The sequence below is a fragment of the Pseudopodoces humilis genome, chromosome 11 (genome assembly GCF_049639895.1).
Source record: "Pseudopodoces humilis isolate 2021_Gansu_Grassland_sample_001 chromosome 11, ASM4963989v1, whole genome shotgun sequence".
NCBI lineage: Eukaryota > Metazoa > Chordata > Aves > Passeriformes > Paridae > Pseudopodoces > Pseudopodoces humilis.
This window is the reverse complement of record NC_142210.1, coordinates 14,159,163-14,230,462: the sequence shown is the minus strand read 5'-3', so window position 1 is coordinate 14,230,462 and position 71,300 is coordinate 14,159,163. Positions and strand designations below refer to the sequence as shown.

General features: G+C 43.2%; 2 protein-coding genes across 3 annotated transcripts in view; one reads left to right on the top strand and one right to left on the bottom strand.

The window, feature by feature from the left end:
* Window positions 1–15,995: 15,995 nt before the first annotated feature.
* OSTN (osteocrin) lies at window positions 15,996–63,913 on the top strand. 2 transcript variants are annotated; one of them, XM_088061218.1, is made up of 5 exons: window positions 15,996–16,099; window positions 51,656–51,754; window positions 53,879–54,096; window positions 63,241–63,337; window positions 63,623–63,913. In XM_088061218.1, exons 1-4 carry the CDS (start codon window positions 16,073–16,075, stop codon window positions 63,323–63,325), a joined length of 429 nt encoding a protein of 142 aa, XP_087917344.1. In that variant the 5' UTR covers window positions 15,996–16,072; the 3' UTR covers window positions 63,326–63,337; window positions 63,623–63,913. The 2 variants fall into 2 exon arrangements, with proteins under 2 accessions (XP_087917344.1, XP_005525036.1); XM_005524979.3 differs by lacking the exon at window positions 15,996–16,099 and adding an exon at window positions 44,866–44,917.
* A 4,511-nt stretch (window positions 63,914–68,424) lies between these two features.
* Window positions 68,425–71,300, bottom strand: part of UTS2B (urotensin 2B) — an 8,709-nt gene continuing 5,833 nt past the window's right edge. The window contains exons 4-5 of the mRNA XM_005524978.2: window positions 70,377–70,470; window positions 68,425–68,656 (exon numbers count right to left, since the gene is read on the bottom strand). Of these exons, the coding sequence (XP_005525035.2) occupies window positions 68,631–68,656; window positions 70,377–70,470 (120 nt within the window). The 3' untranslated portion in view covers window positions 68,425–68,630. The remainder of the gene's footprint in view (window positions 68,657–70,376; window positions 70,471–71,300) is intronic.

Below are 71,300 nucleotides of genomic sequence, written 5' to 3'. Positions count from 1 at the left end.
AGAAACTAACTGTCGAGCTTCAGAGGTGGAAAGAAGGCTCAAGCCAAGCAGGTTGAGAAGTGAGTTTTTGTCCCTTCCTGCAGGTCTTTAGTCCCATTGCTGCAGCATGTTTTTGCCCACACCCTGGTGGAGCAGTGTCTGTTTTCACGTGGCACTGCACATGATGCAGTTCTTTGGTTCTTCCTCCTTTTGACCCCCTAATCAATTTTTTCCACTTTCATTTGGGAAGAAACAAAAGGTTTGGTGGGGAGAGAGAAGCAATTTCCTTTTAATTGCTTGTTTGTCCTTGTCTGTTCTCCCATCTTTTCAGATTTCTCGGAGCAGGGTTGGGAGTGTTTTGTCTCTCTTATTTTCTCTGGTACCGATGGAGGAGAATGACATTTTCTGCTTGGATAGAAACCAATCACTTCCCCAGACCCCCTTGAAAAAGCTTAATTTGCTCAACTAGTCAGTATTCCATCTTCGTTAAAAAGTCCCAGACTGGAATTTGGATTTAATCCTTCAACTCACGTTTTTCCTTCTCTCTTTCGCCTTCCACATTCCCACTGCTTTCCAAAGTACTTTCCTCACCACATTTTTTGATTGCTGTGCACTCAAGTTACCCTTAGCTCAGGAGGGAAAAGGACAGAAAAATACCCCCAAAACAAAAGCAAATAAAAACGCCCCTCACCAAAGTAAATAAATAAGTAGACAGAGAAAACAGGCTGCTAGTTCATTTTCTTCTGCCTTTCCCTTAAGGCATGAGGTAATGCCAAACTATTCAGTGTGTGATGCAACTGCCTGATGGACATTCAGAGAATCCCAGCAGTGGCAAAAACAGTTTACCCAAGTGCAAGTTGGCAGTGAGACCAATTTCTCCAACAAGAGACTATTTAAAGCCACAATGTGATGCATTTTTAACATTTTTATTCAGCACAAGATTTAATTGCTCACTGACAAACCACCTAGACATTTGTGCCTGGGTGTTTGTGACTGGAATTGTTTGCTATCTGTGGATTGTTTCAGAGCTGTTCAGTCGTCAGCTGCGAGACTGATGCAGGAATGAGAATTTGTTCCCTTAGCACTTGCTGTCTGAGATGGATCAGGAAGGGTTTTACCCTCTGGTCATGTCTTTTCTCTTTCATTTTTTCTCCAGTTATTTCTTCCCAGCAACCTTTACCCTTCTGCCAGCTTGCACACAGAGGGTGGTGGTGGGTGGCATAGGAAGGTGTCCTTGGCTGTATCAGCTGCACCTAGAAATGAGAACCTGGAGCATGGAGAGGTTAAGTGTGTTGCTGAAGGATGTGGAGGGATCTGTGGCATGGAATGAGGAATAGCCACAGCTCCTGACTTGGAGCCAGCAGGACACCTTGGCTGTGCAGATGAGCTTTACACTCACTGGCTTTGCAGCAGCACAGCCACAGCACAGCCAACCTGGCAGAGCTCTACAGTTCTCCCTCATCCTGTGCCCCTATGGATGATGCTGTTAATACAGCCACTGTGGGCATTTGACCACAGCTCCTCTATATCCATACACCTTGGTATTCCAGGCCTTGAAGGAATGTCACTGCATACCAGAAATGTGTTACACACACTCCCTGTCAACAGCAAACTGCTCCTCAATCATCTGTGCATTTCTGTCTTTAATACTCACCTGGTTCTTGAGGTTGATTTAACCTTACTAATTAAAACCCACTAGCTCTTAAAAAATGTGTTGCAGCTATGTCAACTCATTGTCACATGGGACTCACAGGATTTACAAACTCTGCTGAGTTGTGGCCTTGTCTGCTGAATGTTTTGACATCTTTGGACGGAAGCAGATTTGTGTAAGTCAGTGAAGGATGGTGGAATTGCACACACAGCCTAACAGCTTTATTTCATTAGAGCTATCCAGGCAGCTGAACCCTAGCAGTATCTTTTCAGAGATGTCAGCAGTGAGCTGGTATTTTCTGAAACTAAAGCTCCAGAGTAACCCACTTGTTTACTGGTGTGGGTTGTGGGAGTCACTGTGTTCTCCGAAGTCTCAGTCCCCACCTGCTGAGAGGCAGCAGCGATGGTTGTCCTCCTTTGCGAAGCACTCAAAGGCTGCTGATCCTGGGCTCCCTGCAGGCAGGCACTGCCAGCTCCTTAGAGGCTGCTGCAGGTACTGATCACCTGAATATATGGGAGACAGGAGGAGAACCCAAAGAATTCCAGAAAGTCCCACTCTCAGTAGCCTCCCTCCCATCATGGCACAAATTTGGGTACTCTTTGCTTAATATTAATTAACTAATGAGCCAGTGTAGAAGCACTTAAATGATTGATTTGGTTGGATTGTCCATTCCCTTGGACCTCCTAGGCTTTTTGATTATATTTTTTTTCTTTTCCTTTTTTACCTTTTAAATCAGGGCAATGTGTTAAATGTGGTGACTGTGTTGACATTGCACAATATAGAACCACCAGCTCCTGAGTTGGATCCTTTTGCTGCCTTTGCATAGGAAGTCACTGCAGAAACGTGTTTCTGGGACATTGCACTTGATGCCATCTCGTTGCATGGCAGGAGTCCAGGCCAGCACCCAGGAGTGAGTCGATGTATGAGATTAGTTTAATCCTCTCTCAGAATCCTGTGATGGGGAGGGGAAAGACAATGACCCAATGCCAGCGTTTATTTTGTCCACAAGTTCAGCTTCAATAGGGAGGAGAAGGTGGTGGTGGTGAGGAAAGGAGAGGAAAAAAAACTTCCCTGGAGTTCATTGGGTCTGGAGTGGTGCCAAGCCTGGGGGGGTGACTCACGAATGGGGAGTGAAGAATAGGAGGGAAAAAAGAGTGGAATGATGATTAGAAATCACAAATAAAAGAATCTTGAAGAGGGGGGTGAAGAAAAAAACAACAAAAACACTTCTCTGCTTCTCTGAATATGTGTAGGGAGGAAAAAAATTCCTTGCCTTTTCTAAGAGTCCTATTCATTAGTAAATGCTCTTGCCCTGCTGCCAAGGGAAAAGGAGCACCCTGAACAACCTCCTTGGGAGGCACCTACTGGCTCAGCCTTGCTGCAAGAAAAATACAGTGTCTGCTGAAGTTTCTCCTGTGTTCCTGCTTCTTACAGGGCTCTTTGGTTTCTGTCTCCTACCCCAACCTCACATCACCATGCATACGTCTCTAGGCACCCCAGAGATCACTAAGGACAGCCCCTGCAGTCTGCTTTGCAGTGTGGAATCACAGGGGGATGCTTCTTACTGCCTCACCTATATGTATTGCTGCCAATGTGGGCTATTCCACACAGCCCAAAGCCCTTTTGGTGAAATCACCAAAATGTAGGTAGGACTTCACATCCTGGATGTCTGGGTGGTTTGAATAACCCACAAGCCCATGGTGTGTACCTGGACAGACTCAGCTGACTTGCCCAGTGGGACCAGGGACAGGCTGGGCTGGGTGCCCTGTGGCTCTGCCTGATGGCAGATCATCGGAGCCCAGCTCTTCCTTCTTCTGCAGACACCCTGAATGTGACAGACATCAAGGAAAGAGGCAGAGGTGCCCCTGGGAGGAAGCTGTAGGGTGTGGGTGGTATCTGCAGCAGATTTTGGAGGGAGTTTAAGTGTCTGCTTTAAAAGGGGGCTGCTTGTGGCTGTGCCTCTGCCACAGGAGGCTGTTTAATGGCCAGGAGACATCGGCTCCAGTCTTGCTTTTCTTATGGAGTTATTTGATGTGCATTTTACTGATACTTGTGTTTTGCAGGACAGCTGAGGAGTGTTCTGTACAGAAGCCCCCATGTACACCATGTGTAGTTTTCTGGACTTAACAGCACTTTATTTTTCCTCTTTCACATTTCCTCCCAGCTATTACTAGTCCTTTTAAAATAAAAGAGCCTTACATATATCCTGCTCCCTCCTTTATGCAAAAAGCAGCTTTTAGATGGAACTGCTTTCCATCAGGCCTGTGTGCAGAACCCCAGCTGGGCAAGGCTTGCAGTTCCCCTTTGCTGAGCACATCTTGAGTCCCATTTTCCCCTGCTGTGGCTGGCCCAGACAGGGGTCCTGTCTCCAGACAAAACTTACTACTGGTGAACCTGCTCTCTTGCTTCTAAAGTCAGATGCTGTCTTTTGTTTCCAGACACTCCCAGGCAAGCTCCATCTCCCCTTTATGCTGAGACTCGCGCATCCCTCGGACACCTCTGCCTTCCACCTCCTCCCAGGGGCTCAGCAGGAAGGTCTCTGCGTCAGTATCCAGCTCCCATCTGCCTCTCGTCCTAGCTGAATCTTGCCTTCCTGGTTAGGATTTCAGCAGGAAAACTGGCATTCGCCAGCCTCCGGCGGCAGCTGTGACCCTGGGTTCTTATTTCCCGAGCCGGGAGATGCCGGGAGCGGCCGGCGGTGCGCGCAGAGCCCCATCTCGCGGCACGGCCCGGGCTGCGCGCACCGAGCGCCGCATCCCCAGGGCTCCTCCAGGCCACCCAGCCAGCCTCTGGTCTTACGTGGCCTCAGGAGGGAATGATCCAGCCTGGCGGTCCTGGGAAAAGGAATCCTTCCTCCAGCGAGCAGCTCCGGGAGGACAGAGTCTTTTTCGTAGTGTCTGAACTCTCCCCCGGCTTTATCCCGTTTCCCCCAGTAAGACGCACACAATTTTCTTTGAAAATATTGTGAGTAAAGATAGAAATTAATAGAAAATATATTATCTAGGAAGACTACTGGATAAAGGTAAAATACATCCTGGGTGTGGAACCCCAGGGGAATGCAGGTCTCTGTATGTGTAATTTATTTGTGTGTGATTGTTTCGTTTTCTTTAAACCAGATGTGGCATTTGGACTTTCATTCAAATCCGGATCTGAATTTCCTCACAGATCAAGTTTCTTTTGTTCTGGGACCCCATTTTAAATTGTGGACAGCTAGAGAGGCAGAAACACGTTTCCTGGAAGCAGCCTGTGTGATGCTGGATCATTAGGTACCAAGAGAAATAACTGAAATGGCACATGTGAGTGCTGAGCAGATACAGTAACAGTGCTACAAAGAGTAATTGTTTAATCCAGTAGGGAAGAATAACTCTATTTGAAAACTGGAAGTGTAATTGATGTAGTCCCTGTTCCTGCTGTTCTCTCCTCAGTGTGCCATCAGTCAAGCATGCTGCATTAATTTTTGCCTGCTCTTTTAAATTACTTTTGACTACTTCTTAACTCATCGCTTGGGCTCTCCGAGGGTGTCAGAGCTGTGGGATAATGTTTAGTGGGAGAGCTGTCTGATGGAAGAGAGAAGATTCCCCTGTTCTTCCCAGCCCCTGCTGATGGTCCTTGCTGTGTTCCTTCTGGTGTCCACTCTTCCCTGGCAGCAGAGTCCCGTGTATTTCCAGCTAAGGGGAACGAGGACTGCAGGAGCCATGTAATCCCAAAGAGCTTGTAAAGGTTTTGATGCCAGCAAACAAGTTCAGGTGCACTTGTCCCCCAGAAGCCAAACCAAGAGCCCCTGGATCACCATCCCCCGGCTGGTGGGACCATGTGCAGTAACACTTAACTGCAGCACATCCGAGTGTGACGGCACAGGGCTCACTTATCCTGGGCTTTCAATTACTTCACAGGAAGCTATTGGGAAAGAAATATTCCTGGAGCAGCCCATCAAATCTAGAGTTTAATTCCTTTGTATATTTTTCTAAAGTGATCTCAGATTATAACTCTGAAAAGTGGAAATCCAGGGGGTGAAATTTGCTGTGCAGAGTATGTGAAAGGGGTGAAGGGAGAATTCCATTTGCCTTACACTGCTCTGCTGCGTGCTGAGAGCTGCCTGAGGTAAGCACAGGTTTGAATTGTGCAAGATGTCATTGGTACTCAAATCTGAATCACTGTTCTTGTAACTTCCTTGTGTAGGAGACACATCTTCAGGGATCTTTTTGTTTTACATTTACATAACTGCAAGACTGACTAATGTTAAAATATGGATCAGATTTTATCAGTGTTTTACAACCCTTCCCAAACTGGGTGCTTGGCTTGTCCTCATTTAGCATCCATAAAATTGCTAAAGCAAAATTCCAGTCAGCGAGGAATTGCAGGAAGTATAAAGCTGCAGGTTTGTTTTGGGGACCGTTTTCAAAAGCAGCCTTTATAGTCAGTGTAAAATTCTGCACAAAAAGCAGGCTGTAATTTAATTCAAACACTGTTATTTTATCTATAAGAAGATGTACAATCAATTATGATTAGCCAGCTCACCCGAGGGAAACTGAGGCAGGAGCATACATCCATTGTGTTTTAAGGCAGAGTAACAGACCCATGGGAAGGACATTATGGTTTTAATAGTGCAAGGAACATTTTGCCTTATTTAACTTACAAATACTTCTAACTGGGGACTGGCTAAATATCCATCCCTACTCCTCTGCTGCCTTGTTAGACAGTCTGCTCCAGAGTGGGATAGTAGCTACAGCTGTGAGTAACTTGGCCTTTTCTCTGCATGGCAACAGTCTGCTGTAACTTGTAACACCTCTCTCAGATTCAGTGACACAAAGCAGAATGCTTTCTTTCTTGGCATGCTAGGCACCTGCAGACCTTCTAATCTGTCCTGGTAATAAAGACTTTCCCTCCATCCAGCTCCAGTGAATGATGGGGTTTGAGTGCTGGGACTGGCTGCAGATGCTTTATTGCATGTTTAGTGACGAATGTGTAACACTAAAGTTTTGCAATCAGTGTCTTCTGTTGCTGTAATTATAGTCAGGTTGTTACAGTGACTTGTTCTAAACCTGATCAAGTATTGTAAATGAAGGTGCAGCTCGTTTATTGAGGAAGTTCTTTGACTGAAGTTCTTTTGGGTGCATAAAACACAGAGAATTCTGGTTTTAGGGTTTTGGTATTATTTTGGTTGTTTGATGGTTTTTTTTGTTCAGTTGGGTTTTTTGAAACAGAGTCTTTCCTATGTGCTTAGCAAAATTCTGATGCTCGTTCAATGTTTATTTATCAAGCTGCTTTTGGTGTGATTTCTCCTACAGCTGGCATGGGACTTTGTTCAGATTCCTGCCCTAACCAGCTCTAGAGGATGCTGCTGCTGTGGGGATGGCAGCAGTGAGTTTTTGTGTGTGTATGTGTGCGTTACTAGGTTCTGAGCCCTGTGATGAAGCCTCTCACACATACAGCAAAAGGTTGTGTCACACTGGTGGGCTGGTGAACTGTCTGTTGTAGATCACAGGGGAGACCCACCTGTGGGCTTATGGAGATTTTCCTCCTTTTGGGAAGCCCAGCTACCAGCTCAGGTTGGGGCAGTCTTTTATTTTTTTTTTCCTTCCTCTCTCATTTCAACAACTGCTTAGATAACCAGCACAGCTCTGCATCTTCCTAGATGAAAACCACAAGCCTTTATTTGAGAAGCAGGTCCCTGAGGAGTGTTTATAAGGGTTCAGATTGATTCTGAGAGGTTATAAAGCCCTTCCCAAAGCTCATTAAAAACCTGCTGCACAAAGGGAGTTGCAGCTCTTTGAGGAATCATCTCAGAACTGTCACAGAAAGGCAGCTTAATGTGAACTGTCATGTACTGTTTAGGCTTGTGAGTGATGGGGGAAGAGAAGATCTGGAAATGGGAAAGGGTGTTCAGCTGAGGGAAACCATATCCTGGGCTTTTGGCTATTAAGGGTATTAAATATTGGTCATTTGAAGGCTGCTAGTCTGTGGTGAGCCTATGGGCTACTGAAGAAGAGCAGCATCTTGGTGATTTAAGAAAGTTTCAGTATCAATATAGGGGAACTGATCAGAAATAGGCTGATGTAATTCAAGGAGCCTTCCACTATGTGGCTGGACCGGCTGCAGGAGATCAACATTCTTAGAAACTGGAAAAAACACAGAATTAATTAATTGTGGGAAGACTTCCAGCCTGTGTTGAATCTGCATATGTAAGCACACACATATATTTTAGAAAATTTATTTTTCTGTTCTATTTTCAGGCTTATGTGATTGATTTCAAATTTATTAGGGGTTGAAAAGCTAATTTTTTTTTCAACAAAAAAAATGGAATTATTTCTTTGATGTGGACAAATGACTGTCAGTTTGATTTGAAGTCTGTTGTTGTGAGTGTTAGTTCCCTACAGTGCCTATACAGGCAGGCAAACATAGAATTATGTGGTAGCTATGCTAAATGTTTATTAGTTTTTCAAGGCTAACCACAATGTGGAAATTAAAACCAGAAGTGGAATAAACTCTTGTTCTTGAGGCTTTCCCCTGACTAATGGAAGGAAATGTCTCTGGGCTGGTTGGTGATTCACTGTCCGCAGCGGGGCCCCTGTCCCAGCCTGTGACTTGTAGTCGGAATTCTCTGTTGGACTGATCAGATCCGGCACTTCCTGCTCTCCTTACCACAGGCTGCCAACACAAAGTCATTATTTGCCCTTGTGCTCTGAGCTCTGCTTGCAGCTCCTTCCCCACCACATCGAGACAGCAGCAATGTACTTCAGAGCCCCGGAGCACCGCCTGCAGAGAGCTGGGACAGTCCCTGAGCTTCCTCCCAGCACCACCATGCCAGCTGCAGAAGGTGCCTTTGCTTCTGCAAAGCTGCAACACCTAAATCTTCACAGGGTTCAGAGAGTCAAATGCGGGTTCTTCAGCTGCAGAAAGTGTCTGGATAGCTTGGATGTTTCTCTTTGCTGCTTTGGGATGTCTGATGTTCAGCTTCTGGCTGGGTGCTCCTGCTGGCCTCTGGCAGAGGGACGTGGTGCCTGTGCACACAGACACTGCCACTTTGCAGCTGCAGTGCTTTGTGGTGCATGCAAAAGCCTTTTCTTCATCAAGAGGAAGAAGTTTCAGATTTCGTTTCATAAAGTCAGAACAATGCATGCCAAAAGGATTAAGTGGAAATGGAAAAATCAGTCTTGGAAAACTGTTTGTGTGGAAAGGGTTACTGTCACTTTTGGCTTTGCTTAGATCTGTGGTGCTTGAGAGTGATGGAGCACTTCACCAGAGCAACAAGATTAAGACACTGAAAAGTTTAGATTTCTCTCTTTGCTGGCAGGTGAAAGGCAAAGGAAAGAAACTCTTTAAGGGGAAAGCAGCAAGCTGAGAATTTGCTGCTTGCCAGCATCAGCTCTGAGAGGCATTTGACCAAAGTGAAGGAAGACTGGCAGATGTCAGCTTTGCACTGGAGAGAGCAGAGTTAACTACAGAGACAGAGCCAGCCTTGCAAAAATCACATCTGTGCTGCCATGTGCACCAAATAACCTGAAAGAGTGAGGTTTGTCTCCATAATAGTGACTTACAGGGCCAAATAACTCTTCTCCAAACCTTTAGCTAACAGCCATGGAGTCATCTTTAAACTGATGCTATCAACATGAAAAATGCTTATATATATATATATATATTGGTTTGGAGAGATACGTCTGTATTAATGTTCCTAAAATATTACTAAAACCCTTTTTTAAATTTTTTATTTTTTTTCCTTAATGTAAATCTCACTGGGTCTCTGTGGTCTATTTGGCTTGACCCAATTTCATTCCCAGATTTGACTGGTCAGGCTTCCTTTTGTCCACAAAGCTTTTTAATGACAGCAGCATTGAAAGGAAAAACTACAATTCTGTTGCCATTCAAATTAATGATAGACCAGAGGTATGTTTTCTTACTAAACTGCCACATCTAAAGGAAAAACTATCAGGTAAAAGATATTTTTGAGAAAACAAACAAACCAAAAAGCAAGGCAGAGCTTTGACATATTTATAGCAATCACAAGCAACAGTTTCTTTGGCATCAATTCAGGAAATTGTTGTGACATGTTAGTGACTTACAGTGAAAAAATCCAGGTCCGAGAGAGAGGGTGATGAGATAAATGTATGCTTATGATGGAAACAGACCTTGTTAACAGCGTGTGGCATTTGTGTTCCCTTTGGATCACTGGTTTAGGATCAGAAGCTCTCCAGTGGGAAACACAGCTGCAGTTTTTCAGTGAACACCTGACAACATTTAGTTGCGATTACTCTTTATCTGGCTCTGTCGCAGCCTGTGTATTTTCTTTTGGGCATCTCACTTGGTCTCTCAGTGGTCCATTTCCCGTAAAGCAGGGATCTCTGTCCTCTTTTATGAGTCTCTGGAAGGATCTGATGAGGTTGGAGTGGATTCATTAGTGTGAAACAAGTATTCCTGTGCAAATCCCTGTCTTGTGTCTAACAACAGTTCCCAGCAAAGGTTTCTTATGGAAAGACAACAAAGCTCATGTATGAGTTGGCCAAGAGGGGTCTGGGATCTGCAGCACTGGAAGTGTCTGGATGAGGTTGACCTCCCAGGATTCCTCCTGGTCCTTGTTTGATCTGGGATTCTGTGAAACTGAGACAAATAGTGATAAACACAATGATGCCATGCCCTCAGGTTTTCCTGCCGTTACCATGGAACAGCTCACAAATGAATTGTCTTGAAATACTGGGCTTTCTTCTTGTAAACTGAACCCATCACAGGTTATTTATCATCATTAGTTTTTTAAGTGTATTTGAGACTTCTTTTAGTTGCTAGGTAAACCCACAGATTAAAGAACTCTATACAGCTGCAAATTTCTTCATAACCTGATAGTATTCATATCTTCAATGTAATGCCTACCTTTAATAACAGTAATGTATGAAATCAAGGAACTGCAAACAGAAATTTTAGCCATTAGGGAAGAAAATATTGATGAAAAGTTCATGAATCCCAAAGCTTTCCTTCAAGTTTTGGATATAGATTCACCTTCATCCTTTTTGTTGAGTGCTCCCACCCTGACTGTGATAAGAAAATCAAACAGGCTCAGTGGAGAATTTTAGGTACACTAAATTAAGTATTGCTGTAGTATCTGTCTGATCCAGAAAATAATTCCTTTTGGCCTCATCACTAGATGGACACAATATGAGAAAGTTGTAACTCAGCAAGACCCAAGAGGGCCTTCCATTAACCATTGTCACTTTGGTTCTGACCATGGACATTCTTGTTCTTACTGCATTTTTTTATTATGATCACATCTTTTATCTCCAAGAATTAGTTTCTAGTTTCTTCTCTGTAGCTGTTGTGAGGAGCTTGATGGAGTACATAATAATTTCATATTTTCTGCATCAGAGTCCCTATCTCAAGACATTCAATTACCCTTCTGTCTTGGCATTACATTTTAAAGCCATGTCTGTCTTGATGCAAACTCTGGTAGTATGGATGAGGTCTCTGCCACACAATCCATGGAAGTAAATAAACAGGCCTTTAAAAATAAACCCATTAAAGTTTGATTAAGAGCAAGTTCTGAAACACTATCAGTATTGCCCTGTGTTTAGTTGTGTGTCAAGGCTGTTCTTGTTCTTTCACCTTTGGTACAATCAGTTCCTGTATGTTATCCAACAAATTTTAGGAGATTATAGGAAGTTTCAGTATCAATAGACATCTGGCTTTCTGACATTCACATCTGCATGAAGTAGGATCTGTTCTGCAGTTCAGGAGCATCATTATAATATTTATTTCACTATTTCACAAATACATGTCTGTTCATCCTCAGTAATTCTGTAGGGATATGCACTGTTTTCATTGTGTTTTTCAGGTTGCTGTGGTTACAAGGAGATACTCCACTTACTATTTTCCATGTGCCAGATCTGTGCCCTGGCTATTGGCCCAATTCTATGAGGTATTTAATACCTCCTGAAAGTGTCAGAGTGCTGTCAACTCATACATAAACCAAAAGTTACTGAGGGCTTTTAGTCAGCCTTGCTGTTTGTGTGTCTGCTGCCAAACATGGAATATTACCAGTCTGATGCTCCTCTTTGGCTGCAAGTGATGCAAGCCTCAGCCTGAGCAGGAACAACATGTGGGAGAAATGAGGTGGATTGACCTCTCTAACAAGAGAAACAGAGGGAAATCAGCTTCCACCTTTAATATCTGTGCAGAACAGCTTCAAGCTGCAAGGTGGAAGATTGTTAGTTGTGTAAAACTCTACTGTATTTCCCTTTCAAGAGTGCATAAGTGCCTTGATAACATGGCAAATCCTATAACAGGGAAGTCTTGTCTTGCACAGAAATTGAGGTCCCATCTAGTCCTATACACCACAGCCTGCAATACATTTATTTCTGAAGACCAAGAAACCCTGCAGTGGATAGCCATGGAATTAGTTATGTATTAGTTATGCTGAAAATGTATTTTTGGTGAGATGTTATTTTCTACAAGTACCCTTTCCAAGCTTTGCTATTGCAAATCTGCTATTAATCTTCATTAGTACAGATTCAGTGCTTTCAGGAGCTGTTTAAATGAATGATACTTTTAATTCTCTTATGGTGGAGCAATTAGAGAAGTACTGGTTTTATGATAAAAATATACCCCTGAATGTTACGTTTCATTACCAGGGTAGGGAGGGGAACGTGAGCTTGGTATTTGAGATTTTGGGAAACAGAGAAGCTTTTCCTTCTGTTGTGCTTTGGGCTTCTTTTGTAACTATTGGGAAATCACTTGAGTTTGGATAAATGCTCACATTGCTGTGACTTGACTAATTATTACAGCTCACTGAGTCACAATCACTGTCTCGATGCAGGTGCTCAGCTCTCGTGTAAGGTCTTGTCTCAGTGGAGCTTCCTTTATTGCATGGGTCTGACTACTCTGCCCTTGCAGAGAGGTGAGAGCCTTCTCAGGGGTGGCTCCTGCACTGGGTGGTGCACGGTGGCTTACTGGTGCCTCTGGCCACTCTATAAAAAGTGACATAAACTCACATTTGCCTCACCCTGTGGCTGGAGCCAGACGCAGGAGGGCCAGCCTGAACGCAAGCCAAGGGGCTGCCCTGCATGGCTGGTGTTCCTCTGTGTGAATCAGCTGCACTTTGCATCCAGAGTGTGAGTTGTAGCTGTGTGGGTGATCACAGAGCTTGGCCTTGAGTGTGAATCCACTTCTGAACTGGGAAAGGTCACACATCCCCAGCAAACAGGTTAATCGTGTGGAAAAGTGCAGAAAATTCCAAGCTCAGAAAACTGCTGATTGTACTTTAATATTGCCATGAAAAGTTCATCCCCTACCCATTACTGGCTCATAGGCTAAGAAGCAGGCCAGAATAATTTCTGCAGGAATTTGAATCAAAAGTAAAGAGTTCTGGTTTGGTTGGTTTGTTGGGGTTTTTGGGGTTTTTTTTTCCCCTCAGATTTTACAAAACTGAAACCCTTCTTTTCCACAGACAGTAACTGACACCAAGGACCGGCACACAGTGATCATTTTATCCAGAAATTAGGGTGAGTGCTTTAAAAAGAAAGTACCAGCTGCTGGAAGGGTCTAGCAGAGCCTGGATTTAAGACAGAATTTGCTGTATTTTTATCTAGTCCAGTGTGTTTTATTGCCAGGCTCACTTGGAGGAAGCATTGGGTAGGGACACAGAAGTCCTGAACTGGGAGATTGGCGGCTGTTCCAGGTTAGGTAGATGATCTTAGAGGAGTCACATCCCATCCTTTTGTCTCCATTTCTGGTAGGTAATCACTGCTGTGAAGTGTACTGAGACCTTCCAGCAAGTGGTGTTATTATTACTTTTTTAACAAACACACACCATGTACTGTGTTTAGCATCACAGGTGCTGCAGCTCCAAAGGCCTGCAGCTCTTCATGCACAAGACACAAAAATTATCCAGTCACAGCTATCATCCTTCCAGTTCAACCTGATTTCCTGGGCATTTGTATGGGAGAGAATGGGCTGGCTTAGGTGATACACAAGTTAGCTGAGATCGTGTCTGGGGAGGGCACATGTTGAATAAAGATCACCAGTGTCACGTTTGGTTTCCGTAGTGATGCTACAAACAGCAAAGGCAAGCCAGAGAAGATTGCATGAGAGCATTGAAACTGCCTCTCTCCGGTGCTGAGGATGTGAATTTGTTCAGTTTGGCATGCAGGTGTAGCTTCAGGAAAGCATTAAACATGGCCATGGCAGGAGAGCAGCACAGATGGTCCAGCTGCTGCTGAGTCCCCTGAGCCTGGGGCCTCTTGCTCTGGGTGTACTCCTGTCTCCTCGAGATTCTGAGATGCACAGAGGAGTTTGTTGTGGTACTTGCTCTCTGCAATCTCATCCTGTAAGAGAAATGGAAAAATAACACTCTTCAGAGTCCACAGTCTGGTAGGATGTAGATAAAGTAAACTGAAATTAGAAATATGCAGGAGTGAAAGCATGGATAGATAGCACTGGTACAGGTCTTCAAGAGATCACAATACCATGATATCAACAATTGTTATTTCAGTACAATTTTTATTGCTTTTTAATTTTTTTGTTGTTTTAAACCCTGTTCAAAGTTGCTGCTCTTTACTTGAGAAAGTAAGACAATTTTTATGAACTTGTGCTTTGATTGGTTTGCATTCTAAGCAAACCACTCAGGAGACTTTATCAAGAGACATTATTTCTAGTTACAGGTAGGGGGAATGACGTGGAATTGACAAAAATGGGAAAATAGTGATTTCAGGTAATGCCAAGGCTGGTAAGTTTTTCAGCTGCATTTCTGTCCATTGCAAGGTGATTAGCCAGAAATAGAAGAAGCAAGCAAGAGAGACTTTAGCCACACAGGGAATTTGAGACAAAACAGATCACTCCCTTAAAAAATCCTTATTAAAACACCCCCAGTGTGGGAGGATACTGCCAAGGGGTTGATTGGGCTAGTATTTACTGAGTACCAAGTCAGAGACCTGAGCTAGCCCTGAACAAACTGTTGCACCTGTGTCACAGAACATGGGGCTCTGCCACATTAGCCTGGCCTGGCAGAAAGTGGCTTCTCCATGTTTTTCAGCAGTACTGGTTCATTGATGTGTTATTCCACATTCATCTGCTGTGGGACTGTGTCAGCCCCACATGGAAATTCCCTCAGCAGGAGCATTTTTCTCTCTGATGTGGATGAGTGGTGGTTTGGCTGGCAGAGATGAGTGTGGGCAGTGACAATAACTGGGCTTGTTTGGGTGAGAGTCAACAGCACGTGGTGAGCTGAACTCTATGTAGCAAAGTAGAAAAGCTGTGAGGTCTTCAAGAACAAATTCTGTGTCCAGAGCCTGGAACTGGGCAAGGTCCATGATCAGATGGGAGTGGTCAGTCAGGTCAGGTGGGAGTGAGACTGATTGTACCCCAATTTATAACAGCACAGAGAGGGGAACAACACCAGGCAGCACCACCTGTGACCGAGGCTGATCTGTCATTCACATCACACCATCCTTGTGTTCTCATGTTCTTTGTAGCTCCTCCTGCTCTCCTCTTGGTGGATGTATTAATCATCTCTTCGTTGTGAGACTAAGGAACCTATTACTAGAAATTCTGATGATGATTTGGGAAAATCAATGAAATAAAGAAAGGCTGTTAGCACGCTACCTTGGAAGGTCACTGCTAACAGGAGGAATTATTTTCCTTGTGTCAGTGGTATGGCTGGAAGCTGTTGATGTCATGTAGCACTCTGCTGCATGAAATGAGTGATGTGGAACTTGCAAAGTTTTATTCCAAGGGCTGGAGTCTGTATCAGAAACCTTGCCACTCCAGTGAACTTATGGGAAGGAGTGGAAAAGGATGTGAAAAGAATTTTTATACAATATTTATGTGTGGTTGGTGGGTTTTTCTGGGGTTTTTTTTTAATATGAACTGAAACACCAGCGGTGCAGCTTTGGGTGTTCAAACACTGGCTGTTCTCTGCCAATGTAAGTACAATCCAGGTATATTAGGCAGGTGACCTGTGGGGATAGGGATGGTTTCATGCTTCTGTACAAAGAACTGGTGAAATATCTGGAAATAGAACTGCAGTGCACAGTAGTAAGGCTCTGGAAATTATCTGAGTTCAGGCTGGCAGTGTTTGGGCAGTTCTGTAGATGTGAGCAAGCAATTTGGACTGTAAGAGCAAACAGCCTCCCCTGTTGCTTGTCACAAAGTGCCGGGGAAACTCCTGCCAGAGCTCCCTGTGCAGTGCCAGGGAGTGCAGCCCTGCATCCCCACCTCACTTTGGGAGGTGCCACAGAGCATCTGGCAGGAGAACCAGGAGATAGCGCAGGAATGCCCCAGGGGCTGTGCTGCCAGCCTGGGGAGACAAGGGACAAGAGAGCCACCCAGATCAGAGCTGGACTCAGCTGCTAAGTTCTCTAAGGCTACAGTTGCAGGACAACTTCCCTGGGACCTGGCAACTCGGCATCGCACTGGGATGGTCTGCTGGGCTTCCTGTACACCTGTGTATTCTCACTGAGCATCATGAAACCATCTTGGCAAGCACCACAGGTAAAAGTTCCCTTCTGTTACTAATATTCTTTTTCCTGCATTTTAATTTAATTTCCCCTATCATTCCTTCTTTTTCCACTGCACATTTCCCCTTGAAAGCTAAGATTGCATGAACGGATGAATATTTTTTCTCCCCAAGTGCATGTAGTCTTTTGTGCTGATTGAAGAAGTTAACATTTGGGTTGAAGTGCACCTGCAATTTCCATTAATGTGGAAAGTGAAGCAAAGTGAAACCAATCCACTGGTGGAAGGAAAGAAGCTCTGAACTCCCTTCCTCTGACAACAGATCTTGTGAGGAAAAGAAAAAGCTGTGGGAGATGGCAAGGAAATCAGCTTTCTGTGCCTGAGCAGTTTGTAGGGTGTATGGCTCTGATGGAGCCTGCATGCCATCAGGAGCTTTGCTCCAGGCAGAATTGCTGTGCAAACCCCCACGATTCTTTTAAGTATTTAACTTATACTGGTATCACCCACAGATATGTGACCCAGATAGATGAGCTAAAAACTCCCACAAATGAAACTGTGCATGTGGAAGCTGCATAGGTTGGAGGAAAAGGAAAAATGAGGGGATGCAGTGAGGGGAAGGAAGCCTATCTTAAATTCCTTTCTGAATTTAGTTCTGCTGCTGAGTGGCAGGAGGTTAGCAAGCAACTTTTGCTGTGGTGGTTTATGTTTTGTGTGGTCCGGATCAGCCACGTAGGGGACTTTATATCTTACCCTACAGTTGCACTTTAGGATTTCTGTTTGGATAGAAATATGTTGCATACCAGTGACGAAGTCTAAAACAGAGAGGAGGCACACAAAGAGGAACAATGGTAAATTTGCTGCTTAATAGTGCAATGCTGAGGTGTAATTCTGGTCCCCCAACCTAGTAAAAACAAGCTAAATTGTTACAGAATCTGTGCATGAAGAGCAAGTGGAAAATGAAAGTTTTAAACAGTTGAAGTCCAATGTTCCAGTCAAATTATTCTTAGCAAAGTGAGTCAAGTTATTTATTAAGAATGCGTTTTGTGAGGAGAAAATTCCTCTGTTTTGTCCTCATCTATCTGTTCTTTCCCAGTATACTTATTTTTTGCCAGATAATTTGGACAAGCACAGATGTAGCGTGTTTCTGCTTTTGTTCATGTAAGCTGATCCTCATTTGATGTTTGTGGCATATCCAGATGATGGAGTATTTTCCTCCTTTCTGAAAAGAGTGACCAAAATTCTGTGAAACTCCTGGTAAGGCTCACAGAAAAGCAGTTTAATGTGGGTGAGGAGTAAGACAAAGTCTCCAAATAAGACCATGAGTTCCAAGTGTTTTGCATTCTGTGTCCTATTAGTGGGTCAAGTCCTGAAAAGTTACTGGGGACAGCAGGGGGTGGAGGAGGGATGTCCATACTGTGCCATGCTGTGTATATCTAGGCTCTGCCTTCCAGTAAGGCTTTCCCTTCCTGCTCTCTCAGCAAGATTGTGAAAGCCCACCTGGTATTTAGATATCTTGCTGGCTCAGGTTACTAAAGATAAAACCAGTGTATAAGGACAAGTTTTGCCTTATCAAAAAGTGGATCTGTTTTGCTTCAGGTACTGCAGGAGCTGACTCGTGAGGAGAAGACAAAAGAGTTCAGAAAAGAGATGGCACCAAACTGATTACAAAGTGGCCACAGAGAGTCTTTTGCAAGAATTGCAGGAAATGGGAATCTTCAGGCTCTCCACCTATGCTATTTCATGTCTTGTTCTGAGAGCACCAAGACTGTATGTGTCCCTTCAGTCCCTGGCAAGATAGCTCATGTTGATCAGATTCTATGGAGGAGCTCATCTTCAGCCCCAGTTTGTCCCAAACAATTATGTGATTGCTGCTTATTAGGGTCTGTGGTGTCCTCCTCCTGCTTTAGCCATTCCCCTCAGACCTCTGCTGCTGACAGTGTCTCAAGATTATTACATATAAAAGCTTTGATCTCAGCCACTCTCCATGGTGAGGGCCTGTGAGATCCAAAACACCTTTCCAGCTTTCCTTTCTGTGTGCAGCTGGTAGAGAGCGCTGCCTCTTTGCCAGCTGGAGCAGATCAACATCTTTTCACCTCACACCCTGTATCTTTTCCAAAGGATGGGTCTTGGTGCTTTGTGCTGGCACATCAGCTGGGGATTGAGTTCAAGGTAGTATTGCACATCTCCATGGTGGGCAGCAGCCACAAGAACCAGCTGCTGCTGCACTTACTGTCTTCTGTGCAGAATTCCAGTCATTCTTGCATGGTAGTCTTGGCTGTGTCAGGCACCCAGAGGATTTTAGATTTTACATTTTAGAGGATTTGATGTAGGAAGTGTGGGTAGGAAGATATTGCACCAACACAGTCTTTGTGAGTGATAAATATGATGCACATTGATGTAGTTTGAATTTCAGCATCTCAGCAGTTCATCTGAAAATAGGCAGAAGGAGCAGAGGAGGCTGCAGCATTGGAAAGAAAAAATGCAGAACAGAATTTCAGCCTGCAAGATAGCTGGATCCAAACTTTTTTCTTTTCTTTTTCTTTCTTTAGAATAGGAAATGAATGCCAGATTCCAAACTGTATTCCTCATATAAGTGAGGGGTAGCTGTTAAAGCTGAAAGGGTGTAAGCAGGAGCAAACCTGGGCCTTCAAAGTTCAATGGGAGTTGTGGCTAGTGAGTGCAGGCTGTTAAAGGCAGGATTCCTGGTATCTCAAATTGCTGCTCACTATTGCATTGGCTCTCAGTTGCAGGGACTGATGCAGCAATGCAGTCTGGGTTTGCAGTTTCTGTATCAGGGCATTTGCAGACCCCAAGAAGCCAGAACACAGGATCTGAAAAGAAAACAGGGGAAAAGAAAAATGAGAATGAAAAAAAAAAAAATCACGTAGTCCAGCTGGCAAATATTCCCAGGCCACAATTGTCTTTGGCACCCCTCCACCCCCCAAGGTCTCCAATGGTTCTCAGGCCTCCGCCACAAGACAATCAAGGGTTTAAAAATACAATAATTAAAGAGAATCTTGATGTCAGTAGGGTTTGGGAGTATTTGGACGTTAGTGTTGTGTGAGCATGTTTGCACACGTACACCCTGCTTTGCTGAAGCCTGAGCTGTTCAATGACTGAAAATTTCTACCCTGGGGGAGAGGCAGGACGTTCCAACATGTTCTCACTTGGAGAATCCGGGAACTGGGGGGATGATAAGGCACTTCTTGTGGAAGAACTTTTAAGGTGACAAATTCCCCCCTTTGCTTTGTACCTGCCCCACCCTGCTGACCTACAGGGCCTCGGTTCCTTTGCAGGAGTGAATAAAATGTGTACTGTACTCACATGGTGACACAGTCGGCTTGATCCAGGTGGAGTTGCTGGGGGTTCCCTCAAATGTGTACAGGAGCAGCAAAGTGATGGGGAAATGGGGAGAGTTCTGTTTGTACAACTTGTGGAGCAGACACAGGCAGTGTGCTGGCTGGAGCCTCACCTGTGGAAGGAGGAGACAGCATGTTCAACAGGGTGCTTCATCTGCTCTGTCCGAGACAGTCTCAGCTGCAGTAGGGATCCATCCCCCTCCTGTCCTGCTGGCATCCTTTACACACAAAGCAGTTTTGCCTCTGACATTTTTTTTTATTCCAGAATGTCTGGGGCAAGCAGTTACCCTGAATTTGGTCTCACTTTGAGGTTCCAAAGTGGTGGTGGTGTTCACCAGTGTATACACTGGAACAAAATAGCTGAGTTTTCACTGGGAAGGCATTTTTGCAGATACTCCCTGACTGATCCAGCAGTGTTTCTGCACTGACAGAATGAGGGCCCTGGAGAAGAGGTGAGCTGAATGAAATACAACGTTTCCCTTATTTTCCTCCATTACAGGTGATGTGTAGATGGGACCAGATCTCCACTTCTTTCATCTTGTGCTTTTATAAGCTTTAAAACTTTCTTGTTGCATTTTTTTTTCTCCCCCTGAGGATATCAGCTAGAGTAGTTGCCTGCTGATAGTTTAAAAGAGTCTAAAAGTATTAATTGCTGTCAAAAGCCAAAGTAAAGCCAGAAGATGGCAGAGGGGATAGCTGGGTGCAGCACTGGCTCTTCCATGGTTCAGATGGGCATGAGCCACTGTCTCCTGTGGCTGTGGGGAGCTGCCAGGCTGCTGGAGCACACCTCTGGGAGAACCAGCTCAGCCTCTGTTGCTGCTGTTAATGGGCACAGGCAACTGTTCCTTCTGTGAAAGTGCCAAAAATGTGGAAGAGTAATTTTACCATTAAAAATACTAAAATCTTCCATATGGAAGAAAGGATTTGACTTTTTTTGGTTGATTTTTTTTTGGTGTTTTAATTGCTATTTATTTTTCTCATTGTGCCCTAAATATACATAGCACCATCCAGCTGACTGAACCACAGAGCAGAATTAAATATCTGCCCCATCTATAAAGGCACAAACCTATAAAGTGCAGATTACAGACTGAAATTTCAAATCTTTGTTCACATATATGGAAGTTCTACCATTGGCTTCAATAAGATCAGAACCAGGAATTGGCTTGCATGAAAGGATTGTTTGCCAAATGAGCACAAGCACATGAGTCAGAAGTTTTGGGTTGTTTCCTGACGTTCCCACTGTTTGGCTGATTTCTCCACTGCTTTCAGCCTCAGTTTCCCCTATTTATCAGTGCATAATAGACTGACGATATCTCACCTATTTAACAAATTCTTTAGGATAACAAAACTCACTTTATGTCTACTACTGATTTGTAAAAGGCCTTTGAAACTCCACAGGAGGTGCAGTTTGGTTGGCATAAAACCTGTTTGCAACATAAGCATTATCATCTCTGCCATGAATTTGTTATTCCCTACAGCTGTGTCTACAAAAAGACCACAGCATCATTTATAGCGCAGATGCTCAGGTACAAAGAAGCTGCAGTCACTGCTTGGAGTAAGTGTCTGCTTTTCTAGAAAAGGGATGAGAGCTTTCCATTTCCCCCACAGATTGTGGGTTGGTTTTGAGAGGTGTCCAGCTACAGAGACACTGCAGCCACACACGGCTCCCAGTGAGACGAGGCCAGCCCTGCAGGGCTGTGCCTGTGGTTAGCACAGACACCACTGGGACCATCTGAGGGCTGAAATCCGTATGCATGGCTTCCTAGATAAAACAAAGTGGGAGAAGCCACTCAGTGGCATAGCTTGGTGTTATTGTTGGCTGATCCCAGCTTCTCCCTCAGATGCCATCTTTGTGCTTAGTGCATGGTTTATCTGAGTGTATTGCTGTGGTTAGAGTGCAATGCACAGGACAGCAGTTTGTGTTAACAAGGCAGTACTTTAGTTATTGTTGTTCCTTGATTCAAGCACAGCATCTCTACTAGTGAGATAGAAGCATTTTTCTTCTGGACTTCAGAGGCTTTGTGTCACAGTTCAAAAGCTTTATTTTCCTAAATTTTCTTTTAGTTTTATTATTAAAGATCCTCAGATTTCCTGCCAGGCTTAGATGATCTTTTTTTATATATATTTATTTGGCTTTCCATTTAAATCATCCATTCATCCAGTTTCCATAAAACCCCTAATAACTATTTTAAAATATTTGTTCTCGGTTCTTTCCAAGCTGTAAATGCTGGTTTGAAAACCCAGGCTGAGTTCTGTGCAAATAATCCTTTTTAGTATGTCTTTTCCTCTGGTTACAAGAGGGGCCTTCAGTGTTTTGCTTCCCATCACTTGTTAGCTATCAGTGGTCCACATGCCTCTTGTTTGGGGGGGCGGAATTAGATGTAGCATATAACCCACTTGACAGAGGATGGTTGTGACAAAAAAGGAAAATAGCAGCAGTTGAAGTAGTTTGAAACATCATTACACTCCAAAGGTGCCTTTTCTTTCTGCCTTAGTGCAACCCCACTTTCATCATGTGCAAGCCCCTGGGTGAGGAGACAATTCTGCTTTCCAACAGCTCTCATCTTTTGTGTGGCAAATATGAACCCAGCTCACACCTGTGCAGTGGGTGCTGCTGTGCATGGGGAAAGCCCTGAGGGACTCTGACCTGCCCCCAGAGATCTGAATTCAGTCTTGGGATGTGTTGGTGGATGTGGTGCCATGTCCAGGGGCTGACCTGTGCTGCTGTGCAGTTTGAAACACAGCGTGGAGGGAGAAGCAGTAGGGAAGTTCCAGCAGAATATCAGTGCCTTGAAGACACAGGGGAGGTTTTTTTGGGTGAGAAGTTCATCCTGTTATCTTTTTCCTGGGATTAGGATTTGGCATTGATAGCTAAGATGATGTCTGCTTATAATGGGAAAGTTTTGTTCTTGTCAAAGAGCAGAGCCTTTCCTGCAAAGCTCATGCCTTGGAGATTTCTTGCAGCACTTGTGTCAGTGATGGTATGAGCTAAATGAGGATGAAGAGAGAACTGGCATGGATTTCACAAGTCTGTCAGGAGAAGATTAGCAGCTGGCTCTTCCCTTTTCTGTGTGCTGGCTCTGCATTGTGAAGGTGCTGGGATGCTGGCTCCTGATGGCAGTGGAATTGCCTTTACAGAGTGATTTAGGCTGGAACAGACCTCAAAGGCCATGGAGCCCAACCTTTCATCAAACACCACTCTGCCAGCCAAACCACAGCACTAAGTGCCATGTCCAGTCACTTCTTGAACACCTCCAGGCATGGTGACTCCACTATGGCCCTGGGCAGCCCATTCCAATGTTTAACAATGCTTTTCATGGAGAAATTCTGCCTGATTGTGCAGCCATGGACACTAGGTTTACTGTAGCTCATCAGAGCAGCTCTTCACTTAGTGAGTGCCTGAAGTGGGGTGGATCCACACATCCATTTCAGGCCCTCCACAGATGCTCAGACTAAATGGTATCACAAGCAGGAGGCCAGACCTGGAGCTGTGGAGCTCAATGGAAAGAAATCCATATGTCTTCAGAAGCTTTGGATCTGCACCAGACATAAAAGAAAATCTTCCAATAGAGTTTTTCTGTGCAGAGACCAAGTGGGGCGTCTGGCCAAGATCTGAAAAACCAGGGCCTAAAATTAGACCCCTAAAATACCAAGAACAGTGAGTGGTTCCAACTGATACCAAGTTAGGAAAAAGGGCCTGAAATAAACAGATTCCTCAGTAACCAAGATCCTGTTTTTGAGACACGTGTTCATTCTCACAAGTCAAAACAACAAGAAACCAAAAAGAAAAAAAGAATGAAAACATCAAATCAAATCCCAGCAAACCAATGATAATATCAGCCAAAGCATGTCTTACTAGAATGTTTTCCAAAATTCCTTAGGGAGTCCCAGTGAGCCATGAAGAGGATATTGCTCTTTTCTGAAGTATTAAATTGGGGGTCTTTTGGAACACACTGCATTTATGTGACAAATCTGTTCTTCTGTTACGTCCTGTATCTGCTCTATCTCTCCCTTGTGAAATTTCTTCCTTTTCCAGGCCTATGCTATTATATATATCTAAAACTTTTTTTCTTGTCGTCTTCCTGACTTTGTGATAGTCAGTGTGATAATTTGTCTCTTTTGGCAGGTGAAGTGAGGAAGCACTTAGCTTCAATAAATACTTTGTTGAGAGAATAAGGTTCATGTCTAGGGACTATCTTGCTTTGAGAGGTGTGTGCAGACATTGTTCAGTGCAACCCTGTTCCCTGTCTAAAACTGCTGGGAGTACTGAAATATCAACATCAGAAAATACTAACAGGAATGACAGCAGTCCTGAAAATATCTCTGATTTCTTCAGAAATAGCTGTTGAATCTGGTTTTCAGTCCTCTTCTAAACCCCTTTGTGGTTTTGTTCCTTTCTGCATATGATGAAAGTGGCCTTGGTACTGCATTTAGTATTATCACTGTGTTTCAATTAGGAATATCTATTTCATCAGTTCAGGATGAATGACCAAGCAATAAAGTATAGGAAGCCTTATGAGATGATCAGCTCTCTTTCTTCTTTTTTTTTTTTTTTGTTTTTTTTAATTTTATACATAATTGTTACAGTGGCCTGAGCACCCAGCATATATTTATTGTTGTACTTCAGTTGCTGTGTTGTCCCAGAACCCTACTTGTCAGAGAAGATCTCATGGTACAGCTGCACAACCAGAAGACACATTCTCATCAGGAAATGAGGCTTGATTCTCCACAAAGAGAGGGAGGACTCACAGCAGCCTCATTCATGCAGTTCCCCAGAGCGAGTGTATGGAGCAGTGCAGGCTGCTTTGGGCATCAGCCTATTTTTGGTGTGTATCTGGAGAGAAATTAGGAGAGTGAGTGTGATTCCTGGCTTAGCCCCTGAGGTAGTTTTAAAAAATTATAGATTTATATAAGTGATATCTCTAAGACTATGCCCCATGAAATCCACATGTGAGGAAGCATGTTAAGGGCATCCTGAAAAAAAGCAGCAAAGAAGAAAAGATGTTTCTGTGGCTGTTCAGTACCAGAAACACAAAGTCTCCTCAGTTCTGCAGAGTCTTTTGCTGTTGTTTCTTTCAATTCTGAGCATGTGTGTTCCTGCTGGGTACCAAACCACCAAACTGCCCTGGCAGCTGCCAATGGGGCAGAGGAGACAGAGCAAAGAAAACAGAGCTGAAGTGCGCCAGGGCGGCAGAACTGCTGTACCAAGCCGAGAGTGACTCTGGCCATCCTCATGGAATGCAGCAGGAGCTTTCTTTTTTGACAAGGCATCTGAAGAAGGGCTGGGTTTCTCCCAGCACTGCAGTCCCTGGTGTTGTGTATCCTCTCTCTGTAACAGGAGAATTCCCTAGTTCCTGTAACTGGGGAAAGGAAAGAGGATGAAGCTTCCAGAAGCCCTGCTGGCAACTTGCTTTGTAGTCTAATGAAGAGGGAGGTGGTCAGAAACTAGAGGAACTGGCACTGCTGCAAATCCCTGGCTAGACCCTGTCATAGGAAAAGAGCCTTTTGCAAGGCTCCACATAGTACAAGCTTTTCCATTTGAGGTTCAAGTGCAGTCACAGTGGCAATAGTGACTTATTCTGCCCAGTGTCAGTTTATGATGGAATATAAATGTAGTATTAAAAATATATATTAGGTTTAAGTGCAGCTCAAAATGTCAGTGTATTATTCTGTGGTCTTGCAACAGCAGTGTTGTAATAAAATCACAACCCTTCAGCTTCTGGAATACAACACAGAGAATGATGATATTGTTAACTTGACTGTGTCCAAATCCTTCAACAGCAATGCTGGGGGACAGGGCAGGATCTTTCTGTTCTGTTTATACTGTTTCTTGGCAGCATAAGGCTGTGATCTGTTTTGGGACCACAGGTGGCTTAATTTCTCATCAGCATCTTGGTCTTCTGCATCTCTCATGCAAGCAAAATTGGCTTGTCTCCTCTAGCTTTCCGCACAAGAAATAAAATTTACGCTGCCCATTCAAGTCCTTGTCCTTCAGTAGAGGCAGAGGGACCTGTTCTGCCTTGCAAGGAATATTCCTGTGAAGCACAGAAGCATGGGTGTGAAAACTAGGCTACAAACCAGCCCATAATTGGATGTTGACCCCACACAGTGGCCACGGGTTAGGGTTTGCCAGCTGAATACAAGGAGGGGACACAGTCAGAGCCATTAATTTCTTGCCTAAGGTGGAATAGCAAACATCCCCCACTCGCACATCTGCTGAGTCAGCCCCTTTTCCAAAAGCCAGTGTGCTCAGGTTACTCAGTGTTCAAAAGCCCTCGCTGTCCCCAGAGTGTCTCCTTAGTGAGGGGCACAAGGGAAAGCAATTACTGCTGCAAAGGTGGAAAATGGAGGTAATGGTTCGGTCTCATCACCACCCCACCGAGGAGAAAGCTGTATCTCTCCTGACCACAGAGGAGGTGTTTAGTGCTCAGGCTCAAGGCAAATATTTCCTTTTCTCTCAGCAGCAGTTAGACAGGATGTGCCAAAGCCAGCCAGGTCATGCGGTGTGAGGAAAATGAGCTGCATGGAGCTATCAGCAGCAGCAAGAGCCCCAGAGCTCAGACCCAGCTCCTCTCATGCTGCTAAAACATGACAGCCACAATGCACAGATGCAGAGATTAAACCCATCTGAGTGTAGAGCTATTTTGCATTTAACTCTTTGAAGATGGCAAATGACACTGCACCCTTCTAGCTAAAATCTAAAACACACCAACCAAGCATCCCCTCCAGGAGCAAGTGGTCTGGTGAAAAGGATCCCTCTTCCCCAAAATGCTCACCTTTTTAAAGCATTACCAGGTTTGAGGAGGGGCAAGAGGGGTTTCTTAGGAGATGTGCTGTAGCCTGAAAGTGTTCTAGCAAGATGAATGTGTGGTGGCACACATGCTGCATGGCTCCAGCATGCTACAGCTGAACTGTGATCAAACTCTTACCCAGATCCAATGGTGGGGATTTTGTGCATCACTGCAACTACGTTGCTTCAACCAATGTAATTGAGCTGGTTTTGGATAAAGTATTATAAATTTTTATTGTAAATTCACAGTAGCTGGGGTTTGGGAAGTTCTGAGAACTCCAGGGATGTTTTAGAACCCTGTTGCTGAGCAGCACTTAGACAGAGACAAGGCCTTTTCTGTCTCACGTCACCCCAGCAGCGATGGGAATGGGGGTGCACAGAAAGCTGGGAGGGGACACAGCAGGGACAGGTGACCCTATGTGACCCAAGGGATATTCCAGACCATCTGACATTATGCTCAGCAAGAAGCTAGAGAGAAGGTCAGGGTCAGGCAAGGCTGCTCAGGGGCTGACTGGGCATCTGTCGGTTCATGGTAAGCTATTGTTTTCATTTGCATCATTTGTCCTTCCTGAGAATTATTTCTCTCCTTTTGTTAATTTCCTTTTCATTAAAATTTATTAATGTTATCCTATTTCAATTATTAAATTGATCTCAACTCACCATTTTATTTTTTTTTTACTTTTACCATTTGAATTTTCCCCCTCTCTGGGGTCAGGGAGTGAGTGACTGTGGTGCTTTGTTCCTGGCTGGATTAAACTGTGATAGTAATGAGCAGCAGCCTGGGTTCAGACCTCAGAATAAAGATACAGACCTGCATGTGCTTTAAACAAAGTATAGATTTTTCCTTCAGAAATGTGCCTCTAAAGGTTAGGAAATCCTGCTTGCACTGTTGTAGACTATTGCTTTGTTTCAGACTGCTGTCCTGCATTTTGAACTCTTTCTGCTGGCCAGCAGTAGTTAGGTTCTTTACTTTCTCAGTGGATTAAGTCCCAGAGGTGGTATTTTATTAATGAGTAAATTGCAGCTCAAGTTGAATTTATGACTGAATGCTTGATGTAGAGGGTGCTGAAAGGAAATTATCCAACTGAGCCTTCAAGAAACTTCAGTATAAAACATTGCTTCTCTGCAGATTGGGGACAGATTTATGTACAGTGATGCCAAACTGCACTCACATACACTAACTGTTCATCAGGGAATGATGCTGTAGATCAGCTGTTGGTACCCCACAAGAAATTCTTAAAATTTTTAAGTCCCTAAAAAGTTATTAGAAAGATGTCACTAATTTCAAAGGAATTGTATGAAGAGCAATTAAAAAGGCCAGTTAGATATTTGCTATATGAAATGCCAAGCCACATAATTTTGTTTAATGAAATCAGTTTCCAGTAGAGTTCATAACACCATCAATGACCTAAGCAGTGCACCTGACAGCTCGCCTGCCATCTCGAGCTGCAAATCTGGGTAACTAACAGTATATCGAAGAAGAAAAGGTCAATAAATGCAGAAATGTGTGGAGAATCTAATCTTTCCCTGGCCCTTGTTATTCCTCCCTTCTCGCTCTCCTTTCATTCTATAATCTGTCACATTAAACTAGTCATGCTTGGCCAGAGCCTGATCAGGACAAGTTCCTGATAAAGCTGCATCCGTTCTTGCCATGCAGCATCAGATGGACAAAGGCAGTACATGACTTCAGCCCTGAAAACCTCTCTTCTGCAAATGCAGTTCAAGAAGGAGCCATAAATGTATGTAAATAAATTAAATTTGAGAAAGAGAAGGGAAAGGTTACAGAAGTCACACGTCTCTTTATGCACAATTTAAAAAGTTTTCATGAGCGTGGTTTTGTTCTGAATAAAACTACAACTGTTAAGAACAGAAATGTCTTAGGCTTCTGAGCAGCAGAGCTGGTAGTCTTTCTGTCTGCCAGCACATTTTTTCCTTGCTTCACCCAGTCCAGAAAGAAATGACTCAGTCAAAAGGATTTCCTTCCTCTCCCTTGGGTGATTATTCCACAGCCTATTAGGTCTCCCCATTAGGAAATATTTCCAGCATCATTTTCCCTGCACTTACTTTTAAAGTATCCTTCTATGACTAGAAATTATCCTAAACAGTGCCCTTCCATCATTAGTGTTTCCATTTCTCCTGTGTTTCTCTGTGGTTATCACGTCCTGTAGCATTTCACTGGTGTTTAGATGGGCTGCAGATGTTTGTTGTATTTAACCTTTGCCTGTATGCCAAGCACAGGACTGGCACCAAGACATTTACACACCATTAAACCAGGGAGGTGCCTGCTAAGTGTAATGACTTTCTCCTGGTGCTTTCATGCTAGAGGTTGTGCTAGAGAAGGAGGGCAGCCTCTGTTCTAAACTACATGGAAAAGGTGCAGCTGCTGAAGAAGAATGGTTTGTAAACAGAGTATATATAGAAATACATTTTTAGCATCCAGCCATGATTTAAGTCCACAAGGGAAGCAGTTAAATGTAATTGACGCTGGCCTCTCAAAGAAAGATGCAGCATGTATACGTGTGCACAAGAAATTCCAACCAAACTGAGGAATATTATTAGGTTTACTAGGATTCTGTAGTTTTGCTGCAAAGGATATCTCTAAAACCACTAGAGTCTTTTAGACTGTGGGAAACATTGCAAATGTCACCACGCTATGTCTGGATGTATTTTCATGTGTCCGTATATTTGAGTTTCTTTAAATTTTAAGATTTTCTCTGAATTTCTTCAGCTGACTGCATCAGCAGTTATATAATTGCTGTATTGTGTATTACCCTAAATTATTGATATGTGCTATCCATTATATATGTATATATCCATAGAAAAAATATTTTTTTTTTTTAAAGGTATGGCCAGTAGCTCTGTCTTTTACTTTATTTGTAAAAATTTAGTATTTCTTTTTCTTTGGTTGCTTATGAATTTACTAAACTGTAAGTCTTTGTGTTGAAGTTCTCCCTGCCAACTCTGTCTATTGAATAAAATATGGAGCGTGTATGAATGTAAATTATCATTTCAGTGATTTATTTTTTAGGTTTTTCTGAGAAGAAGGCAACAGAAAAATGTGATATAAAAGTGCAAGAACAGTCATACCAGGTCAGCCCAGGCGTCTGTCTTGCTCAGGATACTCACTCTGACAGTGGCCAATCCTGCAAGCATATTTAACACTTCCTTCAAATATTCTCCCAGCCTCCAACAATTTGTGGCTGAGGGATTTTAGAACCAGACACAATATTTTGTGCTTAATAGTCCTTGAAGGATTTTCCTTTGGTGACTTTGTTTTTGAATCTGTGTAAGCTTTTGGCATCTGGAATGTGATTTGGTGTGTGGAGTTCCACTGTTAAAATATGCTTTGGTTGAAAAGAGGTCCTTTATGGTTTTTAAGCCTATTTCCTGTCATTTTCAATTCAAGATCCCAAGCTGTTACATTGGAAACAATCATTTTGAGAGCCAACCTCTGCCAAACCCCTCTTGGTCCTCATTTTGGATCAGGAACAGTCAGCTCAAAGCCCTTTGCTGTGCAGACAAAGTAGAAGTATGTAGGATTGTTTCTTTCTGTGTACATCACATTTATTAACACTCAATGTCATCTGTCCATTTTCTGGGTCAGACAAACCATCTTGTCACCTTCACCTAAAATTTTCCATAATCGTTCCTTAATACTTTGGAATACCTAATTACTGGTGGCAAACTGTCTTCTAACTATTGTCTGTATTTTCTAGATCCTTGCACAAAGCTTGTTTTTCTCAAGTTAAAAATGCCAAGAGGTTTTTTTGAGCAGCTTTAGCCAGTTCATATGATGAAAATGAGGAAGGTGGGGGTCAGGACTGCCAGGACCATCCATATTGCTATGCCCATGCCCATCCCAAAATTTCATGAGTCATGTAAAAGGGAATGCTGCAGGTTCTTGACAGCAATGATTAAGGAAAACTGCAGATGTTCTGTTTCAATGAAAAATAAGTACTTTTTATTTATGTAACTTTAAAGGGCTGACTTTAGATACCAAAGGCCAATAGATTTTGGTTAAAAACATTAAGTAGCAGACCCAGAGCTGGCTGAAAATGAGAGTGAAACTTACTTAGAAATCAGTAGGGTGTTGTATCAAATGTAAAAGTAACATTCCTGAATTAAGAATGAATAGGAACTAGTCCAGGAAAAAGTTAAATCAACCTTCAACTGTACATGCTTGAGTAAATGTTTTTAGAGGGGACACATATTTTGAAGTTGAAAATCATACCTAAATCCTTTGCTGCATTCTTTGAGGAGTTGTATAGCTGTCTGCAAATATTGAATTTATGTGTATTGTTTGAAATATGTAACCAATTTGAAAAGAGCTCCTTTATCAGGGGGCTCCTGACTGATCATTAATTGTTTGTCTGTTTTTCATGTATCTCTCCCAGATTCCCTGTGAGCTGCAGATTTTGAGAGTATTTTCTGTGATCTGGTTTGGCCACCATGGAAATTAAAAAGTGGCAAAGTTCAGCAAAACAGGATCCACAGGATTTTATTTTATTTTTTTCCTTCAAAATAAAGTTTCTTAATCTTCTCCATTCCTTCCCTCTGTTCCTCTCCAGGAGATCCATTCCACACAGACCATGGAATTTTGGCCTCTTGTTTATATGTGAAAGAAAAGCAAATTTCAAAATGTTGGAACTTCCCACAGATCAGAAATTCCCTTTTCCAGACAGTTCTTCACGACAGTGTCCTAGTGGCTTTTGTGGCACTTGGCTTCCTTATGTAGGATTGTCAGGCAGATGTAGGAACACCTGAATGGGGGAGAAGGAATTGTAGGGTAACAAAGCCATCACCTTGCCTGGGGGGAAGCACCCTCTGCCCCTGCAATGAAACTGGGGACTGCCAAGCCTCCTGTTCCAAAATCCTTTGTGAAGTCTGTTCCAGAGCAATGGCTCCTTTGCTGAGTCAGTTTAACCTCTCAGCTCTAAAGGGAGGGGATATCTTGGTTAGAGAAGGGGTGCTCAGAAGCTCTGGGCAGGGCAGCTGTCACCTCCTAGCAGCTTCCACAGGGACTTTTCAATTCTACTCTGCCAGTGAGAAGGAATTTTGAAGCGTGCCAGGAGGCATTGCTTCTTCTTCACATGACAGTTTTTCTCCAGCATAAAAGAAAAGAAATAACAACAGAAGCAGGAGATTTTAGTAGTTAGTAGAAAATTAATTAAAATACTTCTAGTGTCTCCCTTTGCATTTTCCCAGCTGCTTATATTTTGCCTTCCAGAGTATTATTTTTGCTCTCCAGACTCCTCTGTTAGATTTCTTGTGGGAATATATCGAAGTAAAATTTCACTGTAATGCAGTAGAAACAGAGATAAGGGGAGACAGGAAGCTCATTTTATGTATAAAAAAAGTAGCATTTAAGTAATCTGAGAAATGTGTCTGGTGGCAAGGCGTGGGCAGGGAGGGTGAGGGAGATCCTGAAGGAGTTCTGTTCCTCTGCTGCCACATCCTTTCCACACCAACTGTGACTCTGCACATGCAGTGTTTGAGTGTAGGTGGGACACTGCTCCTCATTCTCCAAAGAACATCTCCTGCAGTCATTCCCACGAGTAGGAGAACATGTGAAAAGCTACAATTTCACTGTTTCTGATTTGTTTGTTTGTCTTCCATAGAAGAAGGCAGTTAAAGTTCACACTTGGACAGATGACAAAGGCACCAGAGCAAATTTTAAAGCACTTTCTTTCACAAATGAAAATGATTGGCCTTTTCTGTGCTGGAAAATAATAATTAAAGGAAGCCAAGCTGGTCTAATTTGTTTGCAGCACCCTAAGTCTATGACAAAGTCTGTCACAAAATGTTCTAACAGAAGTTGAGGAGTGAGGAAGGAATGATGAAATACTGACCAGTGGAGAAAAAAGAAATAAAATTATTTCCCATGTGTCTTAAGGAACAACAGAAGATACCTCAAGGCTCTCTGGATTTTCTACCTTGCACTTAGGGAACACAACTATTTTGACCTTCATGGGCATCTTTGTGAAATAGTACCAGCAGTGGTTGAAGGATCTTGCACAATTCTAGAAGGGAAAAGGAAATCAATCCCCCACAGCAGTAGCTTCATGAGCATTTAGTCCAACTTTAAAAATGTTCAGGCAGGAGAGAAAAAGTCAAAACCAAGGATAGGAGTCAGATTCCCAGGGAGAGGATGTGAGGGATGGTGGGATGAAGGTATGTGCCTTTCAGAGCCTTGAAGTAAGAATCAGAAGAGATTCTTTGGACATGCAGTTCAGATCACTGCCTGGCACTGCAAACACTCACTGTGATACCCCACAACCTGGCTGGCTGCACTTTTAATAGAACTGCCCCAGAGCTGTCCCTGAGGCTGTGATGTTGGAAAGGCAGACAGAAAATGGTTGTTTCCATCTATTCCAGTGCAGATTATCCATGGAAAATACCACTGCTGTAAGGCAGAAGCTGCTTTATATGGCTCAGTTCAGGCTTCAGTCTGCTTTTATCCAGGGCTTACCCCTTGAATTTCAGAAATTTTTGTTTTTCTAATTGACACCAGTACAAAGAGAAGAAAATCAAGAGATAAAAATCTCTTCCAGTAAGTGATCCTGGAGCTGCCTTTGCCATTGAAGTCTCTTCACAGCAGGGTCTTAAGCAAGTTCCAGGCAGGCATGTCACAAGAAGTGCCCTCCTGAAGAGCTGCCTTAAAATAACTCCACCAATGGCCACTTGTGCAGTGACATTTTGGAAATATGCACCACCTTATTAGAAAATTCAACTGTGAATACCAGGCACTCTATTGAGGTTTCTGGGACATCAGCCCGGGATCTCAGCAGCCTTCTCATCTCAGCATAGCTCAGAAAGGTCGTTTTTAAACTAAAATATTTGTGTAAAATAATAGACATTGTGACATGGGAAGCCTCATAAATGGAAAAATGTCAGCTGGTTTTGCAGAGATTGCTTACTAATTTTCACCTCATAAAGATTTCAGAAGGGATTCTAGCACTTTGTTAAACTGCTGCAGTGAAGTCTTCCATGTTTATTTATATACACCTAGTAAACTCCCTGAAGTAGCCAAAGGGCCTGGTTTCATCAGCACACAGCTGGTGAGTTTTCTTGTTTTCATTGTGCTGGATTAATGTTCTCAAATGTGAGCAAAGTGTGTACATGAAATGCAGATGTTTGTTCCCAGAGGAGATGTGAGAGCCCAGCTCACCTCTCTAGTCCAGGTGCTCTTGTCCAAAGAGGGCAGATGGTTAAATGTCCTCCTTTGGGTATCCCTACTTCTGCAGCTGCAGCCAGATGTGTTTTCTATTTGGAGCTCTAGGCTTGATTTCAGCCTCTGTCCCCTCAGCATTTTCCCTGTCACACTCGGCACGGGTGGGTCTGGCACTCTGTTCAGGACCTTACAGGGCAGCATCCCAGCCTAACAGAGGCTGGCTCAGCTCCAGCCAAGTTTATTGCCCAAAATCTCAGCTGTTGGCAAGTTTAGTCGATTTAAAGTCACTGAAAATCTCTGCAGCTCTGTACAGTCATTTGTTTCCCCTTTCAAGACATGTGCCCCATGGAAAGCTGCTTAATCTGGTGGAGTAAAGTAATGTTTTCTCTGTTTTCAGCTGGTCTCAGAGTCCTCCAATGCTCCTGAGCCACATTTTCATTTCAGTTACACCAAAGTAAATGCTGAGGACAGAGGAGCTCTAACACCGAAATAATACTGTGAGATAAAAGAAACCTTATAGTTATTTTACTGGTTTATTCTTCACCCTGTGTGTGTGTCCCTCACCCTGTCCAGCAGGATCTCCTCAGTGTTCCTGCCCCAAGCCTCCCCTGGCAGTGATCCCTGGGTTTGCTCTGGAGTCACTCACAGGGGCACTCAGGGTACCCCTCCTGAACACCGCCAAATGCATTTTTAAGGTAATATCAGTGGTTAAGCTTTCCCCTCCAGTGGAAAAATCCCATCAGGAGCCAGCAAAGTGAGCAGCTGGGGGCCAGTGACAGGGAGAGAAGTGTCAGGGTTAAGCTGCAGTGCAGGTTTTTGCATGGGTGTTGAGGGCTGTGCTCCTGGCAGGCTGAGCCAGGGTAGCTTAACAGTCTGGACAACATCTCCTGCATCTGTGTGTGTTTTCTGCTTCATTATTTTTGTTGAGCCATATACCTCCCTCATCTGGAATATCTCCATTGATTTTTGTTAATTTCTCAGGATTTTCATTCCCTCTAAAGAACATTTAGTTCATTGCTCATAGTACTGACACTACCTCAGCCCTGCAACAGCTGTGGCAGATGGGCCAAAGGCAAAGTTGAGGTAGGCAAGAATATCTTCTGTTGGAAATTTTGGGGTCAGATTTAGCAATCTGAAAAAACCCCAACCCATTCTATGATATTGGAGTGCAGGGTTTTGTCCACACAAGGCTGTCTCCTGTAAAGTGGGATTTTTGTTTCTGAGGGCAGATCCCAGTACAGAGAAAAGGAGTTGCCCCTGTCCCCCACAGTGATCTCAGGGCCTGGGACTGGGGACACAGTGGATATGCTGCCATATGAAATGACCAGGGATGCCTATGGTGGATGATAGTAAGTTGTGGTTCCTAGGAACCAACACACACACACAGCACACAACAGAAATAATACTGCTTCTGTTGCTCTTTTGCTCTAAAAGAGATATTAATGTAAAAATAGAGTAATTTAGAAATAAATGTCTTCTCCCAGCTGGCTGTCATAGCAGCAAAACCCCCATAACAGAGCCAAGGTTCCCTGAGCCAAGGTTATTTCTAATCCACTTCTAGTCCGTGGAAAACAATTTGCAAAATTTGGAGTGGTTTGGGAATAAGAAAAGTTATTTTACAAATCATTTTCTGCTACAGGAAAAGCAATTGTCATGGACATAAAACACAATATGGGTGTTTTTCGTGTATCAAGTCACGTGCCAAGTCAGAGAGCTACCAGAGAACATAATTTCAACACTGTCAAACAGCTTCTGCTCTGCTTGGTGATTATCCTCTCAGTTTACACAGATCTTTGCACTCCTGTGGTGCTTTAATAGCATCTCTGTAACCCCCTGACATTTGGGTAACGTGAGGAGCAGTGAATTCTCGCAGCACCTACAGTCATCAGTCACTGTCAGCCCTGGGCTGAGGTTTCTCCTCTCTAACCATGGGGCTGCATGGCTCATGCATCTCTTTCTAACCCTGTGCTCCCCATGTTCCCCAGAAAACAGCCTGGGGAGTCTCTGGATGATGTGCTTGCCTGCCCAGAGGCTTCAGAGCCTGGGCAGGCAGCAGGAGAGGGGAAAGGCTTCAGTTCATTAACCCTGCTGCTCCTCAGGGTGACGCTGGTCATACCGAGTTATTCATGTGGCAGGAGAGTGAGGAACCTGCTTGAGATGGAGGGGAGGGGGGAAATCCCCTTTGGCCCAAGGAACTTACAGGACCAGGTGGAAAAAAGAGATGGAAGAGGGGCAGGATTGAGGAGCTTCAGATAGTGACTGTGTGGATAAATGCCTTGAAGAAAAGGAGTCTGACTTTTTCTGCATTCAGACTCTGCAGCCAGGCTTTGGCCTTGTTTGTACTGGTGTCAGTCACAGTGCTGACCCCAGTGCAATGACAGTATTCTCTGCTAATCAAGGTACTGACTTTAGAGCAGTTATTCCATTACAATGTGCCTGGATAGAAGCCAGTCTTTTGTTTGGGATGGGAAGAGCCAGAGATGGCTAGTAGCTGGATATTTTTTCTGCCTGTTGTTGTTTATTTGGTCTACTAAGAACTAAATTCTTCTCTCCACTAAACAGGCACCCCCTGCTCCTGAGAACATTGCAGCTCTCCAAGCATTTTCTACCAGCAGGACTTACAGCAGTGGCATTGCTGTGTGCCCAGGAATGTCTGTGTGCAGCAGACAGGGCAGGGTTTCTGCCCCACGGGATGAGCAGAGATGAGTTATTTGTGGCAGTGTGCCAGGTCTGTTACTCTCTCAGTAGCAGCCTTAGTAGCCCGCCTCACATTTTTTGTTGTTGTTTAATATGCTCCTTGTGTTATTTATCATGTACTTTATTATCTGTTATTTTAAGGCAGATTTTGAAAAAAAAGATCAGCTGCTTCTTCTATGTTTACCTTGCACACATCTGATGTTCAAAGCTTCCATACTCTCACAATGCCATTTTTTTCTCAAAGACAACCAGGCTTTGCTGTGGCAAGACTGGGCTTTGGCAAGTGTAGATGATTCAGATCCCAGAAGGATCCTCTTGTGATGGAATATCCCAGCTTGTGTTACATGATTTAGCTCAGTGTCCCAGCTCCAGATCCTCTCTGGTTGCTGAAGTTGTGTGCTTGGTGGCAATGTGCTTTAACTGGGGCTGCAAGACAGGGATTGGGGTGCTTAGTCAGAATTATCTGTTCCGTCTCACTCCTCTGGTTGGTGAGTTCCAAATGTATTTTGGATACCTAATGATTCCAAAAGAAATTTCTAGAAGAACATCAGAAAAACCTTCCCCAGCATATAAATTACTGTGCTAATGCAACTGAGCTCCTGTGGCTGAGATTACAAATAATTTTCAGATGCCGTCAGCATCTCTTTCTTTGTGCTTTGTCCCTGTCCTCCCATGACCATTGCTTGGAGAGCTGTGCACACACTCGAAGAAATTCCTTTGGGGGGAGGGCTCAAATATCAAAGTCGAAAAAAAAAGCATTGAAACCTAAAAGCTGACCATAAAGCCCAGCATATCATTTTCAGAAGCAGAACATTATTGTTACTCTGCTGACAAACTTCTTTTGCGGGCAGCAGCCTGGTCCAGCACCATTTTAGATTTGCCTTGAAGCCCCACATAACCAAAATAAATATATGGTTACATAAGAAACTATAATATTCTTGCTCCGTGGTTCCAAGTGTAATTGTAAAGTAAGCACAAATGCAGCGTGTCTGCCCTTGTGGAGATAGAGGGAAAACCTCCTTCCACCCACAGATCCGTGGATTCACACCTGGGATTAATGAGCCAAGCAAGTGCAAGGGAGGTGGGTTTGTCCCCTCTTCAAGGTCCTTGTGTAAGATGTGGAGGCCTCCTCTGGAGGTGAAGACAAGGGACAGGTAGGGAGAGGCACCAAACGGGCTCCGGAGAACAGCCACGTTGCAGGGAGGGCAGCGTGCGGCTTTTGGACATCGCCCAGCTTGGTGTGAGTAACTGAAGCCCAGAGGATTACACGGCTCACATGAACCTCTGGGGATTTATGCAGCTGGTTGACATGCCAGCAGCAATGCTTGTAGTTCCAGGGACTTGCTGCTGCATGGCACAAGCCTACTTCCCACTGCCTGTGACCAGGGGAAGAGTTATGCTGAGACAAACCTGCACTTCCAGAGCTGGGATTTAAAATTTGGCAGGGAATCATTGTGCTTCTTTGCCCCTGAAGGTGTTGTGAAAACATGAGAGTCATGGTTTATTTTCAAATGGCTTGGACACAGTAACTTTAAATGTGACAGAAAAACCCATGAAGGAACCCAGAGATCCTCATGGAAGACCAACCTTGGCCTGCAGAGAGGAAAGGTCTGACTGTGGCTGGCACAGTGCAGGGGTGGACAAGGAAACACACAGCAAGAATAAGCAGGCAGTGTTAGGACCTTGAGCTTTCTGAATCTGTCAGTCTCTCAGTTCTAACCAGGCACAAATTGTTCAGTTCCATGCAGAAAGAACTGTGACTGCCCTGTGTTCCCTATGGGACTAAGACTGGGGCTTCTCCCTCACTTTTTGTCTTGAATACAGCAGCCACAGAAGGGAAAAAAGCTGGTAAAATGAAAGGGTATTTTTCATGTCATAATGTTCTGAACAGGACTCTATAGGCCTTGGCCACAGGATATTATAAAGTGCTCAGTCCTCTGTGCCAGTCTCTAGACTTGTAGTGTAGTGTATATATATATATATATGTAAAGTAGTATATATGTGCATAAGCACTTAAAGAAAACATAAATTAAAACCAATCTGAGGCACCTGAGCAGCAGGACAGTGGCTGCTATAAAAGTCCACATGGAAGTGAATGTTGCCAATATGAGGAGCTTCACATTAAAGGAGGATGATAACATATTTATCTATGAAGGATAACTGAAATAACACCTATATCAGATAAACAAAGTTGGAAGTTGCTTTACACAAGAGATCAGTGGCATCAACACCTTGGACAGCAAGGACCAGGACACAAAGGAACACTAACTGAGTACAGGAAATTACATTTAAATATCAGATTTTTTATTTTTTATTTTTACTGTGGCAGTGACTGAAGAATGAACAGGCTGCCCAGAGAGTGGAGAGCACTGGCAAAAAGTTGATTTTGTTGACCCTGCTTTGAGGAAGAGTGTTGGACTAATCAATCTCCACAGCTCCCTGCCAAGCTCTACCACGCTGTGATTCTGTAATAGAACACAGCTCTTCTGGATCCCAGGGTGATGTTTGAAATGGAATGGTTACTGAGATCCTGGGCATCTGCTCTATTTTTATTAAATACTGCCAGCAGGAGTATATGATCAGTTGTGGGGCTGCCCATGCACAGGTGGTCTGTGCACGTGCATGGTTACCTGCAGAATCCCTCCATGTGCAGGAAAACCAGCACATCCAGCCAACCTCTAAGAAGAAAATGTAAAAATTTCTAAATTCCACCTAGACAGAATTTCCAGCTGGAAAAAAAAAAAAGAGGAAGGATGTGTCTGGGAAAACTGGCCATGCGTTACTCCTCCCTCCAGGGTCTTGTGCTAAGTCTGTACAGAGCAGTTTCCCCTTAAATACCTCCTCAAAGTGTGTCTTTGCACACCAGGAACAGCATCACTTGGTTATGTGGTGGGCTACTTACTATTCACCATTCTTTATATTCTTCTCTTTAAAACTTCCAAGCTATTCCAGACAAGGAAAAGTAATGTGAGTGTGTAGTTGTACAGAAGGGCTTGCTGCTTTTCTCATACCAGCACGTCCAGCTCATGAGGGCACAATCAATTCCTGCAGTGGCGCATTGCTTGAGGAAAAAAATGAGCTGTAACAAGAGTTTAGTCTGGCAGTTGCTTTTACTGCTTTTTATTGTAGTTGTGTCTTGCAGTTCTCTGTCATTCTATGTGTTTCACTCCTCTCTGCAGCAGCAAGAATGCAAAATGCGTGAAGGAAATGCTGCTGGTTGGGTCTCCTCGAAGGTGGAGAGGGAAGGAATAACAGAGGAGCTGGGAATCGGCGCTCAGTCCTTGGTACCCACAAGCGTACCTGGATTTACTCAAACCAGCCAACACCTTCCTCCTGCTTCTGGCAGAGTGCCGGAGCTGCGGGATGCCGGGCTGCAGCAGCCCCAGCTCAGCCCCACGCACCTCTAGAGGGCGGTGACTGACTGAGGAACGCTCTGCTGGGACGGGATCATTCCTGAAACACCCCGGAATAATCCAGCTGCGCATCTGCAGCTGTTCAGGGAACGGCAGCTTCCCTGCAGAAAGGTGCAGAGTCTAGCAAACACAGGTCTGTGTCCAGCTGAAGTGATAGAGGAGTTGAAGTGGACAAGTAATGTACCAGAACTTGGCTCGAGTGCTAGGACAAATTTACAAACTGTTGTGGGATGGTTAATTCTTATAAATACCATAGACCTTCATTTCTGTAACAGCATTGGTTTGCTGTTTCCCTTGTTTGCTGGTTCTCTGGAAAGAAGCAATCCATAAGCACGTTTATACTAGAGCAAAGCAGGGAAAAAATCAAATTAGCCAGCACAAATTGCTCTGAACTCCTGGGTTGACACTAACAGCGTGCTCTGTTTGATTCCAGCACAGTCCTGCTGTGCAAGCCACCATCCCAGGGGTGGACTTAGCAGGAATGAGGGGGCAGAACTTTCCTCATTAATACCATTTGGTGCAGGAATTATTTCCCTGGAGAAACAACTTCCCAGCCCCACCTTTCACACGACTTCCTTTACCTTCATGTCTGCTAGAAACGGGTGGTGAGATTTCCTACAGCTTCCTGTGATGCTGTGAGTGGTCCACATGGCTCTGCCCAGCTTCCACACCTCTGACTGAAGAATATCTATCCTTCCTCTCCTTCCTCTCTTTCCCCAGTCTGTTGTCATAATTTTGCTGATTAGCAGCTTTCTTTACTTCTTCTACATCTCTTGTCCTGGTGCCAATAAACAAAACTCCAGTGTACTTCTCAGTTCTGCATGAAAATTATGAAAATTCTTTAGAAATAAAGTGTGAAGTGAGGAAAGTTTCAGGATAGATACATTTTTTCTTCTTTGAGCATATCTAAATTTGAGCTGCTGCTGCACATTCAGTGCTGTGCTGCATGGCCACATTTGTACCTGGCTCTGGAGCTGAAGTGTGTGCTCTGGAGCCAAGGTGCACCCTTCACTGTTCTGTGCTTCGTGTACTGTGGCACCAGTGCTCATGGGCCACAAGGAGTTTGTTTCAGTGGCAGGAGCCATCAGCACACGTGTCTTTGACAAGGCAGCGTGAAAACATCAACACTCTTACTCCTAGCACGGACAGATAGGGCTGGTTCCCAGTTTGTTATCTTTATGTTTATCATTGACTCCAAGGAGTGTAGTTAGAGGGGATGGAAACACAATGTACCTGTTTTCATTTCTGTGTTGCCAGTTGAGTCAGGACCAGGCTGACACTGGCCCAGAACTATTACCATTTGCCTGGTACACTGAGACATCTGTGTGTTTTTGTTACCCCTTGTCCATTGGCTCATGGACCGCTGTGTCCGTAGCACAAAAGGTCCTGTTGCTTTTCTTGGCCATCTCCACTCCTCACGTCCATCTTGGGCTGGGAGCCAATGGCATGGGCACCAGAGATAAAACATCTTTTATTTCCAAACACAACCTTCTGCATCAGAGCATGCCTTGCCTTTCAAGAAGCTGTCCTTTTTTGGGACTTTTGCTCTGTTTTTTGAGAGCTTTTTATGGATTCATACATGTCATGACCCAGCACCTATCACAAGCACATAATTCCAGCACAAAGGACTTTTAAAAAGTACATATATAGAAATTGCTAGTAGGAAGCCCAACATTCCTAAAGAATGTTACTGTCTTCAGTGCTATTTTCTACCTTCACTTTGTGGGTTTTGTTTCTCCAACTCTATCTAGCTGCAAGGATTCATCTTAAATGGAAGTGACACAGCAAAACCTACTTTGATCGTTTGCAGATTTAAAAATAGTTGTCTTAACATAGGTTTTCCTTCCAAGGTAGCATGTACCTTCTATTGGAAAAAAATTAATGCACATTATTTATATAGAGTCTGTCTTACAGGGAGTCATCCACTCTCTGCTCTGTGTATCTACATGTAAATAAATGGGAATTAGCTTGGTTTCTGAAATTCTCTCTTTTGTATTGACTAAAAATCTGGGGTGGTTATTTTTAAATGTTTTCCATTCTCCAGACAAGATATGAATGTAAATGCAACAAAAGTAATGTTGGATGCTCTCCCTGTACCAATAATGTAGCTGTAAAATGCTATGTTTTGATTAATCTGGTGGAATGCTATTCCTCTTTCAGATTGGTGTCAGAATTGGGCCAATTTTATCTGAAGTTTATTGTCTCAAGAAGTAAAAATAAATTGAAGTCACTGTAATTTGGAATATCTCATTTTTTTATCTCAGAGCTATATGAATCAGTATCAGCTGAGCACCTGGCTCATGAAAATCAGCTCTTTATTCTAAGGAATATAGTTTTAAATTTGAAAAGAAAAAATAAAGCACTTGGATTATTTCTTAGAATTTTGGGGCAAACCTTGCAAACCTGGAAAAATATCCACTTTTGCTGACTTCAGTGTGGTGTTGTTTTCCCATGTTAAACCAAGATCCTGCTCTCTGAATCAGAACTTGTCTAATTAAGGAAAACAGCCAGCTCAACTGATTTGCAAACCAGTGTTGGAAGATTTACAGAAATTCTTATGGGATCATGAGGGCAGTAGGGAGGTGAGTTTGCCTTTCTCTTGGATGGTAACAAAAAGAGCTTCATGTATTGTGTCCTTACCTCCTCTAATTTCCTTTTTCTTTCTTTTCTGTCTTCATAGTTGAGAAAAATCACATTATATTTGCTTATTCATTCATGGTTAAGACAATAAAGACTCCTTCCAAACTCTTGGCTGCTCTAACTTAATTGTATTTTAAGTGTAATTAAACCACAATGTTGTTGAGGATATCTGTTCCTTAGATGATCTGCCAGCAGAGTAACCACCATATACCTTTTTCATTGTGTGGGAAACTTCCTTGGCAGTCTTCACTAGAAGGTGTTAAAAAGGTGCTAATAAATGAAAGTCAATTTAGAGTAGGAAATTTAATGTTAAAACTATTCATCTTTATTAGTAGTATTTCTTACTTTGTTTTGTTTGTTCGCTTATTTGCTTTCTTTGTTTATTGGTTGCTTTTTTGGGGTTTCTTTTCCCCCTGAGAGAAAACACACATGTGCTGCTAAAATGTCTGATGCTAAGGTCAGAAGTTGCCCATGAAGATGACAAATTACCCCTTCACACCTCCTAGTCAGAGTTGATGATAGTTCTGTGTATCAGCAACCATTTCTGAAATCTTTCAGATTTTGTAGGGAGGATACAGTGATAAATTGTGAAATAGAAAATAACTTTTCTTAAAGAAAGAACCTCAGCCTCAGAATAGGTCCAATAAGTAGAACAAAAGCAGCTGGAGCTTTGCTATAGCATCACTGATCCGTGGTGAGCATAAAAGAAAATTTCTGATGCTGGTTCTGAGACATCCTCTCGGAGCCAAAGGAGGTGACACTATGGCTGCACTTCTCCTGCTGCTTTTTCTGCAGTCCTCCCTCCTCTCCCTCACTCTTGTGAGGTGCTGAGTTGTGGATGGCTGAGTCTCAGCTGTTCTCCAGACTTTCCCCTGTGTTGTGGAACACCGAAACGCCTTCACTGCCAGCACTCAGCTCTCTGTCATCAGCCTACTGTCACAGCTCAGGTCTGCTACCAGCCACCCCAGCACGGTGGCAGAATGGAGTCCTGCAGAGATTCTGCTTGAAGACCTTAAGATAGAACCTGTAAAAACTCCCAAGAGGAGTAAATACCTGTGAGTGCCACCTTGTGTCTTTCCAACAGAAGAAAGAAGAACAGTGCCTGGAGCTGCAGTAGCCAGTCAGCAGCACCTTGTGGTCATGTGTCATTAAGTTACCCCACAAACTAATAATACCTCCCTGTTAGATTGTTTGGGGTTTTTTATTATTTTTTTCTCCTGAGATCCTGCTTGCTTGTTTTAGACACATCAATCAAGTACTCCTGTGTCCTTGGACTTCCAGCAGCAAACTACCACCTAAATGTAGTGAAATGGACCACAGTCTCTTTATGCAGCAGCATTTTCAGCTGTGTTTCAGCAGTCTGGTGGTGTTTGGCTCTGCTCTTTTGATTCTCTTGCTCCTCTAGTACCCACAGAGCCCATTTGGACTTCTGCATCTGCCATCAGTGCTCTGTTACACCTGCAGTGGAGAAGTCCCAACCTGCCTGACACTGGTGTGGCTGCTCCTGTGGCAAACACATTTGTGTGTCTGCAGTGTTTCTGCAGATCTGCTCTGGGCCACATTCCCACGTTGGTCTGTACTGAGAGATGCTGTAGAAACACAACACCTTGGGTTGGAAGGGACCTTAAACATCATTTAGTGCCACCCCCCCTGCCGTGGGTAGGGACATCTTCCCCTAGACCAGGCTCCTCAGGGCCCCATCCAGCCTGGCCTGGAACATGCCCAGGGATGGGGAAGATGCTTTGCCTCAATATGACTAAATTCTTATTTTTCTCTAATCAATTTGACCAAGACAAATGAAATTAAAGTGTTTGCTTCCTGACTGGCAATTTTCCCCACATACTGCAAATTTCCTTATATTGTCCATGGCTTGTAGGAACAGCTTCTGGCAAGTCAGAGTAAAAACTACTTTGAAAGTACTGTGGCTACCTATTTAGAGAATAAAATTACTGTGAATTAACTCTTGAGGAGTGTGCACTGATCAGAATTTTAAACCCTAAAACAGGTCTAAAATGCTCCACAAATCTATTAAAACCTGAGAGTTTTAAAAAGGGGCAAAAAAGAAGATAGACTTATTCTAAGGAGGCAAACAGGGAAAGAAATAAGTCCTCTGGTACTGTCTAGAAAAGACAAGCATCTCCACAGCTCATGCTTTACAATTCAACAGCTGAACATTTCAATAACAGAAATAAAGTTTAGTTCTTGTCACTTGCTTTACAAAGCACACTCCTTTCCTAATGCTTAGTTTACAGTGGTGCTTGGTGTACTAAAAACACACTTATTTCTTTCCAAAGCTGATACAGTACTCCTTATATCCCAAAGACATTAAGTTTAAAAATGAACCTTAGTAATAACTCAGGACATCATGTTTCTGTACTGCAGTTTACAAAAGTGAGAGTTTAGAGGAATGGTGATGCTGCTGAAAATCTTTCTATTCCCATGACTGTCTGAATCTTGAAACTAAATGAAAAAAAAGGAAAAAAACCACAACAAAACAAACCCCTAGACCTTTAATTATAACCTAATCATTTTGATCACAGCAATAAATATAACAAATGTGAGTCAAGTATGTGTGTGAGAGTGCAGGACAGAGAAAGGTTTAGGGCAAGGATCAGTGGAAAATCTTTAGAAATGATGTAAGAGAAAGCAAAGGCAGGGATTGGAGTTTGTAGTCTACACCAGAGACTATAAAAAACTCTGAAAGAAAGCTGAACATTAAGGATAAGTTAGGAGGAAGAACATAGCAGGACCATTAAGGTTGGAATTGCTTGAATCCAATGCAAGGTAAGGGAACTGAGGGCAGAATGTGTTGGGAATGTTTTGTGTCTTCTGCTCTTTTTCCATAAGCTTTCTTCCCTTCTATGTTTTCCTCTTTTTGATGTTTTCTTCATTTTTTTCTTTTTATTTTATTAACAGACATGCAAAATGTATAAAGATGCCCAGATCTGATGGGAAAAGCACAACTACTTTTTCCAGTTTGGAATTAAGAAAATAAGGTGCCTATCACCTAGGATTTTTGGTATATTAAAACTGAGTTACAAATATTCAGTGGAAACTTATTTCCTTCAGTTAATCAGTCAATATTTAAACAGAATGTCAGTGCATTTTACAACAGTGGCAAATTACTTTTATGCTCTTGCAGTGCTTTGCAGTAAATTGCTGACTGTTTATACTGTTATGGATTTTCCTTTTGTGTAAGTTATTGTCAAATGTATATTACTTCTTAAAATAAGCTGAAGAGTTGTGACAGAATAATTCTTTTACATTACTAGATATCATATGTGGTAGACAAGTTTGCTACATCTAACATATTGGAAAACATGAGATAAATGATTTAGGAAAATTAGGGTTTTTGGACCCTATCTGCAATTTTGGATCTGCAAAAGGGTTTTACTATATCCCATATTAGATAAATGTTGATGCAGATTCTGCTGCATTCCTGCAATAATAGAATAACTGCAAAAACATTCCAACACTGACAGAGCAATTATCATTATCCAGTGATCTGACTAGTTCAGTTTTGTACCCCTGTAAGTGAAGGCAGACTGATTCTGTGATAGTCATTGTAATTTCTCCATTCTGAGTTCAAAACTATTTCACTTTTTTTTTCCTCCTACGCTGAAGTTGTACAAGTAAATACATGCAAATGATGTTTGGTTTAGATGTCCAGAGGCTACAGTAAAGTTCAGAATCTAATTTTTGAAGCACTAGCATGCAGTGCCCTCAGTTTTCCTTACTTGTTTTTTTCAGTTTGAAGTCACTGTTCTCTCATGGGGAGGGCAGAGCTGAAAGCTGAGGAGCTGAGAGGGCATTTCGTGCCTCTGCCCACTGCTTGACTCAGGAAACATTATTGCATTTATCTGTCTCTGCTCACCTGTATTCAAAATGCAGCTCAATCTACTTTTCCTGTAAAATACTTTGAACATTATGAGAAATAACAGGCAAAAAACCCCTGTTCAAATCACACAAATCTATGGTGTAAATGATGGGGAAACTGCAAAATGTATCTGACTGGACCAGGCATTCTTAATTTTTCATAAATACCTGCCAATCTGATTTCAGCAGATTAGGACTTTGTTTTCACTCTTTGAATTAATGACAAATGCCTTTCTGGGCTTCTTGAATAGCCAATTAAAACATAAAACAGTTGTAAGAGCTCTGTTGCTAGACCCTGACAAAGGTTGCAAGTGCTTGCAGCTTTCCTTTTCTTCTTACTTAACTCAGAGAGATGAGTTACTCTCTAATTTACATTTGCAATGCATTTCCCCCAAGACTTTCTTCTCCAAGTAATAGCCTTGATCAGAATGTTTAAGTGTTTATCCAGTAAATCAATGTTTGAATCTTTTTAAGAAATTCCAATGCCAGTCTTGTCTCTTAAAAGCTTATATTGAGGGATCTTTTTATTATGCTTTAAATGGTCTGGTTTTATACTGATAACTTATTTTGTTAATATACTCTTTATACTTGGTGTGAAGATTTCTGGATTTTTCTTGATGGAAAGGTTTCTCATTTTTGCTTCAAATGCTGAAGATGGCACTCTAACAGTGAAAAGTTTTTTGCTCTTGTGGTAAAGAAGAAAGAAAGCTGAATGTCAAGTTATTAGAAATGTTAAGAAAAATTGGCATATTTAGTCAGTACATATATAAATAGTGTAGGATTGAGAATTTGTTGGCAATGAAGAATAGCTTAATAATGTTTTGTTTTCCATTGTGCATACCAGGAACACTGCAGTTCACTCAATTATCTTTTGAGGAAAGGTGCAATTAGGTTTTTCCCACTAAGAGATATTTTCTTACACTTCATGGCATCCTTCTTTTTCAATAGCCCCTCTGCTTCTACATGGGCTTCATCACTTCTGTTTGTCTGTTGCTTCATGGTCTCCTACATTTATGATATGTATGTGAGTTTGGGGTCTTTAGTTTTTGAAATCTGCTTCTAAAAATTGATTTATTGTATAGTGTAATAGTGTAAAAGTGTAGCCAGCTTTGCAAGATGTCCAAACTGCGTCCTTCCTGCCCATTCTAAAGAAAATTGTCCTCATTTGTTCTGTATGACCATTTGGTTTCACTCCCTGTTTTCAAGGGGAAAGATGAGAACCATCACTGACTAGCCTTTCACAAGTGTCTGTCAGTTAATTTGCTCCTGAATCATGCTGGTGTCTGTTCAGCAGAGGTGCCCTGGCAGGGCTGTGTTCATTAATGCACTTCTTGAACTCCTCCTGGGAATTAGAGCATCACCTTTCCATCCCTTCTTCACATGATGCGAGTGCTGCTCCCACAGACGTCGTGTCCTGTGTGGGCAGGGTCCAGGTGAGCCCTGCAGTGACTAAACCATGACTGAAACCATGACATAAAACTCTGTTTTATCTGAGTACAAGTGGTAGGAACAGCTGTGTGCTCGAGCATCTTCGGAGCCAAAGCTCAGCTGTCTAACAGGCACAGGTGACTAAAGAGGTGATGTGACAACATGTCAGGACCAAACACTGGAAATCATGTGACAGGGAATGAGATTATTGAAATGAAGACTTTGCAAATCAATCAATGAATCTTGACTGCCTTGAGAAGGAACTTCATTTTCAGGAAGTGGTACATGCTTTGATATATTGTCTGACAAAAGTTTTGTTTGGGTTTGTTTAGTTATCTCAAAATAACTAATCATAGGCCTCTTGCATAAGTTTATGAATTTTAAGTTCTCTCTGGTTCCACTAGATGAAACCTACCTGCCTCTAATTATTTATATTCAGGAAACTGAAAACAGAAGGAAATACACATTGCAGAAGTTGTCAGTGTCTGTACCGTGTATAACAAAATATATGGCATTGTTTAAAAAGCTACACCTACTCCAGAAAACACAATATTAATAACAGAAAACACATTATTAATAACATTAAGGGCCTGACACTGACAGCTTACATTTCATTTTGTCACAAAAGTTCTGTTTCAATGTGCGGCTTCAGTGTCTTATAGAAAGCAGTATGTGAGAAATGCTCCATATCTCATCTGAGGGATTAGAGCAAAAACACCACTCTAACCTATTCTTGAGCTCTGCTTTTTATCCTGAGGGTGGGATTCGTTTTGATTTTGTTTCCTTTTCCTTGACATTTACATAACTATAAGACTGTACCTGAGAAGCACAGGGTCCTTCAGCAGTTCTGAAATCACTAGGACTGGTGGTAGGGGCAGTACTTTTGGCTTTGTGGTGATGCACATAATTAGAGGATACCTTTTATGACTTTTAAAAGTAAGGCTGTTCCAGCAGGAGAAGACTTCTTAGAGCTTGCCACAGTTGTTCTTTTGGAAAGATAATCATCCATCACAAATTTTTTGTATATTCCCATCAGGTGTACAACACGAGCATGGCAAGGCCAGTGTGAGTATCAATTTAATTAATCAATTTGATTAAGATAGGTAGCAGCAGTTAATATTCTATTTTGTGGTGCTTGAGCAGTAACAAAATAGCTCAATAACTGGCCTGCAGACACAGACAGCCCTGATTTCCCTCACATGGCTGGAATCTGCCCAGTCCCAGAGACTTTCCTGCCTAACAGATGATGAAGGCTTCCCAGGGCTACCCCAGTGTTACAAGAGGAGCACTGGAGGCCAAAGAGACACTGCCAGGATGTTCCCACTGCCTGTGGGACAGCTAAACCTTGGCTCTGCATCAGGTCATTTTGGTAGCAGCCAGGGCAAAACCTCAGGGGTTTCAAGGCTTGCCACAAGGTTCTCATTGCAAGGGCAAGGTCCTCGTTTGCAGGTGACTGGGGCACGTCCCGTGCTGTGCAGCAGCAAGCAGAGCACAGCCATCAATACAGACTGGCAGCTGGAGTGAAGGATTGCAGTGCAAGGCATGATGTCTTGCCTCGGTTCTCTTGCAAACAGGCCAGGAAGAAAAATAAGTCCCTTGTGATTTATGCTTGCAGAGTAATCTCCACAGTAATGTGAAATACCGTAGTTCAAATGGGTAAGAACAATGATGGCTGTTACCATTTTTGACAGGCAATGGGTTTGGAGCTTGGTTGATGAATTGCATTCTGTCTGGGGTTTGTTCAGCCCACTTATCTTCAGGATGTCATTTTGGGTTTTGTTTTTTTCTTTGTAAGAAAAACATCTTTCAAGTCCTTTGGTTTGATGTCGGAGACTCAACGGTTTCTGTTGGTAAAGCGTTTTGCTTTCTTGTGATCTTTTCTTGGAAAATGGCTCTGCACAGGTTCCTAAGTAAAAGTTTTGTATGTTTATCCTACTTTGATAAGGTAGAACACTGTTCTTTCTTTTATTTTTAGTTTTATTTTAATTGGACCTGCAACAAAGATACCTAATTATATGAGGAATTTTAGTTTTGACACATTTCAAGCTAAAGTATTGCTAAGACACATAAATGTGTCTGGATTTCAGACTTGCAATTACATTTGGAGAAGGGAAAACCATATTTTATGTCAGATAACACAAGACCCTGAGATACTACAGACATGGAATTATACACCAATCTCTTGACCTAGCTCTGTGAAGTTGGTGGTGAAGAATTTTCTGTAAGGATGGAATTTCAATACATATAGTAAGGGTGCATCTTGAAAAGCTTGTCAGAGCTTTGCTTGTTCTCCTTCAGTAAAAAATACTGTCCAGCCTCTCTTAAAGCCTCTCTTGGAATGTGTCAAAGTAAAATATGGATGGGGTGAAGCAATAGCCAGTGCATGACTGGGAAAACCCCTTTTTGGCCAGAGGGCTCTGCTTGGGTAATTGCAAATGAGCTCAAGGAGAAATACCAATAACTTCTTTTAACAACTAAGGTCCTATGACAAGGCTGAATCAGGTAAAACTAAGTCCCAGAAGAAAGTGGCATAAGAAAGTGTGATTTTAATTGTATTTACATAGTCCTCACTGCATCATTAGTTTTGCAATTGCTTTTCTAAAGCCAAACTGTTCCACTACAATAACCTTGCCTTTTTCTTCTGCCTTGGTCCCACTGCTGCATAACAATCAGTACAACAGGGTCTTGCTGGACTTAAGTTTTGCTCCCTTTTCAGTCAGTGACACCACCTCTTTAGCTGCTTATTTCGTTAAGAAGTAGAGCCAAGCTTTAAGTCCTTACAATTTCCTCTGCTTCTAATTTCACTGGCTTTGAGTTCTGACCAGTTAATCAAATATCTTAAGCGTTGCATGTGCCTTACTGTTTATTTTCCTTAGTGTACCAGTTGCTACTTTTAGCTCTTTAGTCTTTGAGTTGAATGAGTACCAGCACAGATCTTAAACCATAATAAACACATTTTTAACCTTGCCCATTTATTTTTACATCTCTGTATCCAAGTAATCAGGATGTGGTTACCTGTGAAGGTAGTAGACTGCTACTTCAAATTTCAATGCACACCCACATACAAAAATATACGTTGTAGAGGGTTACAGCTTTAAAACCACTCAGACAGACCCCTGTGTTTATGTCAAGCAATGGCACTGAGGCAGTGGTACCGCCTGGCTTAGTGCTTTGACTTTGTCCTTTGATTCTGGTGAGCTGTCTGCCTTACCCCTACAGCACAACCAGCAGCCTTCTTCCTAACTGCCCATGCCTTGTGGACAATAGTGATATTAATTATATATGTGTATTTATATTCATACACTCTTTGCATTTCTGCTTTTGCCAAGTGGAGAGTCAGCAAAGAATGGAAGAATCAGACTTGAATTACACTCTGGGACAGGACCTGGAGACAGTGAAATCAAATTATCAGATGCCTTTGGCAAAAGGTCCCAGCACAGCTCTTCCTAATGTGATCTGTAACATTCCCACCTGGGGAATTGGAGGCACATCAGGTTTTAAGATCTAGATCCAAACAAGGGCTTAAACAAATGTAGGCTAAACCTATGTCCAGAGGTAAGCAAGCACCTTCCCCATCCTGAATCTCCCAAAACTCCCTGCATTATTTAAAGGCTTGGTGGGCATCTACAGTTCTGCAGCTGTGACACATGGCCAGATCGCCACCAGTCTCAGCAACACATCCCTTTGCAAGCTTATTGTGAATAATTGCATTGCAGAATGCCATTGGAAGTTGTGGCTCCCACTAGATTGTGTTGAGAATTAGCAAAATGCAGCCTTGCCTTCAAAATATTACTGGAGGGGTATATGACTTCTGTCACAGCTTTAAGCACTTCTCCAGCATGTGGGGAGGTCAGGGTCAGCCTGGGCTACAAGCCAGAGTCTCCCTGCTTACAAGTGAGCATCCAGTTCATCTGGTTTGAAGGCAAGTTTGCATTCCTCACTGCTGCTGCTGCAAGGATTGCACCACTGTGCAGAAAGGAGTGAAGAGATTGGCAGGGCTGTACAGGAAGGAGCAGAGGAGGGAGCTCATTCTGCATGCAAGGCTGAGGAGCATTCAGCTGGTGTTATCTGGTTGCCAGGCTTTATACAGTGACAGATAAAACTTCTTAACAGTCATGGAGAGAGTCTCCCTTTGTTTTTACTTCTTTAAGGCCTGTGGAGCAAGATTCCTCAGGGGATGCAGCTGTGGAGTCATTTATGGATTGTTCTCCTTTGCAGATGCTGCAGTTCCAGCTCATGGTGGTGCATTTGGCCCTTGTGATTGCCCTGCTGTGGTGGAACTCCAGCTCTGTGCTCCTTGCAGAGGCGGCTCCAGAGGTAGGTGAAGGTTTCTGGTGCTTGTCAGGTAACTGCTCTTCCTTGGGCGTTTTTAGCCACAGCATGAGGATGACACTGGAGTATCCAAACACAGCTGGAAGGTGAAGGATCGGTATTGACTCTGTAAGGGCCAAGGAGGAGCCTCAAGAAGAGAGAGATGCAAATTGTATGGCTCTGGGGGGACAGACAGAATGAGGCCTCACCCAAATTCTCACAGCCCCTCCCAAAACATCTGGGGACTTCCTGTGTGTTAAAACATTGTCCAGTGGATAGAGAACTTCCTGAAGAGAGAAAGGAGGTGATGGCAAAGGGAAAAGAAAATATCTCTAAAGGAAAAGTTTAATTCTTCTTCTTAAAGACAAATAATAGCATGAGAAAGCTGCAGCTTTCAGAAGCCATAAGGAGATCCCTGGGAGAAGATCGCTGGCACAAAAATTACAAATTAAAGAAGATGGACTAGACCAGGAGGGGGAAGGAGCAAAATCACTTGCCTAAGCTTGCGAAGGAAAGCAGGAGATGAAATGGATGAGCTGTCTCATGTTTCACCTGGGATGATATGTAGAGGTTGCACCTGGAAATACTTCTCCTGCATTCCCTAATTTTATGTCATCTTGACATAAGGCAGATTTGGCACTAAAGATATTTATGTAATGGTTTCATGCCATAAAAAAAAAAAAATCAACTATCTAAAAGTTTTCTCAAAGTAGCACTGTTTGCCTCTAGGGTTTTTACATCGGTTTTAAGATAACTTAAGCATTAGATGGCTACTGAAGAATACTGATGGATCCTTCTACCTTTCTCTCTGTCTTCACTTAAGCATGACCTGATTCTCCAAAAGTGCTGCAGTAGCTGCTGTTCTGGTGCCATGGACACCTGGTATCCTGCCTCCATCACTGATAGATTTTTGTGAAAATGATATAGGAACAGAACATCCCTGCAGACTTCTAGATCTAGAGACCTGCACTGGACCAGGGCATATTTTAGCTGCTGATGGGCCAGAATTTGTCTTTGAACCAGTTTAAAATCTCAGTATCCACAATGTTCTTTGGCAACGTATTCCACTTCATCTGTGTGCTGTGTTTAAAAAGTAACTCCTTATATTTATTTTAAATCCACCATCTGGTAACTTCACTGGGTGGACTGGGAAGCTCTTTCTCTTGAGGAAAAAATTACTAGTTTTTATTCATTTCATGGCTGTTCCTGAGTTTGCAAACCCTCCACTATACCACCTACACCCACTCTCATCTCTGCTTATCTGTGAAATTGTACTTTGTTCAGTGCTTCACCAGAAGAAAACTGTTTTCTACTTCTGATTATCATTTTAGCTGTCACTTTACTTCTTACAATTCTATTATATCTTTTGAAGACAAAGTAAATGGAGTTGCAAGGTATTCAAGAGCAGAGTCTCTTTTTTGCCCTTCTAGTTTCAACTGTAGATATTTATCCCCGCTAACCAGAAGGAAGAGCTGTCTTTTTTAAAGGCAACATTCAGTTGCATACCTCTATGGAAGTTTTATAACCCTAAAGGAGAACAGAGAGGACTGTTCTGTGTACCTGAGGCTCACAAAAAGCAGAGCCAGGGGGCAATGTGAGATCCTTTATAAAGGTTTCAACAGTGCTACACCATTGGTGTGATCATTGTGGTCATGTGCTCCTCCTCATATAAAGGTCAGTTTTATACACTCCATCACTGTCTGCCACCCATCAAGAGTGGGGAGCATCCCCACCACAGCTGGAGTAGACAAGGATATTGTGTCATCCATGTGCTGCCTTCCTTCACACGTGTGCTAAACCCACCATGTGGGAATAACAACAGTAGTGGTGTGCTTGTAAAGACAGAATAAAACCTGTTTGATGGTGCAAGCTGTAATGTTTCTATCTAATTCTGTGATGATCAAGTGAACAAAAAGGTGCATTTCATTTGTAGACTAACTGCTGCCCTGTATTTTTCTGTTACATGCAAAACAATTATTTCACTTTGATTAGTTTCATTTCTTTCCCAATAGACCCCACTATTCTCAGCTATTCTTATAGAAAAGTTTGGTTTTGAAGTGGTGTTAAAACTAATGTTGTAATTAAGTAAAAAAAAAAAAACAAACCAGCACATACTGCTTTCTTTTGCAGCCTCTGGAGCCTTCTGCTGCTCTGGGCGTGGGAGACCATTCCACAGGCAGTGGAGAGAAGTCAGCCACCAACCTGGCAGCCAAACTGTTCCTTCTTGATGACTTGGTGTCTTTGGAGAACGAGGTGACTGAGACCAAGAAGAAAAGAAGCTTCCCAGGATTTGGCTCCCCAATTGACAGAATTTCTTCAACTTCTGTGGATGCTAGAGGCAAACAGAGGTAGACTCTTAAATGTTCCTGCCAGTGATAAAGTTGGAGGAAGGCTGTTGCTAGGTGTCCTGGACACTTTAGCCCCCAGCAGGTTTGCTGGTCAGTTGTGAGATGCCTCTGATCAGAAACCATTCGAACAGTGTGTGATGTATGGTACGTGCACTAGTTCATTCATCTCTACAGTGCTGCACAGCTACCAGACAACATTCCAGTATATGTGATTTTCCAGTACTCTTCTTTCCACTGGTGTGAGCTAACATTCAGTTTAAAGCTACATTTCTGATCATGAGCTTATTTAAAGCAAAAAATGTGCCTGAGGTTCACAAGCAGAGGGACAGGGCTGGGTGATCCTGAGACTGGGATGGGAAGAAGGTGTGGTGGAGTGGATGTTTTGAACACAAAGATGAAGGACACATCATAAAAATGAGCAGGCAGACAGTAGAATGAGCTTCAAGACTTCCATCAGCTTTGGATAAGTCAGGGTTTAATCAATACAGCAATGTGTGTTTGAAGATAAACTTGTTTTTAACAGGGCTAAGCAATGAATGATGCTTGATGTGGCTGGGGAGAGACAGTGAGTTTGGGGCTGTTCCCTGTATCTGAGAGAGCTTCCCTGTCTTGTTCTGCTCTTCTGGTAACTGTCTGCTCTTGGATGGAATCCCTAATGCCACAAAGTATTTAATAACATGCTTAAAGCTTAATCTGGAAATGGAAAGTATTCATGAGAGCCAGTCAATATTACAAGTACTGTTTTAAAACAAAGTTTTGCAGTATTTTCTTCTTGTTTTTTTCTGTTTATCCACCCAGTCTTCCACTAGGACTGTTTGGCTGCAGCCAAAAGAGATAAAATACAAAATTCTTAAAACCTTAAGTAGAATTATTCTGTTCTGTCTGCCTCTTCAAGATATCAGAATCGGTTCAATCTTCATTTGCTTTTTAGCATGTTTTCCCTTTCCAGGCAAAGAGAAAAAAGGTCATTTTTGAAGCTATGCTTTTTGCAAAGGTACATGGTATTCTCAATTTTTATCATGCTTTTTGGATGGAAGTCTTTCATTCTTTGTGCAGTACAAGGGAAAAACTAAATGAAGAAACAAACAAAAAAAATCCCCAAAACAACAACAAGAAGCAAACAAACAAAACTGAAAAAGGGAAATTGTGGTGAAAAACATCTGGTCTCTGAATAATGAGCTCTTAAAAATGAGTGACATGCTGCACAAAATTCCCCCTTTCCCAGCAGCATCAGCACAGTTTGCAGTTTTGAGTTGGGATTATCATTTTGGAGGAGCTGTTTAGCTTTTAAGCTTGGGATTGAGCCATTTATTAGAACCTCCTGAGCTGCTTTGATTGCTGCAGCGAGGGTCTGACACCACCGGCAGCATGGACCACAGATCAGACGGATGCTATGGAAGAGTAATAAGGCTTTTGATAGAAAAGTGCCTTTAGATAGAAACAGGCAGAGGCTGCTGCACTTGGAGGAGTAGAGCAGAGGCCTGAGCACCGTGTCACAGCCGCGCAGGCAGCAGATAACAGCTCATTCATTCCTGTACCAGCTGAGCCCGTCACCTTTAGAGGCCCGGAAATTAATTTGTGAAATTTGTGAAATAAATAGATTGAGCCTCCCGAATCAATGCAGTGTGTACAGTGCCTGGCACAAAGCAGAAGCTTTTGGAAAAGAGGAGATCAAATGTTAGTCCGCTTAGCAGCTTGTTCTTACACCCACCGAGAGAACCCAGATCCTGGTCGGGCACCAACATCGGTTGCTTTGAAAAGCATGGGAAACCGGAGCGAGACAGAGAGAAAGAACCTCCGAGAATCTTAGACAAGGCCGTTTTAGGTAGAAAAAGCCTCTTTGTCCTTCGGACGCGACGACACGGGGATAGTGCGGAGCGGAGGGCGGCAGGGCTGCCGTGGCGCGGCGCGGCCGCAAGAGGGGATGCTCTCAGGGCACCGCTCCGCATCCCTCCTCCAAAAACAGCCCAGCGGCACCGCTCCGCATCCCTCCTCCAAAAACAGCCCAGCGACACCGCTCCGCATCCCTCCTCCAAAAACAGCCCAGCGACACCGCTCCGCATCCCTCCTCCAAAAACAGCCCAGCGGCACCGCTCCGCATCCCTCCTCCAAAAACAGCCCAGCGACACCGCTCCGCATCCCTCCTCCAAAAACAGCCCAGCGGCACCGCTCCGCATCTGTCCTGCGAGCACAGCCCCGGCGGCACAGACACCGCCCTACCCTCGCCACCCAGTGCCAGTCCAGGGAATGAATCCCTTTTTCTCCAGGAAGGCTCAGGATGGCTCTGCTCGCCCATGTGTCCCTCCTGTGCCTCCCCACCTGTGGGGAAAGCAGTGCTTCCCTTCAGGTAACAGGCTGAGCATCCTGTTGCTAAAATTTCCTTCCCTTTGCCTTGCCTAGGGCTTGGTGCAGCAGCGGTGCTGATGCCTGAGGAAGGAACAGGCCAAACAAATGTCTCCTGTTCCTTTGTGGTGTTCTGTAACTTCTTTCCACTGGTGTGGGGCTCCCCTTGCACAGGACACACCATCAATTCCTTTCAATAGCTTAAGAAAGGGGTTTTCAGAAACCCTGTTAAGTCTGTGCATATATTTCATCTCACACATATATCTTCAAATATCTTTTTAAAAAGGTGTTTAAAAATACCTTTGCTGTGGAGCTGAGAGAGGGTTTCAAGGCAAGGGAGAACAAGCTGCCAGCATGCCTCTGTGGCTGAGGTAGTCTACAAAGTCACATGTCTGACAAGAGAAACCAAAACGTACATGCTTTGAGCTTCAAGGGACACTTACAGCAAGCCACAGTTACCTGGCAACAGTTGATGAGACTTCTGAGAGGGCTGTTGCAGTGGGACATTGCTGTAATGTGCAGAGAGTTGTAGCTTGGTATGTCTGTGCAGGAGACGCCTTTCAATACAAGGTGTTACTGTTGAAAGGTACTAGTTTGTACAATTTGTAAATAGAACCTAAAGCATATATAAAATATGATTTCTGCAGTACAGGAGGTGAGTTCTAGTCAAGAGGATCTCTTGAGTTCTCCGAACTCCTTTATTTTATTTTATTTGAAGTGTTGTCTTTATTTGTAATGCTGTCTTGTAAAAGAACCATCCTCATTACATCACATCACTCACACCATATAAAGATATCCTTCTTAACTGGATCATGTCAGTTTCTGTTTTGCTTATCATGCTTGTATGGTGCTTCAAACTTTGTTCTTTTAGCAGGTACTCTCTGCTTGAACAGTAAGTTAGGAGCTGGGGCTATTTGCAAAGGGCATCCCGCCTAAAGGGGAAATGACCCACTGTTGTATGAAGTGACAGAAAATGGCTGAAGGTGAAGCATGGTTAAAAATGGAATACAGTAGATCCTGTTTCATATTGTCTGTACAATCTAATCTACTTTTAATCTACCTTAACTGATAGTTCAGTGCTGCTTGTGGTGACATACAACTATTTTATCTATTCTCTTTTTCTGTTTTTCAAAATGGTACCACAAAATGTTTTCTTTTGAGTTTTGAAACCCCCCAGTATTGAACACAGAGCTGTTAGATAAGCTGAACAGGATGTATAAAAGAAAACTAAATTGGTGCTAATGACCCAGTGTGTGATACAGCATTCTTACCTGTCATATTTTCTCTTTGTAAATTAAGTTCAGGCATTCTCTTAAGTTTCTTCCAGACCATCTGCAGCAGCCCAAGAGTTAATCTGGGAGAAAGGCCAGTTTGGTACTTTATTCTGTGTTTAAATTCTATTCTGAAAGTTCATGGGCAATTTTGTTGTTGTTATTAAATAGTTTCTCCTCAAGATCACAACTCTTGGAGGCTTTAATCTCTTCCAAATCCCCTGAATCAGTAGGAATTGAAATTGATTAGTGCTTCTCAGTGTGAAATAGCTGACAAGAGCAAGCTTTGAGAATTTTTGCTCTTGTTGGTATTGGCATCTGTTGTTTCTCCTGGGTGCTTTGTGTCTTTTCACTTAATATATAGTTATAGGGATAGCTGAGTATTTGGGTGGTGTGTTTTTGTGTTAGTCGACATCAGGCCTAAATGTCAATTGTGAAGACTTGTATGATAAAGATAAATCAGACCTTTCTTAATGATGACCGTATAGCAGAATGTGTAGTAAAGTGGACCAAGGTCTAAATTAATCTTCAAATTTATAAAGCCAGACATTGTACTGGATTCATATCTGAGAGAATTGGAATACTGTAGCAATACTCTTTGCTATTCCCAATGTACAAATGCATAAGCCAGGAAGATAAGAAAAGGTTCACTAGTAGTTATATCAGTTTGTTTAGACACTATTCTTCTTGCTTTATGTTAGTATTAACAAATGCTAAGGTCTCTTTTGAGTTCAGATCAGGAAAAAAAAAAAAAGTTGTTTTTTTTACTTCCTGTAGATTAAGGCATTATTTAATAATATACACAGGTATAACAGCTCTGAGATGCCTTTGTGTTTATCACTATCTGTCATTTTTTATCTGTAGCTCCAAAACCCTAACTGTTTTTCCAGTTCACTGTGAGCAGCAGTGGATACTGGCATTGTCCAGCCAGTCACAGATGCTTTAGACAGTCACAGAATCACAGAATATGCTGAGTTGGAAAGGACCCACAAGGATCATTGAGTCCAGCTCCTGGCCCTCCAGAGCACTATCCCCAAGAGTCACACCATGTGCCTGGGAGCATTGTCCAAATGCTTCTTGAACTCTGTCAAGCTTAATGCTGCGACCACTTCCATGGGGAGTCTGACCACCCTTCAGGTGAAGGACCTTTTTTGATGTCCAACCTAAACGTCCCCTGGCACAACTTTAGGCCATTCCCTTTTGTCCTATCACTGGTCACCAGAGAGAAGAGATCAGTGCTGTCCCTCTTCCTCTCACATGGAAGTTGTGACTGTAGTGAGGTCTCCCCTCAGTCTCCTGTTCTCCAGACTGAACAGGCCAAGAGACCCCAGCTGCTCCTCATACAGCTTCCCTTCAAGGCCTTCACCATCTTTGTTGTGCTTCTTTGGACACTTCTCTATAGCTTTAATGCCTTATATTGTGGTGGCCAAAACTGCACGTGATATTCAAGGTGAGGCTGCCCCAGAGCAGAGCAGAGCGGGCCAATCCCTCCCATGCCCAGCTGTGATGCTGTGCCTGCTGCCCCCCAGGACACAGCTGGCCCTCCTGCCTGCCAGGGCTGCTGATCACATTCAACTCACCAGCGAGCAGGACCCCCAGGTCCCTCTCTGTGGCACTGCTCTCCAGCACATCACTCCCCAGTCTGTCCGTACATCCAGGCTTGCCCAATCCCAGGTGCAGAACCTGGCACTTTCCCTTGCTGAACTTTATATGGTGGGTGATTGCCCAGACCTCTAATTTGTTGAGGTCTTTCTGTAGGGCCTCCCTGCCTTTGAGGGAGTCAGCAGCTCTTCACAGTTTTGCATCATCTGTGAGCTTGCTTAGTATCCGAGTCCTGCCTCTTTTCTGGGAAGACATCAAACCAGTTGCTTGGTGGTTTTGCCTTGGTCTTTGTTACAGAATTAAGCTTATTTGCTATAGGCCCAGAAAGCATAACCCAAATTATACATTTATAATTTATTAAACTTAATTCTTTAGAGGTTCTTTAGATAACTGCTCATTGAAGATAGCTGCTGAAGTAAGTTTAAAATAATGGATTCTATCTCATATGCCTATTATTATTTTTGAAGCCTGTTAGAGGAGGGAAATTATGCAAATTGGTGTCATGCTAGGCTACTGCATACATGCTGGTAATGCATAACAACTAGCTCACTGATGAAAATGCTTCATCTTAAGCAAGAAGTCATTGTCAGCGCTAAGAGAGATTCTTCATATCATGATTAATAGTTTATTATTTTTCTTAAGGATAAAAGAGAGTCTCTCTTATTAAAAATCTGCATTAGAATAAAACCGCTGTAACTGCTGTAAAATAAATACTGGAGGATTATGGTGATGAATTATGATGGATTGCACTATACAATTAAGGTATATTGTGAAACAATAGGAAGATCCCTTCAAAATAATAAGTAGTTATTGCTCACTCTCTGTGAAGGATGAAGTGGCTTTAATTCTTCAGCTCCTGCTTGTAAAAGACTTGATAAATAGATCAAGCTCAATATCAATTAGTAACACAACGATCTTTAGCATTAACAAAGCGAAGCTGCTAGGATTGAACCAATTTATTTGTAGCTCCATGACCGCATCCTAAGCTAACAGACACTACACACACTACTGTTGTCTAATACTGGGCACGAGAAGGAGTACATGGAGCACACAATTCTGTGCAGGATTGGCTGAAACAAGCTCTCCCTGTGAGGAGGCTATCTTGGTGCTGAAGAATTCTGATACACTTAGCAGGACAGAAATTCAATATAAGATAAGCTGGTTTCAGAAAATAGGTCACTAATGTAAGGTTGTTTTATTCCAAAGTTTATCCTACATCTGTCTTAGATTTCTTCTTCCTCGTCCATGCACAAAGCTTATCAAACTTTCTGATTAAGACTGCAGTGAAGAGCCTGGTTTTGGTCTGTGGGTCATCATTCTGTTGCAGCCCTTCATCCTTCCATTTTAGCACTAACAAATGTATTTTGTTTGACCTGTTACATTGCTACTGAAGGAGGAAGAGAAAACCTTCTCAGGTATTGATTTTTCACACATGGGGAGTGCACCTGGTAGTCACCTGTTTTACCACCTGTAGTTTATAACTGAATGGGCTCATGGAATTATAAGATTTATTTTAGAGTTGAGTTCACAGCTTGAGGTGGAACTGATGTGTTAGCTGTTAGTCATTTTTAACTGCTATAGTGTATTTTGCTTGTTGGAATTCTATTTCAATAGCTAATATTTCTGTAATAAGAATGTCACTGATCAGAACTGATTGTTTGAGTTGGTCTTCTTAACAGGTTTTCAGATATTTGGATCTGGTCTTGGAAAATAATTTCTGCTTAATAATGTTTAACTAATTTAATAATCATGCTAACTGACTAGGTACATGATTTTACAGCATTTGGTCCATGGACTTGAAGATATAGAACTGATTAATAAGCAGTCAGATACATGAAATGTATTGTAGCTCTGTGTGAATGGTCAGGGACTTTCTTTTCAGCAGTACTCAAAATTTCAATAGAAGTTTTTTTTAATTCTCTTTTAGTAGCAAGATACTCTCTACCTCACAGGATAAGAGGACTCTCAAAAATACTTGGTTTAGCACATGCAGGAAATGATGTTTAGAAATAATTTCATTCTCAGCAAAGCATTTGGTCTTTCATCACTGAATATAATTTTCTGTGTTAGTCCCAGTTACTTTCCTAAATGCACCATGCCTACTAGAAAACCTTGGAAGTGGAGGCTTAGGAGAGAGGGGGGGACGAGAGAGGAGTAGGAGGGAACACAAAGGAATTAAGTGAGTGGGGAGAGTAAGAGAGAGAGAGTGGGGAGAACACAAGAGACTGAAGATCTGTTAGAATCCAATATATCTGTTTCTATATTGAATATCCTAATTCCCAGTAAACAATTATTACGAGACACAACCACAAAAGAATTTACATATAGCCTATAAGAACTACTACATTACCACACAGCTTAACATTTCAAATTCTAAAAGCTTTACAAATTCTTCCCTTACTGCTTTCAGATTCTCTATCTGCAGAAGGACATTCTTTCACCAACATTGATTCTCCTTTAGCTGGCGAGGCTATTGTTCTTTGGATATTTATTATATTAGCTCTCAGTATGGCATGACTCAAAGCTAGCTCTCATTTCTACTTCGATTCTAGGCTTCATATTTTGAGAGTCTTTACCTAAAAAATCATATTCATAAGGTTTCCCTGTTTCATCCTGCCAAAAGATCAGAGACAGCTGCCAAGCAAAAAGTTATGGAGAGAGCTATTTTGTGGCAGTTTCCTTTTTAGTTTGGCAGGTCTATTATAGCTGCACAGTGGCTGAAGCTCTGGGCTTTGTGGTTTTCTGAACCACCAATTCCCAATCCCCTACCTTATCTGCAGGTGGAAAAGAGCCATCGGTGCTGTGGGTGCTGGACTGATGGATGTGGATTGCAGCTGATGCCCGAGAGGTGTGAGGGAAGGATTCTGTTCATATGGGACCAGGGTTGCACAGTTCTCAGTGGGTTGTTCACAGTCTCGAAGCCCTGGTTTGTGGCAGCTTAATCTGCTGGCTTGAAGTCAGATTTGATTTCCCCGCAGCATTCTCTCCTGCATGTTACTTTGCACTTGCCAAATTAGAGATCAAAATTTATTTTTATTTATGTTCCTCTACAACAATTGTTAAAGGATTAATCTTCCAGAGATTCTCTTAGACTTGTATTTCACTGGCAAGTATTTCTGTGGGCAAAAGTTGAGGTTATTCTCAGCCGCAGGAATTCTTGCCATTTCCACAGCTAATTAAAATAAAACTTCTGCTGGTGGAACAAATGCTCCAAAAAATGCTGAATTTAGATTGGAAAACTTATTATTTTATATAAAAAGGACTGAAAAAAAAAAATTGCTGTGTAGAAATTCTTTCACATGTTCCACATGCCCTCATTCATCAAATTGTCAGGAAATGTACCATACATAGGAAAAAAAAAAATTAACCCCAAAATCTTCACGTTTTCAATCTCATCAAAGGACTGCTCCTATACAATTTTGATGAACACTACATTGCCAGAGAACCTACAGAAAACATCTGCTAGAGCATCTCTGACTTGTCCCTCTATTACTATGCAATACTTTCTACCTCCTTGCTTATCTTAGCCCAGCTCCAGCTGCCCCTGGAGCTTTCAAAGACCCAGGTAATGGGTCACCTGCAGTAGTGATGCTGTGCAGGAAACAATTCCCCTTTATAAATGCAGTGTATCACCTCTGTTTTATGAATAGCAGTTAATCTGTGAAGTTAGTTTGCTGCCAAATAAAAATAGGGATAGTGGCTCATGCTCAGGCAGTCTGTAAAACAGCTGCAACTGCAGCCTTTTGTAAGACAAGTGCAGCATCTTATTTTTAAACACTCACATCTTTGGCTGCTCCTGCACACTGCTCTATCTGAATAACACGGTGTTAGTGGGAATAGAGGAATCAAACATGAGGAAACATTTGATTATTCATAGATGTCTTTTCCCATTTGCTTCCCTCCCTCTCTGCTCGTTTTCCTCATGCAGGAAAGTGCTTGAGCTGCCTAAGAGAAGGTTTGGAGTTCCTCTGGACCGGATTGGAGTGAACCACCTTGGCAACACCAGGGGTTAGCAGTTCCTGCAGGTGAGCCAAAGTATTCCAGGTGTGGGCAGGCTTGGAGAACCCACCTGTTCTCTGTTGCTGGAGGTACTCAGTCATGTCAGCAGGCTCGGGAGGAGTGGTTCAGGGAATGATAGCTTCTTAGAACATGGAATGTCCTAATTTTCCTAATTCTAGAGAGTGCCTCTCTACAAGCAAACAAGTATTCCTAACATTAACATCCTCTAGTCTACCTTACAGTGTGTTTGCCCAAGCCTTCCATTTCTGACATTGGAAAATGTAATTTTACTGCTCTTTTTTTGCCTGCAGATGCTTCTATTCTGAATGAGTGATGCTGCATTGGAAACATTACAGAGATATGGAAGATGCCTCATAGCATGTCTTGTTTTTGCCTAATGATATGACACTCAAGGAACTGACCTCCTGCAAAATCTGTTTCAAGCTGCATTTTACAAATGTTGCATTTATAAATAATAACATATTCAGTTCATCAGGTCAGAATGCTCTCACAGATATGCACATTGGCATGGTAGGAGGGAACAAAGAATATGTATATATTTTTATTGCATGGCATTTATCTGTTAAACTTGCAAAATTTTATTATCCTAGGCAGGACTGAGATTTTTTGGATTGAAAATAAAACTTCTAAAGGTACAAACAGCAGTCCATGAAAAGCAGAGAGTTTGCTTTGCACATTTCTTTCTGGAGGGGAGCTGTTTGGTAGATGAAGGGAGGATAGAAAAGTTATGGGACAAAGCTAGAATGCGTTTGAACTGCTGTTTGGGAGGAGATGTTTTCTGCCTTCACTAGGAGTTAGTCTGAATAAGAACAGTGACAAGACCTTAGTATTTTTCTTGATGTCTTGAGTAGTCTCTCTCTTATCTCTGCAGCATATTTAGATATGTTTTCATTGTATGGCAGATCCTGAAATGTGGTGAGACTTTTAGTGGATGAATACATTTCACTCCTCCCTATGCATAACAGAGGATAGTGTCCAAATATGAAGTCATCTACTTCCAAGGCCATCTGCATTATATGCCTTATTTTATCCTCTTGATGTATGCACAAGGCATGGTCAGAATCCAACTCTAAAAGTTCAAGTATTTCTCACTCTGGCAAAATTTAAACATGTCCTCTCCATTTCATAATGAAACAGCTTGTCTTAAATACTCTTTCATCCTTTTCACTCCTTTCCAGATTATAAAGTATATCTGAGAAGAGCTGTCTGCTGACATCTCAATGCTCAGATTCCTAGCTGATGTTTTCTAAACCTCACATTCTCTCTCTGTTTTGGACTTGGGTCCACATCAGCTAAATTCCTCAGATTGCTGTTCTTGGGTATAAATCACCCTTAGCATTGCAGAAGAAGATCCATTGAGAAAGGCATTATGCAGAATTAAGGGAAGAAAAAAAAATATTCTTGCCAAACACCCTGTGTTAGGCAGGAAGTAATGCTGGAGATGGGAATTAAGTGTTAATTTCCTGATCTTGTATGAGGCAAAAAGTACCTGGCCATCAGCTAGCAAAATGGGGAGAAATAGAGTCAGCTCCAAAAAAAAAAAAAAAAAAAAAAAAAGTACTTTGGAAATCAATGAGAGTTAAAAGCTACTGTAAGGGTTGGGATTTCGGGACAATTGCCCTGGTTCAGCCATGGTGGGACATGAGGCTCCCACTCAGAAGGTCAGGTAATATCTAATTCATGTGCTCAGACATAACAAGGGCCTTTCCCATTTTCCTCCTTGCCTACAGCACTGCCCAGAGACCAAGACTGGCCCAGGCTTAGAAAATATGCAAGAAACTTCACTTTTATTAATATTTCTAATATAGGCTGATGAAGCTGAGAGCAGTAGCACAAACCAGTGACTCACATCAAGAGGTGTCCCCACCTTTGCCATCTGCCAGAGCACTGCAGCTGAGTTAGGAGATCATTCTCCTTTCAGTGAGTGAGCTGACAGTGTTTGTGTGTGAGGTGAAGCATTGCAGATGCTTTCCAGACCAATCTCTCAAAAGTCAGAGGAAAAAAGAAGGCCTGTAAGTCCATATGTGATGATCTTTGGTTTTTGCTTCCTTTTTTGCTTCCTGCTTTTCTCCTCATCCCACTGCTGATTTTCTGCCTTTAAGCTCCCCTGTGAAGAGAACTGGACTCTGGGTGCCTGTAGACTGACTGACTCAAGGGTTTCAGTCCATGCTAGAAGCAAGCCTGCAAATGCAGACCCAGGCAATCCTCTGCAGGGCATTGCCACCATCCATCCTGAGCCTGCCCTGCAGTTTAGGGAACATTTATCTTCTTGCGCTGAGCTCATCCAGACAAGCTGCAGATAATCTGCTTGCAGGGCAGCCATATGCATGGGGCATGGGCAGATTATGGAAGTGGTGACCTGACCACTCAAACAGTTGCCAGTCAAAAGAGCCATGGGCAGTCAGTGTGTGATGTATTTTTTGAGGCTGAGACCAGAGGTATCTAGTGCTAACACAGCAGCTTTGCAAAGATACTGCCAGATCATAGAAGTGTTTAATAATTGGCAGGTATTAGCTGGGGCTTCCAGAAAAAAAAGCAGGGTTTTAAAGGCTGAAAGTAGTGTTCAGAAATGGCCTTCATCTGAAGGAAAATGTGAAAGCAAAGCAGGACAGACAGGTCTCTGGTGGTGTTGGTAGAACTGGGAGCTGGAAGCTTCAGTCCTGCTTCCACCCCACTGTGTGGATTGTGTGGGAGAAAGCAACAGTCCTTCTGTTTTGTCTCATCCATCACTGAGCACACTGAGACTTCCTGTGGCTCAAGAATCACTCTTAAAATCTGTAAATTAGCAAGTGCTGTTTCAAATATGATAATGTCTGAAAGGCCAAACACCACAATTTGTTTTTGTAGGCAATGTTGGATGGATCCAGCCATTGTGCACAGCATGAAGATCAGCAAACGTGAAATGAGGATAAACTGCAGCATCCATTGCACACTAACTTGTCCTGTGCTGCCTGGATTTGCAAATCCATTCAGATGTCTCTGAGAATTTTCTTCTAATAAATCCACATGATCTACTAGAATGTCTCAGGGAAATCCATTTAATTATTGCCTGTGGCTCATTAACTTAGTGAGAGTGACTGCCCGGGCATGGGTAGAGTGTGGTGAGCAGTTACTCTGTGTAGGAGAAGGGTTTCTGTTCTGTGTGTTTAGGAGAAAGAACAGGACTCCCACAGTGTCATGTAGAGGCTAAGCCTTGGAGGGGGGAACACCACCTCTGCTTCTAATTAGTTAATAAATTGCATTCAATACATGCTTATCTCTGCAGCACAAGCAGCTAATACAGCAGCAGAGTGCCTGTCAGGAAATAGGGGGTAGTTTGGGTAACACAAGCACTTAAATAACTGCACAGATAGGATGTAGCAGAAAATCACTACTAAGCAGCATGATGCATTGCACTCCAGGGAATTCCTGTCTAGGGTCAGAGCAGGCTGTTAAATATCCGCAGACACGGTATTCGTTTTCCTGACTTGCTGGTGAGTTGTCACACCGGGTCAGGAAGGCATGGCCACAGCAAACAGGTGACAGATGGAGCCTGCTGCTCTGGCCTTTCCTTGCACTGCGATTTCCTGCAGGCTGAAGTCATCTGAGCTCAACACCAGCTTGCGGCAGGGCAACTCTTGGAACACACCTCTCTTTCAGCTGGAGCACCAAACTTTTAAAGAAGGAGAGAGACTATTCTTGTCCACAGGGTATAATTTTTTCCTGGATTTGGTGCTAATGTAAGGATATGTGAAAGTGTGGTCCCACGTACTTTTTCACTCACACAAAAGCAACAGAAAATGGGAAATGTGTCCTGAATCACCACCAAAGAAATAACAAACAACTAATGGTATCAGGAAACAGTATTTTGCATATCATTTGCAAGTCATTAGACTTCACTGATATAATCAAGCAAGCTGGCTTTATTCCCTAGATGCTGGTTTTGGACTGCAACAGGATGAATAGGTCTCCTGTTAATGAAGTACATGCAAGGTACTGCTGAGGTAAGCATGTGCTTCTTGCCAGAGCCCAAGGCAATGAGTGTAGAATGGCAATTACAGCTTTGGGGAGGTAACATTTGGAAGAATATGTAATATGCAAGCTGCAGTTAAATCACATGGCTCAATAGAGCTGGAGAGACAGTTCAGTGCTAGTCAAAATCATTCCACACAGTCACAGTGGCTACCAGATCCTGCTCTCATTTATGTTGTTGGAAACCTCAAAGTTAACATCAGGATTTATTTTGAATTTACATTTTCGGGAATTAGGTCCTTTGGTTTTGCAAATAAATGTAGGTAATGTGACTTGAAATGAATATACGCAGGAATCACTAATGGATTGTGATCTTTTCCTTTTGGACAGGGCCAGATATAATTCTGCAGTAGAAAAGGCCAGCTAGCACCTGCCAGATGAACCAAAAATCTCTTCTCAAAACATCTCTTTGGAGTGAGTGGGTAAAAAAACCAGTGGGTCTGGTCCAGTCCAATGAGGACAGTATCCCATAAATACCTACGAAAAAGACCCAGGTCTCATTCCCGATCCTGGCCAAAAGGAAGGGTCTGTTTCCCAGGCACATTCAAACCCTAGGTGTTTAATGGGAGCCTTTCTTCTATTGTGAACTCCACATGAACCATTAAGGTAATAAGAGCTGACATCAAGGGAAATGTGCTGCACTTTGGGTCGCTGCAGGGGCTGAGAAAGCAAATAACACATGCTTCTGTGCAACAAAAAATCTTTATTGGAATGGTATCCAAAGGATCCAGAGCTGTCTGCCTGCCCTCCCCTGTGCACACTGTGGGACATGGCGAGGAGCAGCTCTGGCTCAGCAATCCAGCCCTGAGCCCTTCACATCACACCCAGCCTGCCTTGTCCCAGCAGTGGCCACCAGGGCAGCACCGACCTGCCCAGGAGGCGACAAGAAACCCAGAGACCACTGAGAGCAGAGCCTGCAGGGGTGGCCAGAGCCCCAAGCCCAGGGAAGCTGAGTCAGTGTCCATTGCCTCAGGGGACCCGGTGAGAAGGGGGAGAGTGTACAGTGGTAGCAGCCTGAATGGCACACACAGGACAGCACAGAAAGTTGGGAAGCATCTTCTGAGTAGAAGACCATGGTAGGTTAAACCTGGAAGAGAACACGAGAGAGTGGCAGTGGGCTGCCAGCTCCTGTCACGGCCCCTGCTAGTCTTGGCTGTGGTGCAGTCGTGGAGGATGGCTTCCAAATTAGCAGCACGATGAGGGAACAGAACAAACTCTTAACACATTAATACCCAGCGAGGCAGTTTGGGGAAGGGCTTATCTTCACCCTCCAGTCCTCACAAGCCTTCAGATGCAGTATTTCCAAAAGCAGGCTGTGAAGGAATACAAAAAAAAAGATGTCAGCATACAAGGGCCTTTTTTCAGCTCCCCACTCTAGCCCTGGAGAAGGTTTCAAAAGACCCATGTGTTGAGAGAGCTGGAGCATGCAGTCAGCATTGTGCTTTCAGGACACATCTCAGTAACCAGCTTTGAGTTCATATAACACTTTTAGAAGATGTTCCTTTTAGCTACTCCTAGTGTAAACATGGGGTATAAGTTGTCTTCATGTTTCTTGATTTAAAAGGTTTCCTTTTGTTCTAATTCAGCAATGTCAGGAACCAGCTTTTTCTTTCCTGTTTACTGGTCAGCAGTTTTGCTGCTTCAGGGGTGTGTGCAGGGGTTTTCACCTGTGGCTGACTGGAAGAGCAGGATACTGACTTGGAGAGATTGGATCTGGTTCTCACTCTTTTTTAAACTCAGTCACTACCTTTCTGCTACCAACCATCTTCCAAACAACACTGATTTCTGTAGAATCTTTAAACAAGACTAAATTAGGGAAAGATGCATATTTTGGTGTTGGAAAAAGTAACTGTATCACAACCAGCGTGAATCCCATGTGAGTTTCCTGTTATCAAGTATGATAAGAGATTTATACCTGGATTTTGAAACCGGGATCTTGGAAAAAATCTCCTACTGAATCAGCAGTGCTCATGCTGAGACATGAGCTCCCCCCAGACTGGAAGGACATTAGATGAAGACAACAATTCTCTGCTTTCATTTATGTCAGAATCTGATTTAAACATGGCAATGGGAAGTAGTTTTATCTACATTAAACCTTCCAGACTGGTGGGGGCATGAATTGCAGTAGCCAAATTGATGACAGCCTCCAGGGGTGCTTATAAATTGCATATTGCCTAAGGATCACCTAAGCATCTAAGCAAGCCTTGCACAAAGGGATTTTCTCTTGGCTGTCTGGCAGTTGTCAGCTTTCATGTGCACAGAACATGTGGGCTAAGGGCAGAACCAGCTCTTTTGTTTTAGGCCAGATCTATCATCAGTGACTTCTGGTTCACAGCTGCTACTGCTTTGTGGAGGAATCCATTGATAGCCAGCATGAGCAGCATTGTCCATGTGCTTGTCAGGGGCAGCTTCACGGGAGCACTGGTGCAATATGCTCCTGAGTCACTGGATACAGACTGGACAAAGCTTGGAGACCAGCTGGGGGACATACCAGATCTTAGTTCCCTGCATTCTTGGTTGATTTCCACATCCTTTTTAGCTGTTTTTCAGCAGCAGACAAGCGCTCCTTTTTTCTCTGTGGGGAGGCACTGACCTTGGCAGAGGGGAATGCCTGCAGTCCACATGCCTCATTATGCCTCCAGCAGTTGCTTTGAGGCCAGAGAAAGGAGAGGGGTACATGGTGGGGACATGTTCATACAGAACTCCCCCACTCCAGGGCAGCACTCATGGCTCATATAACCCCCCATTCCTCTGTGAGAAGCAGGATGTGACACTGCCTGCCTCCACGAGGTCCTGGGCGTGCAGACCTGGTGTATCTGCCTCGACAGCAGACAGAATTGGGGAACACAATCCTGCTCACCAACTGCTAAACCAGCCAGCCATAAGAGAAGGCCAGGACTGCTCAAAAAGCTGCCAGCCAGCTGTTTTTCAACATATTTGGGGCATGTTTACTGTGGCTGTCTTTGTTGCACAAAGGAAGCCCTGGAAACGAGAGTGGACAGGATGGCTGCAAGGCTCAAATTCAAAACCTACCGCGTTTTTTGGGCTGGGATGCTGAGAGACTTTCCAAGGCATAGGCCACCTCTGACCCATCCTCAGCTGAGAGCTGATCCTTCAACTTCTCCAGCTGTTTAAACACAAACACAGCAGTAAACAAGGGCCCCTCCATGTGGAGCTCCACAGAGTGCTGGGAAATGCAGGGCAAAGGGGCTACATGTAGATTGGCTGGCAGCATCACTGGGAAGGATAGAGTGTTCCCTGGAGCAGGACCATTCCCAGAGGATCTGCCTTTGGAGCACTCCTACCCTCATGGCCTCCTTCATTAAGCTGCTTGTTTGGTGGCAGTGGTGTGGGCACTCCCTGCTCTTTCCCCCCACTCTCTGTGTGAGTCCCTGTGGAGAGGAGGCTGTGTAGGAGATTGCAGGACGGAGAGTCAGGACAGTGCTGGGGCAGGAAGTCTGCAGGCGTCCAGGCACTGCAGCAGAGGGCATTGCTACTCCATTGCCCTTGGTTGTCCTTCCTCTCTCTCCCTCACAGTTCTTCCCTTGGTTATAATGTGGGCAGTCTGCTGCACTTTCTCATCTTTAGCTACTCTCTTCCTGTGGACTGGGAACACCTACAGCCTTTATCCCAACTTTTGCTCTGGCAGAGCTGCTCTCAAAAAGTCAGGGCTTATGTCCCCCAGCACAGGAGCGAGAGGCTAGTGTAGGGCCTGGCAGCCTCCTGTCTGGCATGATGCACTGGGGATTTTTCAGTCTGAAATTAAAAGTGCCATGTGGAACTTAGCAGGACCTCCAGCACCCATGCAAACAGCTGGAACAACTGAACCTGGCCTGAGAAGGGGAAAAAAGTACTTCCACTGCTTGCAGGGTTTGGAGCACAGTGGGAGTCACGCCGAGGTTGCTGCAGACCTTTCCCTGTTCCTGAACAGCAGGTGTAGGTATTTGTATATGTGTG

Excerpts from the sequence above, each read along its gene's own strand:
- OSTN (XM_088061218.1), top strand. The coding sequence starts at position 16,073 with ATGAAACCATCTTGGCAAGCACCACAG. Across the intron at positions 16,100-51,655 it reads CATCTTGGCAAGCACCACAG|ATGCTGCAGTTCCAGCTCAT; the intron begins GTAAAAGTTCCC and ends TCTCCTTTGCAG. Across the intron at positions 54,097-63,240 it reads GATGCTAGAGGCAAACAGAG|GAAAGTGCTTGAGCTGCCTA; the intron begins GTAGACTCTTAA and ends TTCCTCATGCAG.